The sequence below is a fragment of the Calypte anna genome, chromosome 3 (genome assembly GCF_003957555.1).
Source record: "Calypte anna isolate BGI_N300 chromosome 3, bCalAnn1_v1.p, whole genome shotgun sequence".
Classification (NCBI taxonomy): domain Eukaryota; kingdom Metazoa; phylum Chordata; class Aves; order Apodiformes; family Trochilidae; genus Calypte; species Calypte anna.
The window spans coordinates 1,051,053-1,112,000 of record NC_044246.1 but is presented as its reverse complement, the minus strand read 5'-3'; the positions used below and the strand labels follow the sequence as shown (position 1 = coordinate 1,112,000).

The 60,948-nt window shown below is 52.7% G+C and overlaps 3 protein-coding genes across 3 annotated transcripts; all 3 read left to right on the top strand.

Moving 5' to 3' along the window:
• Positions 1-376: 376 nt before the first annotated feature.
• MERTK (MER proto-oncogene, tyrosine kinase) lies at positions 377-21,983 on the top strand. Its single transcript, XM_030448073.1, is given in 20 exon segments — positions 377-459; positions 4,283-4,628; positions 5,083-5,183; positions 5,395-5,568; positions 7,089-7,175; positions 7,941-8,056; positions 10,377-10,394; positions 10,396-10,564; positions 10,828-10,979; positions 13,409-13,562; positions 14,139-14,292; positions 16,988-17,073; positions 17,168-17,263; positions 17,607-17,687; positions 17,988-18,080; positions 18,179-18,297; positions 18,933-19,042; positions 19,183-19,342; positions 20,027-20,163; positions 21,420-21,983. Coding segments are annotated over 20 exon segments (2,913 nt in total). The 5' UTR covers positions 377-389; the 3' UTR covers positions 21,910-21,983.
• An 880-nt stretch (positions 21,984-22,863) lies between these two features.
• Positions 22,864-28,702, top strand: FBLN7 (fibulin 7). The gene is given in 11 exon segments (XM_030446666.1): positions 22,864-22,893; positions 23,166-23,375; positions 24,707-24,866; positions 25,379-25,419; positions 25,421-25,466; positions 25,469-25,549; positions 25,986-26,111; positions 26,194-26,331; positions 26,426-26,563; positions 27,884-28,022; positions 28,173-28,702. Coding segments are annotated over 11 exon segments (1,482 nt in total). The 3' UTR covers positions 28,546-28,702.
• Positions 28,703-34,408: 5,706 nt separating this feature from the next.
• ZC3H6 (zinc finger CCCH-type containing 6) lies at positions 34,409-58,883 on the top strand. Its single transcript, XM_030447045.1, is given in 13 exon segments — positions 34,409-35,081; positions 35,084-35,146; positions 43,786-43,964; positions 45,259-45,384; positions 46,207-46,462; positions 48,480-48,601; positions 50,060-50,176; positions 51,689-51,800; positions 52,375-52,484; positions 53,324-53,577; positions 54,140-54,660; positions 54,901-55,140; positions 56,418-58,883. Coding segments are annotated over 13 exon segments (3,636 nt in total). The 5' UTR covers positions 34,409-35,056; the 3' UTR covers positions 57,929-58,883.
• Positions 58,884-60,948: the final 2,065 nt, after the last annotated feature.

Below are 60,948 nucleotides of genomic sequence, written 5' to 3'. Positions count from 1 at the left end.
GCAGCTCCAGGGTCTCCTCTGGAATGGCTCCAACAGCTCCGTGTCCTCTTTGTGTTGGGACACCCCAGAATTGTGCTCGGCACTTGCAGGGGGGGTCTCAATCCCAGAGCAGAGCAGGGAGGGAACGGTCCCCTCCTTATTCCACCAGCGCCCGGTGGTGCAGCCCAGGACACGGCTGGGATTCTCCCGAGGTCTCACCGGAGCCCGGGGCACCTTTGGAACCTGCCCGGTGGGGCTGGAGGGGAGGGCCCGGTGCTGTCCCGCACCGCCTCCCGCCCGTGGGGCCCCAGCGTGGGGCGGGACGAGGCCGGGTCCGGGGCGGAGCGGAGCGGGGCCCGGGAGCGGCGGAGCGGAGCGGGGTCGGGGCCCGGGAGCGGGGCCGGGGGGCGATGGGAGGAGGGCGGTGGGCGCTGCTCTGGGCGCTGCTGGCGGCCCTGCGCCCACCCCGCAGCGGGGCCGGTGAGTCCGGGGGGGTCCGGATGGGGTGGTGCCGGTGGGAGCGGAATCGGGAGGTCCCGGGCTGCGATGGTGCCGGTGGAGTGGGAACCGGGGGTCCCGTCTTGGATGGTGCCAGTGGAGAGGGAATCGGGGGGTCCCGGACTGCGATGGTGCCGGTGGAGGGGGAATCGGGGGGTCCTGGGCTGGGACGATGCCGGTGGAGTGGGAATCCGGGGTTCCGGTGCTGGGATGGTGCCGGTGGAGTGGGGTCGAGGTCCTGCGGGGACTGTGTGCCCAGGGAGTGTTTCACGGCAGATGCTGCTCCGTGTCACCCTAACAGCAGCCGGGGTGCTGCATGGGCACCCCCGCACCCCTCTTCTGGGCCCTCAGACCCCAAGAACGCTTAATTCTTGGGGGGAGAGGGCTCAGAACAACGTCCCTGCCAGCCCAGAGAGAGGGATTTTGCTGTCCTGGGGACACAGCTCTGCCTCTGGAGCACGGTCGTGTCCCAGCGCCTTTTTCCTGCTGCTTCCTGGGGACACGGCGACACGGACCCAAAGGTGGCGGGGCTGGGGTTTATCCCCCGGTCCAGCTGCGGTGCGGGGAGAAATCCCGGTGGTTTGTGGCTTTGCGGTGCTGTCACTCCGGGGGCTTTGCTGCTGCTCCACGTGCTCAGCCACCTGCGGAAAAGACAGGCAAAGAGGGGGAAAAAGGAATAAAAAAGTTTTTGGATGTAAAGTGTACAGCCAGCGGGGCTGCCCCCTGTGTGGTCACAGGCTGGGAGCTGCTGGGGGGCTGTAGCCCCTGCTCAGAGGTGCTGGGGAGTCTCGGGGTGGGTGTGTGGCTGGGGATGAGCAGGTTGCTGTGGGCAGGATGGGCTGAAAAGCCCTGACAGGGGAACCTGCAGCGAGGGGAAGGTGCTGTGGGTTTAAACAGGAATGCTGGGCTGGTTTGGAGGAGAGGTGTTTGAACCTCCAGAGTCTCTCTGGAAGGCTGGTGTGGCCCAGGGGGACATTCTGCCAGCTCCCAGGGGATGGGAGGGTGGAAACCCCATCCTGGTTCCCCCTCCCCTGTCTGGGGTAAGGGTGTTCTCACCGAGTGCCAGAGCAGAGAGCAGCTGTCAGCAGGTGAATTACTTCCAATAATGGGAAATCCAGGGCCAGGGATTTGGGGAGCTTTTTGGCAGACCTGGGTGTTTCCTAAGGCCTTCCTTACCAGGACTGCACCACCACCTCTAGCTGTTTCAGCCGTGGGGTGTGCAGCTCCTCTCCTTTTATTTTCACCTGTAATTAAGTGTCTTGCCTCTGAAAACGTGGAGATTTTCTAGTTAAAACTTCAGGTAACAGAGAAGTCAGGCAGGACCTGCCGGGCTGCACACTGAGATCAGCTACTAAGGATTTCAGCTTTGCTGCTCCCCTTGCTGGGGGTTTCAGGAGAGCAGAGCTGTGCTCACGGATTCCCACACCAGCTTTTCCCTTGGGCCAGGCTGTGGTGAGCAAGGGAAGCAGCTCCAGGGAGGCAGGCACCCATGCAGGTGTGCCAGCTTTTTGGGGCTCACCTCTGGGGTGGGCTTTGAGATCCAGCCCCAGCAAATGGCTCTGGGCACAGGTAAAGGGGTGTCCTGCAGCAGAGGGTAAATCCCTTGGAAGATGCCCTGAGGATGTCCCAGCTGGGGATGCGAGGGGGACCCAAAGGCAGCGCTGAATATGAAAATTCCTGTTATCACATGAGTCAGAGGGGAAAGTGTTTCATTCCTGGGCCAGCAAACACCTCTTTCCACTTAATCAGTTTATAAGGCCTGGCTAAAGATCACCTTTGCTCTTTGCCCTCTAACCTGAAGCAGCCCAGGACGAGCTGGGGGGAAGCAGAAATCAACCAGGACCAGGCAGAGAGCCAGGAGCAGGGCTCCCTGCTGAGGAATGGAGCACACAGACATCTGTGTGAGGTTGGGTTGTGCCAGGCAGCCAGTGTGGGTAACCTGCTGGAGGAGCCAGGGAGGGCAGAGGATTGGGGATCACTCCCTGGTTTGCATTTGATGATTTTTTGGGGGGAGCTGCCAGGCTGCCTGGGAGCTGGTGACCCGGCTGGCAAGTAAATGGCAGTCTGCTGGGTTCTGCAGCAGTCACATGGGGTTTGTTTGTGTTGGGATGATAAAGCTTAGGAAGCAGGTTGGAAAAGCTTAGGGTCTTTTTTTTTGTTTGTTTGTTTCTTTTCTGAAAGGGAAACCCATTGTTTTGTGTGAGAGCCAGGGAGAGCCTCACGCTTCCCTCGGCACCACCAGAACTTGAAAAATCCCTTCTCCAGTTTCTGTCCAGAAGTCTCATTTCTCGAGGGTTAAAAATAGGGAGGCATTTAGCAAAGGACTCGATCCAGGCTCAAAATGAGGTTGTGTTTCTTGGCTCTGAGGGAAGCACACCAGGCTCACGCTCCATTACTCACAACCGTAGTGACGTAGCTGTAAAAAAGTTGTTGTTAGATGTTGGAGGACTAAGTCCTGCCTCAAAACAAACTCAGCTCCACTCCAGTTCAAATATAAAAGTCATGCTAACCTACCTGTCTTACCTTTCAAACTGGGAACGTGTTGTTTGGGTTTTTTTTCACTGAAGGGGTGGATTAATTTAGCTGAAATTCCTGCCTGGCACCGTGCCTGTGCTCCCGGAAAGCTGCAGGAGATTTAGTGCTGTGCCTGGGGTTTCTGTGTGCCTGTGCAAGCCTCGGGAAGCTTGGAAATGTCCTGGTAACAGCATCAAGTTGTGGTCGAGTCCCTGATCCCTACGTCTTCAAAATACAGAGTTTTCTTTGGGGAGGAATTGCTTTACATGGAGGTGCTCTTTGTCTTGTCCACAGCTGGGGGGGGAAGCATGGGGAGGGAGGGGGGAAAACGCTGTGGCAGGACAGGGTGTGTTATGTAGGGATAAGCCCTCAGCCAGAGCTGGGAAATAGCCTTCCCTTGGGAAAAATGCTTGGGAAGAGACCTGGGGAGAACCCCACTAAAGAGCCAGGCTGCTCCCCCACACTCTCTGAAGCCATTTCTTTACCTGTCTGCAGCTGTTTTCCCCCAAAAAGCAGCTCAGTGGAGTCATTTTGCTCAGCAAAAGTGTTTGTGGTTGTTTCCCAGAGCATCCCCTCCTCCCTCAGCCCAGCCTGGGAAGGTGTCAGAGCCACCAGCAAAGAGCCCAAAGCCCAACAAATCCCTGCTGGGAGCTCCTGCTCTGCCTCAGCTGAAAAGGGTGGAGATGAGGCCCCCGAAAGGGTTTTACTGCAGTAAAGTCCCAAATTCCTCCTGCCCAGGGATCCTTTTATATTTCAGTCCCAGGGAAGGGGGGGGTGATGCAGCAGAAATAGCTCCTGCCTCTCCCCAGCACTTTCTTTAGCCTGGGCTGCTCTGGTTTGGTTTAAAAAGTCTTTTTTTGGAGGTGCTGCTTGTACAGACCTGGTCTTGGGGCAGCCCCTGGCTCTGTCATTCCCTGGAAGAGCTTTCACAAGAAGTTTCCTCCAGATTTTGCCTTTCTGGAGCATCTGCACAGGAGGTGCCTTTAATTTTGAAGGGAAGCAGTGGGCAGGGGGTTGGGGAGGGGGGGGACCAGTGCTGCCTGGGGGTAACAAGTCTGCTGTGTTCTCTTGCAGGGGGTAACAAGTCTGCTGTGTTCTCTTGCAGGGGGTAACAAGTCTGCTGTGTTCTCTTGCAGGGGGTAACAAACCTGTTTTTTTTTCTTGCAGGGGGTAACAAATCTGCTGTGTTCTCTTGCAGGGGGTAACAAACCTGATGTGTTCTCTTGCAGGGGGTAACAAACCTGATGTGTTCTCTTGCAGGGGCTAACAAACCTGATGTGTCCTCTTGCAGACCCTGACCCAAATGAAGGTGTAAGCCTGTCAGCAGTGTCCCACCAGCCCCAGAGGAGCGTGGCCAGTGATGGCCACTGGGCTCCCCAGAGCTCCCAGGAGGAGCCCCCCCCCGTCCCCCTGGGACAGATAAAGTTCAACCCCACGGTGCCACACATCGTGATCAACGAGCACAAGGACGTCACCTTTAATTGCTCCATCAAAGTACCTGAGGTGCTGCTGAGGCCAGACACCCCGGGCATCTCCCTCTGGAAGGATGGGAGGGAGCTCCAGGCTCTGGACCGCATCGCCACCAGCCACTTCGAGATCTCTGACGAGGAGGAGGTGGCAATGACCTCCACCTTCAGGTAACTGGGGTCACCATCCCTCCTGGAGCTGTGTCCCCGTGGCTGGAAGAGGCTTGAGGTTGGCACTACAAGAGGACAATGCTCCCTAGCCCCTCCAGACTGGCTTGGCAAGCTCGGCTCTGCTCGGTGTGTGCTGCGGGGTGGTTGGCAGTGATTGGGACTCATCCCAGGCTGGCGGGGTGGTTGGCAGTGGTTGGGACTCATCCCAGGCTGGCAGTGTCCTCCTGGCACTGGGATGGCCTGGGACAGTGGTGGAGTCACCATCCCTGGGGGCATCTGAAAGGCATCTGAACCTGGTGCTTAAGGACATGGGTTAGCAGTTAGATGATGGTGTTGGTCAGAGGTTGGACTGGATGATCCTGGAGGTCTCTTCCAACCTAACCACCCTGTGACTCCCGTGGGGGCTGGGTGCAGGGTCACCCAGAGGTGACATGGTGTCCCTTCTCTCTGGCAGCATCCTTGCCGCCCAGCGCTCGGATAACGGCTCCTACGTCTGCAAACTCAACATCTCTGGCATGGAGGTGGTGTCAGACCCCATCTCAGTGCAGCTGGAAGGTGAGCTGGATGTGCTGGAGGGGTGGAGCACTGTGCCCTGGCTGAGAGACAGCTTGGGCACCCTGACCTGGGAGATGTCCCCCAGAAATGGGGCTCCTGGACAGGAAGGGGCTTCTTGCCAGAGCTGAGAGGAGAGTTTGGGGTTGTTGGGGTTGCTGGCTGTGTCACTGAGCTCTCTGGATCCCTTACTTCTCTCCTTGTGTCCCCGCAGGGCTCCCACACTTCATCCACCAGCCCGAGAAGCTGAATGTCACCAGGAACAGTCCCTTCAACCTGACGTGCCAAGCCGTGGGCCCCCCAGAGCCAGTGGAGATCTACTGGTTCCGGAACAATGTCCGGGTCAATGAGAAGCCCCACATCTCCCCATCAGTCCTGACTGTGCCAGGTGAGCCAGGCAGCTTCCTTGCCACAGCCACTGGGGACACCTTGGTGTGGCTGCCAGGGTGGGAAAGTGTCCTGTGGCACCTCACAGCCCATCCCCTTGGCCTTGCACCTCCTGTCGTGTCCCTGTGCACCATCACCAGGCTGTGGCACTTCATCTTCATCTTCATCTTCTTCATCTTCATCTTCTTCATCTTCATCTTCATCTTCATCTTCATCTTCATCTGTGTGCACTGCTGGGGCTTGGCAGGACACCTCAGACACATTTCCAGGAGGTCTGGCATAAAACGTGGCCCCCAGATCATATCTGGTGGGACAGGGGGGTCCAGCTTTGCAGAAGAAGTGCCCCCGAGGTCCCAGTCTGCTGCTCCCCCTGTGTGCTGGGAGCACAGCTCTGCCCAGCAGCTCAGCTCAGCTCAGCAACTCTGGGAACCTCTGCAGGGGTGATCAGGGGGCTGGAAGCACCATCCCACCCCCTCTGCCTGCTGCCAGAAATTCTTTCCTGGAAAAAGGCAGGGCACTCAGCCTGCTCTTTCCTAAGCAAGAAGCAGGTTTTTCCTTCATCCTGTGGCTGCTCTGGAGGGATGCTGGGCTGGTGGTCCCCTCTTAGTGTCTCCAGAAGACCTTGGGTTGGCCCCTGCAGTGTCTCCATGGCATCCTGGTGGAGCACAGGGAGAAGAATCCTCCATGTAACATCAACCCCGGGTGGTTTTGTTGCAGAAGCAAAAGAGAGGAGAGATTTCTGGCTCTGGTGAGGAGGGGAAGGGCAGCAGCTCATTAGCAGCCAGGCTGTCAGTGCCTCCAGAGGAAGGCTTTACAAGGCAGTGAAAGGCAGCAGAAGTGACTCATTCCTCCTGGATCTTCCTGCATCCAGCTGGCACAGGCTACCTCGGGTCATTTCAGCAGTTCCCTCTCCTGGCCCTGCAGCCCCAGCCTGAGACACTGCTCAGCATGGCCAGCCCTTTGCTCAGCACCAGCAGCAGGTGACATCCAGGAGGGAGCAAACCCCTGGTTCCATCACCCTGAGCAGTGCTGCTGCCCGGGTCCATCTCCCCAGCACCCCTGGGCAGCCCTCTGCACCCCAGTGTTTCCAGTGGCCCTCAAAAGCTGCTGCTCTCCACCATCAGCTGGGAGGTTTCAGCAATCTCCAAAGAGCAATAAGAAGTCATCTGATCCCAGCTGTGGGGGTGTTGGGCTCTTCTGCTTTCAGCCTTTTCCCTTTTTGAAGGAGAAATGCTCAGGAGGTTGTGCAACGTGGGGTCCTGGCTGGGTGCTGGGGGCACACACGTGCTCACAGCCTGGGAACTGGGGGGGCTGCACCAGGGGGGGACCCCCAGGGCAGGCAAAGCAGAAATGTCACCGTGGAAAGCCATGAGGACAAAAGAAGAGGTGTTCTGTGGGGCAAAAAAAAATCAAGGGTGCAAGAAAGGCATCTCCAAGGGGTTTGTGTGAGCAGCAGGTGGGGGGGCAGTGGGGTTTGGGGGGTTTGGGGCAGTGACCAACTCCTTGTTCTTTCCCTGTCAGGTCTGAGTGAAGCAACACTGTTCAGCTGTGAGGCTCACAACAGGAAAGGGCTGACAGCCTCCAACCCAGGGCTGGTCAATGTGAAAGGTGAGTGTGATGCTCCCTGTGCCTGGTAGCTACAGGTGTCCCAGCAGGAGCTGTCCTGATCTCAGGGAATGAAGATCATCAAATCCAACCACAGTCCATCCACCACTCAACCATCTCCTGAAGCACCACAGCTGAACACTTCTTAAGCACCACCAGGAATGGGGACTCCACCACCTCCCTGGGCAGTGTTCACCCTTCCCAGCAACTCATTCTGCTTGAGCTGGAGGAGATATTTTTGGGACTCCCAGACTTATTTCCCTCCCTTTTACACCAATACTTACAACCAGCTGGGATGGATGTAATAGCAGGGTTCTCTCATCCCCATTTCAGTGTCGTGGGAGGAAGCACCAGAAAGCACATTTGGAAGCAGAGCAGTCAGCAGGGTTAGGAAGGGCTAGATCACTCTTTTCCTTCCTTCACAACCAGGGTGGTGCTCAGAATTTTCCATAGGAAGTGGTGGAAATTCTGCACATTCCTGGCAGGAGCCACTCCAGCAGTATGAGGAAGGTGTTCCCCAAAATATGTCACTGCCTCTGGGCAGCCCAGAGAGCTCACAAATACAGAGCATGGCCAAAACAGGCCTGCAGATGCCTTTTTTTTTATTGCTTCCCTGTCCAGTGATCTGAAACACCTGAGGTTCCCTGGCTGTAACCAGGGCAGTTCCTGGGATGGACCTGCAGTCAGACTGAGTGCCAGGAGCTGCCTGGGGCACAGCAGCCCTGCCACCTTTCTGCTTATCCCTCCTTGCTTATTCCTTCCCTGCAGGAATGCCAGCTGCTCCTGCCAGTGTCCATGTCCTCAACAGAACAGCCCATGGGATTCTCATCTCCTGGGTGCCAGGCTTCGATGCCTTCTCTGCCCTCAACAGCTGCAGTGTCCAGGTAACATCCATAACCCTGCTTTGCTCTGCAATTCCCCCCTGCATGGATGCTCCAAGGCAGCAGGCAGAGTCCCTGGATACTGCTGAGCTGGACAGGAGGCTTGGAAGATGCTGCTGGAGAGCAGCTTGGTGGTGTCTGCTCACCAAGCAGCCTTCCTGCTGGGCTTTGGAGATTTCTTTCAGCTCTCCAGTTCTTGCAAGCACTGGAAGGAGCTGAGGGTTTGCCTGTCTCCAGGACAAGCCAGGGAATGCTGTCTGTACCCTGGGAGAGGGTGCATTCTGGTTAGATATTAGCAAGAAACTCTTTCTGGGGAAACTTTGGCCCAGGTCTCCCAGAGAAGCTGTGGCTGCCCCATCCCTGGCAGTGTCTCAGCCCAGGTTGGATGGGGCTGGGAGCACCCTGGGCTGTGGGAGGTGTCCCTGCCCATGGGGTTGGGACTGGAGGAGCTTTAAGGTCCCTTCCAACCCAACCCAGTCTGGGGTTCTCCCCAGGTACAGCCCTGCCAGCAGTTCCCACCTCCCCTTGCTGCTGGACATCTCTGGGTTTCCCAGCTCAAGCCCATTGCTTGCTCTGCTGGGGAAAGTCTTTACACCACTTAATCCCTACTCAGGCTGAGGTGATGCCTGAAGAGAAAGGAGATGTTTGCAGCCAGGTAAAAGTGAAAGCAGTGTGAGGCAGGAAAGGTACTGGAGCTAATATTAGCACCCCATCCACTGCTGCTTTCCAGCTGGAGCGCGGGAAGCGGGGTGGAGAGCCAAGGAATTTCCTATGAGTTAACATTCATGGCCTGTCATGAGGAAACAGCCTCTGGAGCTGGAAAACAGGACAGGATCTCTGGCAAAAACACAGCAGTGACTCAGGCCTTTTGCTCCTGTCCCTTTTGATAATCCCCTCTCTGGGGCAGCGTGGCCCCACCGAGTGACTCAGTGCTGAGCTCACCAGGGCTGCACAGGGAAGCTGCTGCCCCCCCACCTGCCCAGCTGAAGCCTCTTTAACTCTGGAAAAAGCCTGATTTAAATAAAGAAAACACAGCCAAACAAACCATCAATCTGATGGACTCCCTCTAGAAGCTGAGGACTGAGGCAGCTGAGCTGGGCTGGATGCTCAGGAGAAGCTGGTGCTGCTTTCAGGAGGGGTTTGCACATTCATCTGATCCTTGCTCACATCCCCCCAGGGATGGTGTGGGGACTTCCTCAGCTTTTTGAGCCTGAAGGCTGTTCTCTGGCACTTTCATCTGCACACCCCAGGCTGCCTAGAGGTTGTGGTTGTTCCTCAGCAAGTCTCCTGCCACCCCAAAACCATGTGTGGAGGCTTTTGAGAGAACTGGACGACCTTCTGCTTATGGTTCATGCTGAAGCATGTCCTGTGGGTTTGTTTCCCCAGTTAACCACCTTGCTTGCACTGGTGTCCCTTGTTCCTGCTCTTCTCTTTCTCCTCCCCTACCTGTGCTCTCCCCAGAGCAGGATGCTCTCAGCAGGGGCAGCTACATGGGTGCCCACCAGGCAGCCCTTTGGGGAGCCTCTGAGCTGCTGGAGAGAGCAGTTTCCCTTAGTGTCAGAAGCATGGCTTGGGTTTATTAAGATGAAATCCCCCGTGCTGCTAAATGCAACCATGGAGTCTGCTGAGGTCTGTGATGAGTCCTGCAGAACCTGATGGTGATAAGTGCTGTGGTCTAATGATGTCTTTGCAGGAAAAATGACTTTCTGTCCTTGGTTTGGGGCTCACTGCTTGGTAATAATGTCATGGGTGCCACAAGGAACAGCAAATTGTAGAATCACAGAATGGTTTGGGTTGGAAGGGACTTTAAAGATCATCATGGGCAGGGACACCTCCCACAGCCCAGGGTGCTCCCAGCCCCATCCAGCCTGGGCTGAGACACTGCCAGGGATGGGGTAGCCACAGCTTCTCTGGGAAACCTGTGCCAGTGCCTCACTACCCTCATGGTGAAGAATTTCTTCCTGATATCTAACCTAAATCTCCCCTCTTTCAGTCTAAACCCATCGCCCCTTGTCCTGTCACCCCCCTTTCTGGTGAAAAGCCCCTCCCCAGCTTTCCTGTCAGCCCCTTCCTGGACTGGATGGTCACTCTGAGGTCTCCCCTGAGCCTTTCATCCCTCCCTCCCCTGGTCCCACACCAATGGTGATCTCATCCATCCCCACCATGCTCCCAGCTCTGTCTTGGTGTCCTGTGTGCTGGGCAGAGAGGAGCAGCCTGCAAGGGCTCAGGGTCCTGGTGACAGATGTAAAATCCCAGCTGGAATTCCACCCCTGGGCTTGCTGCTGCTGACTCACCCTTGTTTCTGGGCTGCTTTTCCATGAAGGTGCAGGAAGCCACCCCCCCCCCGAAGCAACTCCTCCCTTCTGCTCTTCAACACCTCGGTGCCTCCCCACCTCTACCACATCCAGCACCTGGGGCCCATGCTGGACTATCACATCCGTGTTGCCTGCCAGAACGAGGTTGGCTGGTCAGCCTTCAGCCCCTGGATAACAGCCAGCACCACGGAGGGAGGTAGGAAATGATCACTCAGATCCAAGAAGGATTTCCTGGCCTGGGGTGCGTGGCTGTGTTTGGGGCAGGAGGCTCTGGGGATGCTCCAGAGCTGTGGCTGCTCAGGGGCTGGGACATTTAAGGCTCTGCTGGTTAGGGAAAGGAGCTGTTTGAGTCTGTAGGAAATGCCCTGTGCTTTCAGGTTGAGCTGTAGCTCCTTTTCCATCAGCCTGCCATGTCCCTGCACCCACCCACCCAGCTCCCATCCCCTTCCATCCCTGCAGCTCCCAGCACCCCCCCGCTCAACGTCACCGTCCTCTTCAATCAATCCTCCTCCTCCCTGGAGATCCGATGGGTGAAGCCCCCCCTGGAGAGGATCCATGGGGAACTGCAGGGCTACCACATCTGGTACAGGTGGCAGAACTCCAAGGGGTTGGTAAGTCACCAGGGAAACGGGGAAGAATGGCTAAAGCCTGGGAGAAATCCCAGCAAGCATCGAGCAGGGATGTGCAGTTTGGTCTTGGCACTCCCATATATTCTTTGGGGAGATTGTTTGTTTGCTGTCTGGTGCTTTCATCTGGGCTCTTTTAACACCAGTAGTCTCTCTCTTGCTTGTGATGATTTAACTCATGGTTGGAACTAAACCATCTTTAAAAGTGCCTTCCAACCCAACCCATGCTAGTGCTGGGAAGCAGCAGTTCTGCCTGCAGGAGGCAGGATGTTTGCTGCCACAGCTCCTCCTCTCTCAAACAGAACCAAATGCTCTTTCCAGAGGTGAGAAGCCTTGGTGTGGCCTTTGGAGTGGCAGCCAAGGTTTGGCAGTGCCTCTTGGCCCTTTCAGACACAGAGTGCATCGTGAGGCTTTGGGGGGGATGGAGTTGTTCCTCACTCCAATGGGATTTATTCTGCAACCCCCTGGCACAGGGTTCTGCAGCTCAAGGAACATTCCTGGTGCCCAGGGCCCTGTCCATGAGTGTATGAGGTCACCTGGCACAACTTTCCCTGCCTCTCCCAGGACTTGGGAAGCAGCCTTCAGGAATTTGCTAGGGAGAGGTTGGCCTGACCTGGCTCAGCTCCTGGGCAAAGGAACATCCCATCCAGCCTCTGCCAGGAGCCTCTGGATCCTTCTGCCAGATGTGTCCAGCTGTTGCCTCTGCCCTGTGGTTGGCTTTTCCTCTGTCCCAGGCTGGGAGCACGGAGAGGCACAGACAGCCTGAGCCCAGGCTGGAAGAAGTGACTCACACCCTATTTTTTCTGTAGGATGCTGCATTTTCTGTTCTCCTTTTGCACCTCTGAAAAAGGGCACGTATAGATCCAGACCAAATGAAGTCAGGGAAACAGCATTGTGGTCTTGTGACTAGCATGGAAAAAAAAAATGCTGACATATTTGTTGTTTCTCAAGCAGAAAGCAAAAAAAAACCAACCCCAAACCTAAACCAGGACTTGCTCTTTAAACCCTGGGAGACTTCTTGTTGTTGTTCTTGTTGTTGTTTTCATGAATCTTCCCCAGACAAATGCTTAAGGGGTGAAATTTCTGCTTGGGTTCCTGGGCTAGAGCTGCTCTCCTTCACACTGACTTTCAGGAGGCTCCAAAACTCCTCTGTAGGAGGGGGTGTGGGAAGGAGCTGTGCTGAGGAAGCCCTTGTCAGTGCTGCTGATTTCTGTCCTCAGCCTCCAGGTTCTGTGGGAGGTGAAACTGTGGGGCAGAGCCCAGGGCAGGGCCCAGCACATCTTTCCTATGGGTTGTTGCAGAACCAAGACCAAAATAACCCTCTGTTTAACAGCCCCAGCACAATAAGGGGGGAGGGATCCTGTATTCCTGTGTCAGCAGGGCCACCTGCAGGCTCCTTCCCCACCACCAGTTCTCCCACTATTTCAAAACACTCCTAAAAAACAAAAGCAAAAGAAGTTTTATTTTTATCCTTAAACCAGCAGTTGTTGTTTGATTCAAGGCAGCTGGAGCTGGGACGTGAAGGAATTCCTCAGCTACCACAAAACTCACCAAAACAGCCCCAAGCCATCCACTTTGTGTCCTGCTGGGGAGGCTGTGGGCTCTCCCCCTCTCCGTGGTCTGTTTGACACCAGCCTGTCCTCAGGTGACCCAGCACAGCTCTTGCCCATCCCAAAAGGGCCCAGTGCTCTGGTTTGTGTTTCTGCTGAAGGATGGGAGGCTCTGAGCAGAAAGTGGAGCAGCTCAGGTGTCCTCCCCTTGCCCACTGACCCCCCCACAGCTCCTGCTCTTTGCTCAGCCTGGGGATGCTGGGCTGGGGTAAGGAGCTGCCCTCAGCAGCCCTCCTGATGGTTGGGATGCCACTGGTTTGCAGCTGGTTTGCAGCTGGAGCTCAGCTGCTCTTTCTTAGCTGGAGCAGACCAAGGAAAGATGGGATTTGCAGGGAAAGAGTCCTCTGGAGAAAGGCTGAGGGACCTGGGGGTGTTCAGCCTGGAGAAGAGAAGGCTGAGAGGGGATCTCTGAATGTCCATCAATAGCTGAGGGCTGGGGGGCAAGAGGAAGGGGACAATCCCTGGTTGGGGGTGTCCAGGACAAGGAATAATGGGTTGAAACCAGAACATGGGAAGTTCCAGCTCAACATGAGGAGAAACTTGTTGGCTGTGTTCCTCCCTCCTGGGCTGGCTGGCAGTGGGTCTGAAGGGGAAGGGCTGCTCAGCCCCTTTCCCTGGCCCCATCCAGCCCTTCAGGCAGGGCTCTCCTCCTCCTTGGAGCTGCCTTTTCCTCTGGGCTCCTGCAGTCAGAGTGAGGCAAAAGTTTGGCAAAGGGGACAGATCCCAAGGCATCTCCAGGTTTCCCTCCCACCACAGGGGCTGTCTCCTCCATCTGAGGCTTTTCTGCCCTTCCTCTCTCTCCAGCAGAACCTCTCCACTGAAGCTCAGCACAATGCCAGCGGGGCCATCCTGCCCGTGGTGGCCACCAATGCCACCTGCTCCATCCAGGTGGCTGCTGTCACCAAGGGGGGAGTGGGACCTTTCAGCAGCCCAGTGAAGATCTTCATCCCAGACAGTGGTAAGGAGATGCAGCTCCTGCCCTGGAGGTGGGGTGGGTGATGGGGAAGCACCCAGAGAAGCTCTCCTGGCCTTGCCAAGGCCATTTGCCATCCCCCCATCCACCTTCAGGTGCTTTTCCCATTGGCCAGGCTATCAGCCAAGGATCTGGGACCTCCAGCATGCTCTGGTAGCCAGGAGAGACTTGCTGTCCCTGTCCCTTGGTCCTCATGCCCTCTTCTTCCATGGAACCCTTTGGGCTTTCCTGGGTTTGGTTTCAGCCCCTGGGAAATCCACTGATCCTACCCCTGAGCTTTAAACTGGAAGATGGGAGACTTAGATGAGATTTTAGGAAGAAATTCTTGGGTGTGAGGGTGCTGAGCTCCTGGGTGCCCAAGGAAGCTGTGGCTGCCCCATCCCTGGCAGTGTCTCAGCCCAGGTTGGACGGGGCTGGGAGCAACCTGGGCTGTGGGAGGTGTCCCTGCCCATGGGGTTGGGACTGGAGGAGCTTTAAGGTCCCTTCCAACCCAACCCTATCCATAATTCTACAGTGCCTGGGTGCAGCAGGGACTGGTCCATTAATGTTGTGTCTCCTCAGGGTCCATCACCTCAGCCACCTCTTCAACTCCAGCCCCAGGGAACGCCGACTCCTTCGTCGTGGCCCTGGGCTTCATCTGTGGCACCATCGCCGTGGGGCTGGTCCTGTGCCTCACTGTGCTCATCCAGAAGAGATGTGTGGAAACCAAGTATGGGTAAGCTGACAGGGAAACAGGCTGGGAAGGTGCCTGGAGCTGGGCAGATGGCAGGCTGGGGGGCAGGGGCAGGCAGGGGGGTGCCCAGCAGCTGGGTGTGGGGAGGAGGTTTTCTGACCTCGGTGCCCCAAAATGGTTTTTATTTTATTTTCACCCATTAGTGAGGCACTGAGTGTATTTGACCACGGTGAGGTGCTCCCCCTCCTCTCCTAGCCCAGCACTTCACCTTTCACTCAGAGTCTGGAACAGGAAGCAAACTTTGTGCAATGTGTTAGGTGGCATTTTGACACGGAGGTGACAGAGCAGAGATGCTGATGGTGTCCTGTGGCCTGGAGAAACCTCCCCAACCCCCCACATCTTGGATCTGCCATGGCCAAGTGTGGCACCAGCCCTCCCGTGGGTTTGGTGGTGTGGCCAAAGGGCTGTTTTCTGCTACAACAAACCAGCTCAGCCACCCTGTGACCTCCCAGGGGCACTGAGCTGCCCTGTGCTGCCCTTTGTGTCAGACAGCCCTGCTCCCAGTTCTGCTCCCAGCTCTGCTCCCATCCCTCCTCCCATCCCTGTTCCCAGCTCTGCTCCCAGCTCTGCTCCCATCCCAGCTCCCATCCCTTCACCCATCCCTGCACCCAGCCCTGCTCCCATCCCTTCTCCCATCCTTTCTCCCATCCCTTCTCCCATCCCTTCTCCCATCCTTTCTCCCATCCCTTCTCCCATCCCTTCTCCCATCCTTTCTCCCATCCTTTCTCCCATCCCTTCTCCCATCCCTTCTCCCATCCCTGTTCCATCCTTGTTCCCATCCCTGCTCCCATCCCTGCTCCCAGCAGCTTTGCTTCCAACTCCTATCCCTTGGCTCTCCACCACCAAGGTGGGGTTAAATTAACCCCTCTGGATGGGCACCATCTCAGTCAGAGGGGTTTGCTGAGCTGGTGAAGGAGTCCCACCTAGCCAGACCCCCCATAACATCACCCCCATCCCAGTTTGGCAGCTGGTGGTACCCAAGGGTCCCTTTTTTCCCAGGAAGCAGCAGCTCTGAGCTGTGGGATCCTCCTGGCACAGCCTGCTCTCCCATTAGGAAATGAATATCCCATTTCCTTCCCAAGACCCCTCTGTGACTCACTCCAGGACACATCACCCTTGTTTATCCAGTGCCTGGTTTGTTTATTTTTGTTGTTTGTAAGCCCTGGCCCAGGTCCAGGCAGAGGGAAATGAAGAAGCCAAGGGTGCACGTGCATTCCCGCCTTGCTCCTTCTTCTTTCGTTCTTCTTTCTTCCTTCTTCTTCTTCTTTCTTCTTCTTCTTCTCTTCTTCTTTCTTCTTCTCTCTTCTTTCTCTTCTTCTTCTTCTTCTTTCTCTTCTTCTTCTTCTTTCTTCTCTTCGTCATGTCTTCTTCTTTCTTCTTCTCTTCTTCTTTCTTCTCTTTCTTCTTCTTCTCTTTCTTCTTCTTCTTCTTCTTCTTTCTTCTTCTTCTCTTCTTCTTCTTCTTCTTTCTTCTTCTTCTTTTTCTCTTCTCTCTTCTTCTTTCTTCTTCTTCTTCTTCTTCTTCTTCTCTTCTTCTTCTTCGTCTTCTCTTTCTTCTTCTTCTTCTCTTTTCTTCTTCTTCGTTTCTTCTTCTTTCTTCTTCTTCTTCTTCTTTTCTTTCTCTTCTTCTTCTTCTATTCTTCTCTTCTCTTCTTCTTCTTCTTCTTCTTCTTCTTCTTCTGTCTCTTCTTCTTCTTTCTTTCTTCTTCTTCTTCTTTCTTCTTCTTCTTCTTCTTCTTCTTCTTCTTCTTCTTTCTTCTTCTTTCTTCTTCTTTTCTTCTCTTCTTCTTTTCTCTTCTTCTTCTTCTTCTTCTCTTTCTTCTTTCTTCTTCTTTTCTTTCTTCTTCTTCTTCTTCTTCTTCTTCTTCTTCTTTCCTTCTCTTCTTTTCTTCTTCTTCTTTTCTTCTTCTTCTCTTCTTCTTTCTTCTTCTTCTTCTTCTTCTTCTTCTTCTTCTTCTTCTTCTTCTTCTTCTTCTTCTTCTTCTTCTTTCTCTTTCTTCTTCTTCTCTTCTTCTTCTTCTTCTTTCTTTCTTCTTCTTCTTCTTCTTTTCTTCTTCTTCTTCTTCTTTTCTTCTTCTTCTTTCTTCTTCTTTCTTCTTCTTCTTTCTTCTTCTTCTTCTTCTTTCTTCTTCTTTCTCTTTTCTTCTTCTTCTTTCTCTTTTCTTCTTTTCTTCTTCTTCTTCTTTCTTCTTCTTCTTCTTTTCTTCTTCTTCTCTTTTCTTCTTCTTCTTCTTTCTTCTTCTTCTTCTTCTTCTTCTTCTTCTTCTTCTTCTCTTCTTCTTCTTCTTCTTCTTTTCTTTTCTTCTTCTTCTTCTTTTTCTTCTTCTTCTTCTTTTCTTCTTCTTCTTCTTTTCTTCTTCTTCTTCTTTTCTTCTTCTTCTTCTTTTCTTCTTCTTCTTCTTTTCTTCTTCTTCTTCTTCTTTTCTTCTTCTTCTTCTTCTTTTCTTCTTCTTCTTCTTCTTTTCTTCTTCTTCTTCTTCTTTTCTTCTTCTTCTTTTCTTCTTCTTCTTCTTTTCTTCTTCTTCTTCTTCTTCTTCTCCTTCTTCTTCTCCTTCTCCTCCTTCTCCTTCTCCTTCTCCTTCTCCTTCTCCTCCTCCTCCTCCTCCAGCCACCCCATGTCGCTGCATCCACAGCTCCTTCCTCAGGTTCCCTGCAGCTCCCTGTTTCTCTCCCCCCAGGAATGCTTTCAGCAGGGATGACTTGGAGCTGGTGGTGAACTACAGAGCCAAGAAGTCCTACTGCAGGAGAGCCCTGGAGCTGAGCTGTAAGAGCCCCCTGCAGGGAGGGAGTTGGGGGGATTGTGGCATCCTTGTGCCTGCTGAGGAGGGGACCTCAGCTCCTGTTCCTCTCCCCCACAGTGGGCAGCCTGGGTGTCAGCACTGAGCTCCAGCAGAAGCTGCAGGACGTGGTGGTGGACAGAAATGCCCTCTGCCTGGGGAAGGTCCTGGGAGAGGGTAAGTGCTGGGGGTGGGCCTCATCTAGGGGCCTCATCTAAAGTGCCATCATCTCATCTAAACCATGTTCCTACCCGGAAAGGTTGGACTGGGTGATCCTTGACCTATGCTCATTGCCCAGCTTCAGGCCCAGGGATGTGGGGGAGGTGGTGGGACAGGATGACCAAGTGCAGGACCCCTGGGTTCATCTCCTCCTCCTGCCACTGATGAGACACGAGCCTTGTGGCCTCTGGGGGATGGGCTCTGCCTCTTGGAGCATTTCAGGACTCAAAGGAGGCAGTGGTGTCCTGAAGGAGGTGCTTCAGGCTATGGATCAAGCTCTGGCTTCTTTCCCATGGCACAGGGGAGTTTGGGTCAGTGATGGAGGGGCACCTCAGCCAGCCCGAGGGCACCCCACAGAAGGTGGCTGTGAAGACCATGAAGTGTAAGTCATCCCCCTGGCCTGGCAGAACTCAGTGCTGTTTATCCCAGTGGGTGCTGGTGCTCCTGCTGCCCATCCCAGGAGGTGCTCTCTGCTCCCTGGCACCATCCTGTGGGGGTGCTGGTCCCTCTGGCACAGCTCCTGGTGCCAGTCAGGAGCCTGAGCAGCAGGGATGGCAGAGACACCAGTGCTCCATTCCCCTGCCCCACACAGGAGCTCTGCTGTGAAGGGGATGACAGCAGTGATTTGGGGAGATTAAAGCTCTCGGGGTTCTAAACCTTCTCCTTCTCCCCTGCTTCCCAGTGGATAACTTTTCCCAAAGGGAGATAGAGGAGTTCCTCAGTGAAGCAGCCTGCATGAAGGACTTCAACCACCCCAATGTCATCAAGCTCCTCGGTAGGGACCATCACCCCACATCCTCCAGGTGGGATTTGGGACCCCTCAGGTCCCACACGGGACTGTGGGGCCTTGTGCAACCTCCCTGTGTTTTCCAGGTGTGTGCATTGAGCTGAGCTCCCAGCAGGTCCCCAAGCCCATGGTGATTCTGCCCTTCATGAAGTACGGGGACCTCCACAGCTTCCTGCTCCGCTCCCGGCTGGAGATGGCCCCCCAGGTAGTGAGCACAGAGGGCCCTGTGAGTCCTCTGTCTGTCAGGGGGGGTGATGCCTCTTTGGGGGGTCAACCTGCCTTGGTTTCTCAAGAACATCAAGGGTTCTTGGTTGTAGTCCTGCTCCCTGCCTCTGTCTGGAGGGATCCAGCCCTGGGATTCTCTCCCTGCCTTCTGCAGGCTGAGCAAACCCAGTTATCCCAGCTCCTCCCTGCACACCATCTCTCCAGCCCCATCTCATGGCCTCCTCTGGGCTTGCTCCAACACGGAGCCCCAGATGAGACACAGCATCTGGACCTGGCCTCACAGAACCAGAGCTGTTCTGGTTGGAAAAGAGCTTTAAGATCATCAGCTCCAACCCTTAACCCAGCTCTGCCCAACACCTCCTGGGCTGCTGGTTCAGCCACCTCCCCGGGTCAGGGTGTAATTACCCCTCCAGTGAAGAACTTCCCTCTAGCACCCAGCTGAAGGGGAGCAGGGGTTTCTCTTGCTGGTGCAGCTGGTTCCCAGGCTGGGCCATGCTCAGCTTGCCCTCCCCCAGGCTCTTTCTCTCCAGAGCCATTTTGTGACCAGACAGGAGGCTGGGGCAGGGACTGGGCCATCCAGGCTTCTGCTGCCTCACCTTGGCTTTCCCTCCCCAGTTTGTGCCCCTGCAGACCCTGGTGAAGTTCATGGTGGACATTGCCCTGGGGATGGAGTACCTGAGCAGCAGGCACTTCCTGCACAGGGATTTGGCAGCTCGGAACTGCATGTGAGTTCCTCCTCCCAGCAGAACCCCCCCCTGGCACCATCGGAACCGCCCTCGGGCTGCCCAGAGAGGCCAGGCAGGAGCTCAGCCTCAGCTTTCTGCTTCAGAGGTGGCCCCACTGACTCTGCCTTGTCCCCTGGCAGGCTGAGGGATGACATGACCGTGTGTGTGGCTGACTTTGGGCTCTCCAAGAAGATCTACAGCGGGGATTACTACCGGCAGGGACGGATCGCCAAGATGCCCGTCAAGTGGATCGCCCTGGAGTCCCTGGCTGACAGGGTCTACACCACCAAGAGTGATGTGGTAGGTGCCCAGGGATGGGCAGGGAGGTCAGGAGAGCTGGGCACCCATCCCTGGGCTGAGCTGTCCCAACTTTGTTACATGGAATCATCATGGGTTGGGTGGGAAGGGACCTTAAAGCTCCTCCAGTCCCAACCCCATGGTCAGGGACACCTCCCACAGCCCAGGGTGCTCCCAGCCCCATCCAACCTGGGCTGAGACACTGCCAGGGATGGGGCAGCCACAGCTTCTCTGGGAAACCTGGCACAGGGGCTCAGCACCCTCAGATTAAAGAATTTCTTCCTCATGTCCAACCTAAATCTCCCTTCTTTCAGTTTAAAGCAATCCTTACCCTATTCTTAATCCCTTCATCCCTTATCCTATCACTCCCTGCCCCTTTCCAAAGTCCCTCCCCAGCTTTCCTGTCTGCCCTGGTTGTTTTGTACCCTCTAGCAAAGCCTGAGGAGCAGGAGGCTGTTGGTGAGGAGTCACCCTGACCTTTCCCTGCCCACCCAGCACCCTGGAATAAGTTCCTTGAGTGGGCCACTCGCCTCCTCTGTGCCACTGCCGCTCGTTTCCAGCTTTGGGGAGAGCAGGGCTGGAGCCACAGCTCCCTGCATTGTGTGAGGCTCTGGGCAGTGACCTTTCCCCATCAACAGCCTCATTCATCCCTCCTGGAAAACGTCCTCTCTGCCTTTGTCCCTGCAGTGGGCATTCGGGGTCACCATGTGGGAGATCTCCACGCGGGGGATGACGCCGTACCCAGGGGTGCAGAACCACGAGATCTATGAGTACCTCCTGCATGGGCAGCGCCTGAAGAAGCCCGAGGGCTGCTTGGATGAGCTGTGAGTAGTGTGGCCACCTCACCCCTGACCCGGGGGTGCTTGCTGGGGGCTGCTTTGTGGCTCTGGGCTCCTGGGGGTCCTTTGTGTAAGGACGTGGACAAGCGCTTGGGCTGTGGCCTCCGTGGCTCAGCACTGCATGAGCCTTGGGTTGCCTCTCCAAGAGCAGTGAGATTGGGGGTGTGCTGGGAGGGGAGTCACCCTCCAGCCTCTCCCCCACCCTTTCTCCCAGAAACAACAGTTAAAAAGTGGATTTAGAAAAAAAAAAAAAGACAAGGGTTGAACCTGTTCTTCCCTGTGAAGCTTAGGATGGCTCTGGAGGGATGGCTGCTCAGGGTGATGGCTCCTGTACCAAATGTGAGCTGGGAGAGTCACAGAAGCTTCCAACCCAGTAATATTTCCACCACCTCCCAAGTTTTGAGGTGCCTGTTTCCCAGAGCTGTGTCACCCAGGGAGGACAAAGCTTCTTCTGCACCTGTGTGAAGGGGCACACACAGAAATCCCAGCACAGGTCCTGGGAGGAAGCAGTGGCTGCAGGGGGGCTGAGGGGCAGGGGGGGCATGGGGCAGAGCCACAGTCACCCCACTGGGTCCTGGGGGGACAGGGACAGTCCCTCTGCACCAAGGAATCAGACTTTTTCTGGTTGTATTTGTTATTTTGCTATGAAGGTGGGTTTGGCCAGAAGGGTCTTGGCTGGTGATGCTTTTCTGTGCCCCACAAACTCCCTCTTGTTACTCAGTGCCCTCCAAGTGCCTGAACCCTGTGAATCTGGAAAGGGAAACCTCAAGATTTTGCATTTCTGGGGAGCTCAGATGGGGTTTTTCTCCTGAGTTTTCTTCATGGGTTTTTCTCTGGTCTGTTACAGCTGAAAACGTTTAAACACACACACACCCCATGGCAAAGAGCTGCAAACACAAACCCCCTCCAACTGGTGAAGCTGCTCAGGGGGCACAACAGCTCCTGCAAAGCCCCTCTCCAGTGCCTGTCCCCGAAGGAAGAGGGTACTGGGCATTCCCCTGGGTCCAGTGGGAAGGACAGGGGAAGCACTGGGTGTCCCCTGGCTTGCCCAGTTGGAGAGAAGCAGGGAATTACCCCCCCTCTACATCCCATAGCCCAGTGCCAGGTTGGATGGGGCTTTCTGGGCTGGTGGGAGATGTCCCTGCCCACCTAGGGGGTTGGGACTGGGTGATCTGTGAGGTCCCTTCCACCCCAGAGCACTCCCTGGTGCCCTGACAGCCCCGTTCTCTCCCCTTTCCCAGCTATGGGATGATGTCTGCCTGCTGGAGGGCCGACCCCGCCGCCCGCCCAACCTTCTCCCAGCTGAAGGTCCACCTGGAGAAGCTGCTGGAGAACCTGCCCAAAGGGTCTGGAGACATCATCTACATCAACACCAGCCTGCCCGAGGAGAGCCCAGATTCCACCCAGGATTCAGGCTTCCCCCAAGCAGACTCTGATTTGGAGCCTGGGGACATTGCTGAGCCCTGCTCCCCCCGAGCAGCTCTGGTGGCTGTGGATGTCCACCAGGACCAGCCCTGGGGGACCAGGTACGTCCTGGAGGAGCAGCTTGGTGGCCCAGCAGAGGAAGCCTACGTCCCACTGCTGCCCGAGGGGATGGGGACAACCAGGGAGAGCTCAGCATGGAGCCAGGCCAGCACCTTGCCTGCTGGCACCTCGCTGGTGGCACATTCCCACACCTGCCTGGAGGACTCAGAGGTGTCACTGAGCTGTGACAGTGGGAGCCTGGGGTAAAGGGGCTCCCCAAAAAAAAGGACAGAGAGGGTTTATTTTAATAAAGTCATCTGGTTTGTTTTCTTCCTGCATGATTTCCATGGCACAGTCCCTGTGCCCTTCCCTGGAGCTTTCCTGGGCTGGAGTCACAGGGGGGGGATGCAGTTAAATGCTGGAATTATTTTTGCTGCAGGGGGAGGCTTTGAGCTCCCCACAGCTCACAGGTAAGAGGCACCACCCCAGGGTGCAGGCAGACCCAAACAGAGAGCTGGGGTGCAGCCCAACACCCTGGGTGCAGCCCAACACCCCAGGGTGCAGGCAGACCCAAACAGAGAGCTGGGGTGCAGCCCAACCCCCCAGGATGCAATCAGCCTCCCAGCCCTTTTTTTCCTCCCCTTTTCTCCCCATTTGTTGGTCTGGGGAGCCCTAGGGGTTCTCTGGGCCACCCAGCCCCCGGGAGGGGTTTCTCCCCATGGGACACCCCCCTGGGAAGTGCTGAGCAGAGCCTGAAGGGCAGCAGTGGGTGCTTCCAAACCCCGTTCTCCCAGAGGCTGAGGAAACCATCGGTCCTGCTGGAACCACGGGAAAAGAGGAGCCTGTAGGGTGGAACGGAGCCACCCTGCGGTATGCGGGCCTTTCTTTGTCGGTTTGGGGTTTTTTCTATCTTTTTTAAGGGGATTTCTGCTCTGTCCGTGGCAGGGGCTGCTCTACAGCCGTGCCCAGCAGGTGGAGCAGGGACCCCGCACACCGCCCGGCAGCTCCCACCTCCCCTGGGCTGGGGAGGGGGTGCAGGGGAGAGGAAAGGGGGTGCAGGGGAGAGGAAAAGGGTGCAGGGGCTGGGGAGGGGTGCAGGGGATGAGGAGAAGTTGCGGGGCTTGGGGAGGGGAGGTCAGGGCTGGGGCAAGGGTGCAGAGGGTGGGGAAGCGGATGCAGAAGATGAGGAGGGGGTCAGAGGCTGGAAAGGGGGTGCAGAGGATGCGGAAGAAGGTCTCGGTCTGGGAAAGGGTACAAGAGCTGGGGAAGGGGATGAAAAGATGACGAGGGAGTCCTGGGCTGGGGAGGGGGTGCAAAGGCTGGGGAGGGGCTGCAGCGGATGGGGATGGGGTGCAGGAGATGGGGAGGGCTCCCGTGGTGGACACGCGTGTCCCGGGGGCTGGTGGCCCTGCCGGGGATGCCGGGGGGAGCCGGCGGTGGTTCCCCGGGATGCCCCGAGCATCCCCTGCCAGCCGGGATCGGGGCAGGGGGGGGGGAACCACTCTTCTCCGGGGCGGAGAAAGCGCCGAGTCCCGTCCCGTCCCCGCAGCCGGGGGGAGCGGGGGCGGCGGGGGAGGCCGGGCGAGCCGGGCCGCGGCCGGGGCGGGGAGAGGCGGGAGGCAGAGCCCGGGGGAGCCACGGACCATGCCGGGGGCTCGGACCACCGCCCGCTCCTGCTGCTGCTGCTGCCCCCGCTCCTGCTGCTGCTGCTCCCCGCGGCTCCGGCCCCACAGGTGAGGGGGGGACACACACCACCCACACCTCTCCCAGGGACTCTGGGGGTTGGGGGGGTCTCCTCTCCTCTCCCCCCCCTCTCCCCGGGGTGCTCAGCAAACAGGTGGGGAAGTGACACCGGGGTTAACCCGGGAACTGCTGCTTTGGGGGGCTTTATTTTGCCTTCTTCCCAACCTTCCCCCCACGCACACACACCTGAAGTCACCACTTCCATACCAGGGGGAGGGGGGGGAGGAATCCTCACGGTTTTTTCTTTTTCTTCTTGGTTTGTTTGTTTCTTTTTTGAGGGGAGGGGAAGGGTTTGCTCCGGAGCAGCATCCCGCCCGGAGCTCCCGAAGTTAAACCCAGCCCAAACAAAGAGCTGGTTCTGAAGCTCCCTGCCAGGCATCTGTTTGCTTTTGCCTCTCCCGCACCCCAGAGCTGCCGCTCATCCCACCGGCAGCCTGAGACCCCCCCCAAAAAAACCCCCAAACCTCCCGGGCGGGCAGCGGACACAGCAGGGCTGCTCGGGCAGGGATTTTTCTTTCTTCTTTGCAAACGCCTGGGGAAGGAGAAGCAGCTTCAGCACAGCGGGGGTTTGTGGGGAGAAACCCTTGGGCCAGGTGGGGCAGTGCCCAGCAGCTCTGCTTGCCCCCCCAGACCCTGCGTGTGTTCCCCTCCTCCTCTCTGGGCTGTAAAACCTCCTTGGCTTTGCTCAGCTCTTGCTCTTTTTTCTTTATTTTAAGCCAATTCCACAGGAAGCCCATAATGAGGGTGCCCAATCTCCCGGGTGAGTCAGGCCGGGGGTAGCCATGGGGCTGCAGGCAGGAGTCCCAGCAGCTCCTGGCCCCGGCAGCACTCACAAGACAGATGTTTTCCTCTTCTTTTGTCATGTGGAAGCGGGACAGGGCGGCAGCTCCAGCAAGGATGGAGCACGAGTTCATGGCATCCCTCCCAGGGCCAGCAAAGGGGCTGCAGCCTCACTCGAGGAGGAGGAGGAGAAGGAGGAGGAGGAGGAGGAGGAGATGAGATATGAGATATGAGATATGAGATATGAGATGAGATGAGATGAGATGAGATGAGATGAGATGAGATGAGATGAGATGATGAGATAATGGAGGAGAGGATGCCTGAACTGGGGACTTCTCTCACAGGCTGAAAAAACCCCAAACTCCTCCTGAGTCTGGGAAAATGGGGGAGGGGATAGAAAATCAGGTGTCTCAGGGGATCTTTGATGCTGCAGAGCTCCTGCAGGAGCATCCCCAGCCCCCAGCAGCAGCAGGCTGGGTCGGGGCTGGCATGGGGAGGGGGTGTCTGTCCCCTGTCCCAGCACCCATCCCTGTCCCTGCAGAGCTGCCCGGGCAGGCAGCAGCTCCTGGCTGCCATCCGGCAGATGCAGCAGCTGGCTGAAGGGCAGGAGCTGCGTTTCACAGAGGGGCTGCGCCTGATGAAGAGCCACCTCAGCACCCTGCACACCTCCCTGGCCAAAGCCACCCCTGAGACACCCCCTGGTGAGTCCCCCCCAGGTCCCGCCGGGTGCTCCTAGGGCTTTGGGGGGTGCTGGGGTGGGATGGGAGGAGGTTTGGGCATCTCCAGGGATGGAGGTAGCTGGATCCGTGTTGGCAATTGTGGGCTGTGGGTTCCAGCACTTCTGGCAGCCTGGAAGGCATGAGGAGGGTCAAAAAGTCTGTAAGAGTTGGAGCAGAGAGCTCTGGCAAGGCATGGGGAGTGACTGGGCTGGAAAAGTGTGTCTCTGGCAAAGAAAAGCAACAAACCAAAACCACAGAAGGATGGCAAAATGCCACCAAGTTCTTTGGGCAAAACTGCCACCAAACCCCTTGCTGGTGATGCACACCCCACTGTGAGGCTGGGTGTTGAGGTTACCTCAGCAGCCAAGACCTGAGGAGAACAAGAAGTTGAAGAGGAGGCCACTGAGGGGACGGGGTGGAACCCTGGGGGGACAGGAAAGGCAAATCAGCACTGCCCCAAATGGGCACTGACCCCCACCCCTGTGCTCTCATAGCCTCCTGCCCTGCCCTGCAAGCCCCGGCGGAGGAAGTAATGTTTTGGCAGCAAATATCTGGTGGAACACGAGGTTCACTTCACCTGCCAGCAGGATTCCAGCTGCTGGGCTCCAGCACCAGGACCTGCCAGGCCAATGGCAGCTGGAGTGGGCAGGAGCCCCGATGTGCAGGTACAGCTGGGGACACTGGGGATGAGAAGGGTGCTGAGCCCCTGTGCCAGGCTGCCCAGAGGAGCTGTGGATGCTCCCACCCTGCCAGTGCTCAAAGCCAGGTTGGATGGGGCTGGGAGCACCCTGGGCTGTGGGAGGTGTCCCTGCCCATGGGGTTGGGACTGGAGGAGCTTTAAGGTCCCTTCCACCCCAAACCAGTCTGGGATTCTATGCTTCTGTGGTTGGGTTGAGCTGTCCCAACTTTGTTACATGGAATCATCATGGTTTGGATGGGAAGGGACCTTAAAGCTCCTCCAGTCCCAACCCCATGGGCAGGGACACCTCCCACAGCCCAGGGTGATCCAAGCCCCATCCAACCTGGGCTGGGACACTGCCAGGGCTGGGGCAGAGCCATGAAACGAGGCTGCTGGAGTTTGGGTCATTTTTTCTGTTGCAGAGATCAGCGAGTGCTCGAGCAGCCCCTGCCAGAACGGGGGGACGTGCCTGGAGGGGCTGAACCACTACAAGTGCCTCTGTCCCCAGCAGTGGACCGGAGCCACCTGCCAGTACCAAGCCCAGACGGGTGGGTGACCCAAAACCCTCCCAGCCGCCTTTCCCTCACCCCACCTCCTTCCCAACCTCATCCCGCCGTGCCTGTCCCCCAGCTCCCCCTGCTTGGAGCGTCAGGGACGACCCGGCCTTCAGCCGCCAGCCCCGCTGTGCCCAAATGGACCGAACCCAGCACTGCAGCTGCGACCCGGGCTTCCACATGAGCGGCACGGCCGCCAACGGGCTCTGCCAGGGTCAGCCCCGAGTTGGGAAGGGGGTGGGGGGCACAAGGTGCAGGGGAGGGGTGGTCCCAGCCCTGCACCCCCTCCCCGGGACCTCTCTCCGCAGACCTGAACGAGTGCGAGGTCTACAAAGGGCCGGGCGGGCCCCGGCTCTGCGCCCACTCCTGCATCAACCTCCCCGGCTCCTTCCGCTGCGCCTGCCCCGGGGGCTACATCCTGCTGGGGGATGGCAAGAGCTGCCAAGGTGAGGGCTGGGGGTGCCAAACGGAAGGATTCACCCCCCCGGTTCGCTTTTTTTCCCCCACTTCTTTTTTTTTTTTTTTCTTTTTTCCCCTCTCCACGCAAAGGTGGCAGCGGGAGGTGCCCGGGTTGGGCTGGGAGAGGGGGCACATGGGGAGGTTTGGACACAGCTGAGGTTTCAGGGGTGCTCCTCGGCCTCCCAGGAACGGGGTATTCACAGATTCACACAGTGTTAGGGTAGGAAGGGCTTTCCAGGGATCACCCAGTCCAACCCCCCCAGCCAGAGCAGGGAACACCCAGGGCAGGTCACCCAGGAACACATCCAGGGGGGGTCTGAATGTCCCCAGAGAAGGAGAATCCAGAACCTCCCTGGGCAGGTCCCTCACCCTGGCAGTGAAGAAGCTTTTTCTGATGTTTGCATGGAACCTCCTGTGCTCCAGCTTGCACCCACTGCCCCTTGGCCCACCACTGGTCATCACTGAGAAGAGCAAATTAGGAGAAATTAGGGTATTAGAATAGGAAATTAGGGTATTAGGATAGGATATTAGGATAGAAAATCAGGATATTAGGTGAAATGAGAGTATTAGGATAGGAAAATAGGATATTAGGAGAGATTTCCTTACTGGAAGAGTGGGGAAGCTTTGGGACAGGTGCCCAGGGCAGTGATGGGGCCACCAACCCTGGAGGTGTTCATTAACCATGGCACTTGGGGACATGGTCTGGAAGGTGTGGTGGTGTTGGGTTGGTGGGACCTGAGGATTTTAAAGGGCTTTTCCAAGCTCAGAGAGTCTGTGATTCTATGGAAAGAGTGCAGGAGTCCCCTGTGAATGGCACGTCCCTGAGAAGAAAGACAAAAAAGCATTAAAAAGCAAGAATCAGGCAGCAAGGGGCCAGCAGCTTTCTCCTCCTAAACCAGAGGAGCAGCTTGGGATGGTGGGTGGCCAGGGCAGGTCCTGTGAAACTCTCCTCCTGCAAACCAGGGATATTTTTGGTGCTGCAAAGTGTTGATTTCTGCAGCTCAGGGAGAGACAACTGAAGTTTTCTCCTTTCCCCCCCATAATTTCCGTGCCTTTCACAGGACCTGGCTAGTGCTGCCAGCAAATCCCTGCACCCCCAGCTCCTGGTTTGCTTGCTGGGTGTCTGGGGGGTGTCCTGGGTGTCTGGCAACCCCAGGGAGCTGCTGCTTCCCAGCAAGTCAGCAGGAAAGTCAGGAGAACCAGCTGCCCCTTTTGCCTGTTTTCCACCCAAAGCAAGCCCCGGGGGGTTGGGGGGGCAGTTTGGGGTCTCCAGTGAGCCTGTGTGTGTGTGTCCCCTTGTTTTGCAGACATTGACGAGTGCTCCCTGTCCCAGCACAACTGCAGTGTGGGGACCTCCTGCATCAACACGGGGGGGGGTTTCCAGTGTGTCAGCCCCCAGTGCCCCCAGCCCGCTGGCAATGTCACCTACGTCAAAACCTCCCCCTTGTAAGTGGTGCACAACCTGCTTTGGGGTTCTTTGTTTGGGTTTTGGGTTTTTTTTTTGGGGGGGGAAGAGCCCAAACTGTGTCCCCAAAACCATCTGTGTGTGTTGGGGGGGGAACCTCCTCCCCTCTCCATCTCTTCTCTCTCTTGCAGCCAGTGCGAGCGCAACCCCTGCCCCATGGAGAGCCGGTCGTGCCACCAAGCCCCCAAAACCATCTCCTTCCACTACCTCCCCTTGCCCTCCAACCTCCTGACACCCACCCCTCTCTTCCGCATGGCCACGGCGGCGGCACCGGGCCGGGCCGGACCCGACAGCCTCCGGTTCGGTATCCTGGGGGGGAAGAGCCGCGGACACTTCGTCATGCAGCGCTCCGACCGCCAGACCGGAGAGCTGATCCTGGTGCAGAGCCTCCAGGGGCCCCAGACCATCCAGCTGGATGTGGACATGTCCGAGTACCTGGACCGCGTCTTCCAAGCCAAGCACCTCTCCAAAATCACCCTCTTCGTCTCCGCATATGAGTTTTAAGGGGAAGGGGGCAGGGTAGGGGGTGGCTTCCCTGGTGGCCGGGGGTTCCCCTGCTGGCTCCAGCAGCGCTGCCAAGCCCCGGTGTGATGATGCGGGATGTGCATCCTGCCCTCCACCTCCGGGTGGCTTTTACACCATGGGGAGGAACACAAAAAAACCCAACCCAAACCAAACAAAAAAACCCCAACAAAAACCACAAATGAGGTGCCAAAGAAAGGGGGTGCAGAGCATCCTCTTCCCCCGAGGCTCAGGAAGGATGAGGTCCTGCAGCCTGGGGGCCCTCACAGGCTGGAATCCTGAATTCCGTTTCGTCTTGAGGAAGGAGTTGAGGTGGTGCGTGCAGGAGGAGGGAAGGAAGGCTCACGGTGGCCTCTGCCTTCCTCCTCCTCCTCCTCCTCACTGGCCCCAGCTTGTTCTGTACCAGCCCTGCTCCCCGTGGGGTGCTGAGAAGGAGCCCTTGGGACTGACCAGGCCTGGAACAACTCCCTCAGCACCCATCCCTCGGAGCCCTGGCTGGCTCTGGGTGCCCTCCCTGGTGAGCAGGACCTTGCTGCAGGGTGAAGGAGCAGGCGAAGGGGTGGGGGCTGCCCCCTGCTCCAGCTCCGTCCCCGCGGGGAAGGCTCTGGCTGCTCCCGGTGCTGGCGCCGAGGGAGCTGGAGGAGTGGGAGCAGCGCTGGGTGGGTTGGGTGGAGGGGACATGTGCCGGGGGTGGGCGGTGGAGACCCCCCCAGGCCCGTGGCCTTCCCCCCTCGGAGGAACCTCCTCCCGGTGCAGTGCTGGTGCCTGTTATCCCCACCCCCCCGATGTTATGCATGTTTCTCCTTTAGTACAATTAAACCGCGACGTAACCTCTGAGTTGATTGATTGCCCCATGGCCACCGGGGGTGATGCCCAGGGACTGGGGGGTGGGACAAGAATCTGTCTCTGTTATTTTTATTTAGCTCAACCCCAAGGATCCTCCCCCCGTGAGCATCCTCGAGGAAGAGGAGCTCCCCTCCACCCCCCAAAAAACGCACCCACAAAAATCCTTCCCACTCCTTGTCCCAGGGGGAGAGACTTCCTGAGGAGATGGATCCCTGCTGGATGGAGCTCCTGGATTTTTTTATTTTTATTCTTTTTTTAGGGGTTTCATCTCCTCCCTGGGAGCTGGGGAAGGGGCGGGACCTCCCCGCGCAGAACAAGGAGGGACATTGAGCGGGGGCTGCGGGGCGGATGGAGGATGTTTGGGTTGGCGAGGGGCTGAGCCAGGCAGGGGAACGGAGCCCGGGGAAATGAAGAGCCAAGAGGCTCAAGAAAACCCCAAAACAAAACAAAAAGATCACAAACCCAACATCTAAAATAAAACGCTTTGCTCAAAGTGGAGCTGCTGCCCAAAGGGGAAGGGGGGAAAGAACAGGAGTGGGAGTGGGATTGCCCACCCGTGGCAGGAGGCTCTCCCTGCTGAGGACACCCCATTAAAACCAGGATTGCTCCTGGGATGCCCCGGAGCAGGATGCCAGGAGTTTTCCCCAGGGCAGCACTTCAGGCAGGGCAGGGAGCAGTTAATGATCCCCCGATCCAACCCGGAGTGTGTTTTCCATCAGCACCCCAGATAAGAGCAGAGCAGGGCTGAGGAGGTGGCTGCCTGCCTGCACACCACTGCTGGAATCCCTGCTGGAAGACACAGGGCACAACAGGAAAGGAGCTGGGCTGGAATCGGGCTGGAATGAGGAGGAATTTATTTTATTTTTTTTTTTAGAAAAAGCTGAATATGGATGGATGGCTTTGGGGAAAGGAAATAGAGTTAGGAGAAAGAAGGCTCCTGAGCAGGCATCCTGGAGCTGGTGGTTTGCTGGAGCAGGATCCCCCCTGCCGTGGTTGGATGTGTCTGTCCTAGGGATGTTTCTGCTGTTTTTAGGGATGCTTGTGCTGTTTTAGGGATGTTTCTGCTGTTCTAGGATGTTTTCTGCTCTTTTAGGGATGTTTGTGCTGTTTTAGGGATGTTTCTGCTGTTTTAGGGATGTTTCTGCTCTTTTAGGGATGTTTGTGCTGTTTTAGGGATGTGCTCCTCCAGAAGATCAGTCCTTGAGCAGCTCCTGGTGCCTCCTCTGTGCCACCTCCACTGCCCCTTCCACCCTCTGGCACCTCTGCAGGGGTGAAGGATCCTTTTGCCCATCCTTGCACTTTTCCTTCCCTGCTTTGCTGAGCTGAGAAGAGCAGGAATTCAGGAGGCAGCTCCCAGGATAGTTTCCACCTGATGCTTTGCCCAGCTAAGGAAGCTGGAGACCAGTGCTTGGTCCTTGGCACTGGAGGCTTTTCCTCTCAGCACAGCCCCAAGCTGACAACATTTTCCCAGTTCCCCAGGCCAGGATGAACTGGATTCCCCTCTCTGCTGGCTGCACAGCTCCCTGGCTAAGGGCTGGGCTGGGCTGCAAACCCCTGGCCAGCCTCTCAGCTGACTGCAGGACATTATTTTGCTTTTTTCCTTTTTTTTCCCTCCCCCCTTCTCCAGCATCTTGAAGACTTCCTGAGCCTGGAATGTACACAGAGAGAGAGGCTCTCCTGGCTCGGGTAAATCCAACTTCTCCTGAGCACCCCTGGCTTTTCCTCAAAGTCCTGAGCACCCCTGGGCTTCTCCTGCACAATCCCTGAGCACCTCTGGGCTTCTCCTCAAATCCTGAGCACCCCTGGGCTTCTCCTTGAAGTTCTGAGCACCCCTGGGCTTTTCCTGCACAATCCCTGAGCATCCCTGGATTTCTCCTGCAAGTCCTGAGCACCCCTGGGCTTCTCTTACAAGTCCTGAGCTTCCCTGGGCTGTTCCTGCACAATCCCTGAGCACCTCTGGGCTTTTCCTCAAAGTCCTGAACACCCCTGGGCTTTTCCTCAAAGTCCTGGGCATCTGCACAATCCCTGAGCACCCCTGGGCTTCTCTTACAAGTCCTGAGCACCCCTGGGCTTCTCCTTTAAGTTCTGATCACCCCTGGGCTTCTCCTGCACAATCCCTGACCATCCCTGGGCTGTTCCTCGAAGTCCTGAGCACTCCTGGGCTTTTCCTGCACAATCCCTGAGCATCCTGGGCTTCTCTTACAAGTCCTGAGCATCCCTGGGCTTCTCCTCGAGGTTCTGCTCTCCTCTTGGCCCTCAGCCTGATGAGCTCCACCCTTGCAAACAAACCAAGTGACAATTATCATCTGTCACCCCCAGCCCAGGGAACATCATCCTATGGCCAAGTGAGGCTTAAAATCTGACTTCCATCCCTCAGCATTCCCGGCCAGCCCCAGCCCGGTGCCTGCCCCAGACGTGGTCCCGGCTGGAGCAGTCAGAGGACATCGGCTGCGCTGCGGGGCGCTGCGGGCAGGGCGGTGCGGGGGTTATTTGTCACTTGTCACCCTTGCTAGGGGGGTTGCCAGGCTCCCCGCACCATTCCCAGATCCCAGCAGAACCGTCTGGATAGCCGAGGGAGCAGGGCAGGGGGGTGGGGAGTGTTAACACGCTGGTGACAAAATTTGTTGTAATTTGGGGGGAAAAAAGAGAGAATAATAATAATTAAAAAAATTGCCCCTTTTTCCACCCGCATTGCTTCAAGTCTGAATTTGAAATCACTTTCCTTTCCTTCCCTTCCCTTTCCTTTTTCCTTTTCCTTTCCCCTTTCTTTTCCCTTCCCTTCCCTTCCCCTTCCCTTTTCCCTTTCCTTCTCTTCCCTTCCCTTTCCCTTTCCCTTCCCTTTCTCTTTCCCTTCCCTTTCCCCTTCCCTTTTCCCTTCCCTTTCTCTTACCCTTCCCCTTTCCTTCCCTCTCCCTCTCCCTCTCCCTCTCCCTCTCCCTTTCCTTTTCCTTCCCCTTCCCCTTCCCTCTCCCTTTCCCCCCTTTCCCTTGTTGCCTGAGGAGGCAGCGCTGAGCCCTGCAAGCCCCTAAACTGCGCTATGCTGGCACTAATTAGCCTTAATTAGCCCTAATAGCCCTCAGCAGCATCACCCAGACCCCTCCCTGGAGCCTATTTCATCCCCCAGGAGCCTGGTTCGGTTTCCCAGTGCTGTTTCTGGCTCGGTTCTGCTCCTCTGATGCTCTGGACCTTTGGCAGAACCTGGCTGTGCCCTCCTTGCCCTGCTCAGGTACCAGCCCGGTGTGGGGAACCAGGCAGAAAGAAATGGAGCTTTGTCTTCCTGTTCCCCCCAAGTGGGAGCTGCTGGGGGTGTTCTCGCTTTGTTTTGACTTTTTAAGTTATTATTATTAATTAAAAATTTTTTTTTGCTAGGATTGCTGGCACTGGAAAAAGAGAGTCATCTGTCCTGAAAAGCCCTGCAAGCCAGGGAGGTTTGCCTTGCAAAGGAAAATAAGTTGATGCAACTTGCTTGGGATTTTTTCCGGGCAGTTTTGGACAAAGTCCCTCAAAAAGAAGAGAGAAAAAAAAAAAAAAGACAATGTTGAAAGGGTTGGAGAACAACAAAGAAGCTTCTCCCTGGGAGCTCTGAGGGCTTAGCAGGTGGGACAGCTCTGTCCTGGCAGTGGCTGGGAATAGGCAGATAAAATCCATGGAAAAAGCTGCGAGGTGCTGGTGGGAGCTGGGCAGGAGGGCAGGCACTGAACTGGGAATAGCTGGTGGTGTTCCTGGGGATGGAGCTGGGAGAAGCTGGGGAATGGCAGCCAGAGGAGAGGGAACAGCACCCAGCTCAGCTCCTCACCATGCACTGACCAACAGGAACACTGGCTTGGTCGTTGTGGGTTTATTTCCTCATTATTGGCTTCAATCACGTTCTTCAGCTTTGTGTTCCGTGCCTCTGTTCAGGATTTCTTGATGAGTTTTGAGCTGTCACCTTTTTTTTTATTTAAAAAAAAAAGAACAATAGTCACTGAAATGAAAGTTTATCAGTTCTACAGGTTATTGTCTGTTTTTTTTTTTAATCGTGCCCTGGCCAATAACCCCTTCTCTCAGCAACCATTTGATTACCCAGCTCAGGTGCAGACTTCTCTAGGCCTTCTGTCACCTTTGTTTTAAACACTTCCCAACCTGAGGAATTGCCTTTTCCACCCTGGGGAGCAAAGCTCTAATTCCTATTAAAACTGCCACCCTGGTTTTGCCTCTTCACCTCCTAAACACCCCCTTCTGTTACACCCGCACCCCTTATCTCAGCCAAGCTATTCCCCAGCTCAGCCGCAGCCTTCCCCAGACCCCTTCCATGGGAAGCTCTCCCCAGCCTCTGGAGCTGCTGCTGAGGGGACCCTCGGGGTTAATTCCAAACATTCCCCTCCCGGTGCCTCCATGGCCGGGGTTTTGTGGCTCCATCCCGGCTCCTCCTGCCTGAGGTGAGGCAGCGCCCTGAGGCGCGGGAATCGCCCCTCTCAGGGGAGAGAGGGGCGGGCGATAGCTCCTTGGGGCGCAGCGGGCGGGAAGCACTTGTTTTAATGAACCATTGCTTTAATTAATATTTTTTTTTTAATTAAAGGACTTCATTTAATTAAGCGCTTGTTGCGATGACGTGAAGAACCGACCCCCTTCCCCCGGGCTCCCCCTCAGCGCTGAGGCGGCCGCGGGTCCCCCCTCAGATGGCGGCGGTAACGCGGGGGGCTCGCTCCTCTCGCGAGAGTTGGTGCGGGGCGGTGCCGCGCCGGGGCTGCACCCCCCCCCCCCTCCTCCTCCTTCTCCCTCCCGCCGCTCTGCGTGGTCCCGCCGTGCGTGTGCGCGCCCCCCTCCACACACACCCAGCGGCGGCGTGACGTCACGGCGGCGTGCCGGGCCGGCCAATGGGAGGGGGGCGGGGCCGTGACGGGGGGAGTGGCAGCCAATGGCGGCGGCGGGAGGGCGGGGGGAAAAGGGGGGAAGGAGGAGGAGGGAGGAGGAGCGCGAGCGCCAGCGGCGGGGGGGGGGCGGCGGCGGCTGCGGAGGGGCTGAGGCGACGCCATCGCGGCCCCGACGGGCGCGGAAGAACGCGGTGGTGGTGGCGGCGGCGATTGCTGGGCTGCGAGCGCCGGGGGAGGGCCGCTGCTGCTGCTGCCGCCGCCGCTGCTACTGCTGCCGCCGCCGCCTCGTCGTCCTCCTCTTCCTCCTCCTCCTCCTCCGCCGTCGTCCTCTTCCTCCTCCTTCGCCGCCGCCGCTGCCGCCGCCATTTTGTGAGAGTGCCTCGAGCGGGCGCCATGTTTGTAAGGAAGAAATAGGGCAGCCATCTCCGGCCACCAGCACCTCCCTTCCCCGTGTGTGTGTCCTCTCGTTCTCCTGTGCCCCGGGCCTGCTCCTCCGAGCCGCCGCCGCTGCCGCCTCCTCCTCCTCCTGCCCGCGCGGGGCGGCCGGGCTCAGCCTGTGCAGCCTCGCCCTGCACTGAGTGCCCGTTAGTGTCTCACTAAGTAACCGTGAGTGAAACCTTCATCCTCTCCTCACTGAAGGGACCCGACCCTCCTCCTCACCGAGCCGCCCCCAGAGCGGCTGTGCGCGCCGCCGCCACCTCCTCCTCCTCCCTCCGCACCACGGGCAGCGGCAGTGTCCTGCCTTCCTCCACCTCCCTCCTCCTCCTCCTCCTCACCACACCACAGCCAGCACAATGGCCTTTGAAAGCCTGTTCTCCAAACCCCAAACCCAGTTCTTGACCCAAACATGCCCGACTCTGACAGGCAACATGCAGGGACGAAAGGTCGAGTAACATTCTTTCTCTCTCTCTCTCTCTCTCTCTCTCTCTCCGCTTCTCATAATGGTGATACTAGTGGGGTGATGATGATGCTGATAATGATGATGATGATGATGCTGTGTGTTAATGTGCTAGGGGTTAACGATGTTTTGGGGGGGGGCAGGTCACCTTCAGGTGAGGACTGGGGCGGTGGTGGTGGGGGAATGCGAGGAGGGGAGGGGGTTGTCACTGAACTAGAAGTGCATTATTAGCAGGGTTTTATTTTTTGGAATGCATGCCTTTTACATCTTTCTTTATTCTGGCTGGGAAAGGGGACTGTTTTCCATTTCTTTACATAAATTGCACTTTCCAGCGGGTGTCTGTTGAATGTCACCATTGTTCTTTTTCTCCCTTGCCCTGGTGCTGATAGTCAGGTAGGAAAGGGTGCTTGCCAGTTGGTTTGGTTTTTTTTTCCTTTTTTATTTTTTTTCCCGTTGGTTTTGTTCATACAAGAATCACGAGATCCATATTTAACGTCATTTTCTTGCCAGATTACACCTTCCCCGTTTAACTGGATTTTTTATGCAGATTAAGGTCTGACTGACGTTATCTTTGCCACCTCTCAATCCCCATGCGCAGAAAACCAGAGTCCTGTTCCTGGTGAAAGGACCTCTGTTCCTCCTTCCCTCCCCCTCCCGCAGCTGCTGGAAATTCAAATCCTTTCTCCAGGCAGCCCTGGCCTTCCTAAATAGCTCCACAAATCCTGTGCCAGGGTGAAAGCAACCAGTCCTTCAGTCTACATCTACTCAGAGCATTCTTGACACAACTGCAGGAGTTAAAAACGTTGGTTTTGGGCAGCTGGGCTCCAGCCTGTCCTCCCCACACAGCCCCACAGCCCTGCTCAGTGCTTGTTTCAGAGGAAAAAAAATCATAATAATAATAAAAAAAGGCTTGTGAGGGAATGTAAGTGTTCCCTCACTGCAGAGTTACTAATTTGGAGTTACAGATTGGGAAGTGGAGAGCCACACCAGCTCACTGCTCCAAACATGGTACTGTGGTGGAGTAAGGGGTTCAGGGCAGGCCCTAGAGTTGCTGATCCTTGTTTTCACCTTCCTGCTTTAAACGATGACCTGGTGTAAGTTGTGTCATGCTCTCTGTTCCAAAAAAAAAAAGAAAAAAAAGTGCTGAGTAAAAAGCCAAAGCAGTGACCCCCTGGGACTGCTGAGATAGGGCATAGCCACGTGTCCAACCTTGCAGCAGTCACAGAGTGCTCCAGAGTTCCTGGAGCTAATAACTGGGAGTTTTTACTGTTTGGAGGCTTGAAAATTCCTTTGTGTGGTAAAGTCCTCCTGGAGGACAAGCCCGAGTTACTCACTGTGCTGCTGGAAGCATAGTTTTTGTCACTTGGAGTTACTCATGGTGAGAAGTTGAGTTCCTCTGACCACTGGGCCTATTGTTACACTGGTGAGTGATGAAATAGAATAAATGAGTCCTACCTAACAGCCTTAATGTGCTTGTAATGCAGGTTAATTTATAAACAGTGCTTGACAACGTTTTCATTTCAGAAGTGGTTAACAATAAACACATCTACCTGGTACAAAAAACTTCCTGTAAACAAGATGGTTTCAAAACTTCTGCTCCCCTCCCAGCTGTGGGTGTTCTTCATATACCCAGGGTGTTGGTGAAAAAAAAGGAAGAAAAAGCAAAGCCCCCAACTCTTTGTATTCTATTAGCTGTGCAAATGTAATCCTGCCAACATGTAGTGTTTGAGCTGAGCCTGGCAAAGATTTCCCTACCAGCTGAGGCCTTAAAGAGAAAGCCCAGCAGCCCCCAGGTTGCCTCAGTGGGAGCAGGGGCAGCCCAGCTGTAGCTGAGCAGGGCCTTCAGTCCTCAGGGGGTTCTGCCCAGGTTCTGTTGCAAAGCAGTTGGAAGTTGTGTAGGGAGCCCCGAGTGGGCTGCTCCCATGTGCTGAGCTCCCCCCTGTTCCCCTGCTGGGGTGTCCCAGAGCACAGCTCCAGTGTCAGCACAGCTTATCCAGTGCCTGCACTGGGAGCTCAGCAGGGCTGGGAACTCCTGCCTGGGCAGGGGGTTTGTTGTGCAGCAGAAAATGAACATCCTGAGAGCAGTCAGTAACCTGGTGTTCCCTCATCTTAGGGGTCAGAGGGGACTGATCTCAGCAGTGTCTGTCCACACCTCAACATTCTGAGCTGAGGATTGGTTTAGTCCAGAGGTTCTGTCTTCTCACTTTATAGATGGGGCACCTGATTAGGCCAAGGAGGTTTCTCATTCTTTGAAGTTCATTGTGAGGACCTTCTCTTTAATGAAGTATGAGACTGTGCACACAGGGATCTGTGTCTTTTAGAAGAAGTGTTTCCTGGAAGGAGAGGCATCAGGGATTATGTTCTGTAGGGCATCTGATGGGGGCAGAAGTCCAAGGCAGGGTGCAGGCAAGCTTGGCTACAGCAAATGAAGTCATGAATGAGTTGGATAGTTTGTAGTGTTAGCATCGTCTGCAGGTGGGTGCTGCATGTTTCTCTGCAAGGCTATTTTGTAGACATCCCAAGTAAAATAAACATCCTGCTGGGGAGGATGAGTGCAGGTGCTCAGAGCGCTGGACTAAGCACTTGTTAAAATGTGCCAGAATTCAGTCTGTAGCCTCTGGCTTTCCCATAGCAGTGAGCTCTTCAGGCAGCAGAAAGGACTGTTTGCTACACGTGGTTTCTGCATCTCAGATCCCTGCCAGATTTGCAATTGCCAGAAACTTAGAAAATAACTTGGGACTAATTTATTTTTAAAATCTGAATTGTTAGGTTGGCACTGATACTTTTTGATGCCCATCTCTGCTCGCTTGTCTAATATCTCCAGGCTTGGAGATTTCCTGCACCATTAATCTGCTGTAAAAATAGCAGTGACTAAAGATTAGGCCTGATCATTGAGAGCTCACTCCACAGGGCTGCAGGGAACTGAGGCTCCAGCCAGCCACCCCTTTTGGTTTTTATTTTTTTCCTGCCCAGTTCCCAGCCCTGGGAGTGTGTCCTGCTCCCTTTCCCTGTGCCAGTTCTGCACTCCTGGGAGCTGTTTACCCTCTGCTGCTCCAACAGGTCTGTCTGGTTCTCCCTCCCTGCTCAATTACAGCTGCTTGCCAGATGAGAAAAGGCAAATGGTGGGTTTTGTAGCCAAGGATCTGTGGGTTTGTGAGTGGGAACTGCAGTCCTGCAGGGTGAACTTTAGCTGTGCATCCTCTCCCTTTCTGCTCAGTCAGCAGTTTGGTATCAGAAGCTGCATTGCCCCTCTGGTTTGGGTGTTCCAGAGCAGGGAGGTGGCTCTGGAAGCTGAAGGGCTCATCCCCAGCAGCTCCTCAGCCTCAGAGCCCACACTGCTCTCCAGGCTTTCCTTGCACAAAGCCTTCCAGGCATATTTAGTTCAGTGTGACCACATAAATACTTCTTTATTCTACCTCTTATTCCTTTCCCTCCCTGATGTGCATACTTGGTTTGAAAACTCACTTACCAGCTGGTTGTGGACAGTTTTTTGGGTTGTTTTTTTTTCCTTTTACTAATAGTTCATCCCCAAAGATTGTCTTCATGTGACACTGGAGTTACTTGTGGTTGCTAAATGCAGCCTTGCAGGGACTGATGGTTTTCAAGCATGGTTCCAAAACTTGCTTTGCCATTAGGGAACAGAAAGAGACTCAGTCCCAAAGGTGGCTGTGGGCACAGCAGCCTTGCCTGTCCCCCAGCAGGAGGGAGCTGTGCTAGGAATGTCATTTCCCTGCAGCAGTGTTAGAGCTTTCCCAAAGCTGCTGCTGGGCCTCCAGTGCCACACCACAGGAGGCTGGGGTTTTGGCCTGCCCCATGGCTGGCCTTCTCACTTCCTTCCACATTGTATGGGAACACAGGATCTGCTACAGCCTGCTCTGAGGACACAAGTAAAACAGAGGTTAAATCCCCCAAGCAGGCTGGTCAGTAACTCTTCATGATGCAGTTTCACTGCCTGGCTGGAGATTAAAATAACTTCACTTTGCAGAGTGGGCAAAACTAAAGGGGCAGCTGGAAAGGGCCATGAAGTGACCCAAATAACATTGTCAAAGCAAGCAGTCCCAGCTCTAGGTGAGCACTGGCTTGTTGTGCTAACTGCAGCAAGGCCTTCTGGGTTTGTACTGCTTTGCCTTATTTTATTACAGTTTAAGGTTGAATTTCATTCTTACAATCCCTATAAACCCAGCAGTGTAGCAGTGTGCTAGGGCAAGTGAATTTCATGAATTTTTAGCCCTCTGAAGCCTTACTCCAGCCATGCCATGTTCATGTCACTGAACTGTGTCTGAGTTCTTGCTCTCCTCATCATGTTACAAACCCCAAAGGTTCCCTGTGACATTTGCAGGGTGCTGTGGCAGCCCCTGGCTGTGTCACCCTGCTCCTCCTGCTCTGCTGGGTGTGGAAAGTACATCCAGGAGGGGTATCTGGAGCAACAGGAGCTGGAATAGAGGGGCTGAGGGAGAAATGTGGTTTGTGCCCCGAGGAATTAAGGAGGGAAAGGATCCAGGAGAGGAGTTGAGGCTTTTCAGTGAGGCCTGGCCAGAGACAAAAGGCAGTTTTATCAGGGCAAGCTGTGCCTGTGCCAGCTGTCCTTGTCACAAGAGAGCAGAGGGCAGGTTTGTGAGGCTGGGACCAGCCCCTCTAAGGTTCATTTGTTTCTAGGTGAGAAAAAGAGGTTTTGGACATCTTGGGTGTATCTGGTAACCTGTCTCTTCTAGAACTAGTCACAGAAATAAGAGGTTAAGGTTATTTCTTCTTCAGGAAGAAATTTCTATTTCTCTTAGGAAGAAATAGATTTAATTTCTTTCTGGACAGTAATATTCAGTTATCAGCAGCAATTAGTGTCTTCTTAAAATAATCTATTAATGTGTCAGAGATCTGCTCATGTGTGAGCTGCTCATTTGCATTCTTGCCACCCTGCTCTTGGGATGGGTACAAGCAGTAAAAGGGAGATGTTTGCAGCCTTCTAAGTTTTTCCACAATATACTTTTCCTAGTTTTAGTAATGCTTTTGGAAAGATTTTGTCTATTTATGTTCTTTCTAGGCTGACTGTAAGCAACAAAGTCAGAGGCATTGTAAAAAGAAAAATTAATTTTTTGAATGAGTCCTTTTCCTCCCCTGTGAATCAAACCTACCAAGACCAGACCTTACAGCAAGTGATGTTTGCTGGCGTTCTGCCTGTGTGTGATGGGCTTCACCTCAGGCCTTGCACACCCAGAAGTCTGATCCTGGTGTGGCTCCTGCTGTGTCTGGAGGGGTGCTGGGGACTCCTGATAGGAAGCTGTTCCCCAGGGAGCAGAATGGTTGCTTTCCTTACAACATCCCAGAGCTACATTGTCTGAAAATGCACCTTGGTCTTCTGGTGGCTTGGGTTAAGGAATTTGTGTTGGGAATCTCCTCTGAAGATAAAAATGGCTGTTTTAAACCCCACTTGGGCTAAGGGCAGGCAAGGGAAGTTTACAGCTGAGAGGGATGTTAGAAAGGAAACTGCAAACACAGGAGCAGTGGGGAGTGAGGCTCAGCCTGGTTGTCTCCTGTCCCAAGCCAAATGTTTGCATGGCTGATCCTCTCCTGGATTTCACCAGAAAAATTAAATATATGAAATAGTTCTTACATTAAATATACTAAATACTTCTTTGCCTGTGTAATCCCCTTGGAGATGCTCTAGGGACAGTGGAAGCTGCTCTATGGTTTTGTTTCCACATATCCACCAAGCTCCATCCCTGGAAATGGTGGAAAAGGGAGCAGTGCCTAAGCCTGGAGTTCTACCCCTTCCCTCTGGAGCTGAACCAAACTGAGTGTGTGTGTGCAGGCAGTGCAGGACAGGGTGATGGCAGAGAGAGAGATCCCTGCCCACATGCTGCCTGTGCCCTGCTGGTGTCTGTGGCCCTGGGTGCTGTCCCTGGGGTCAGGAGGGATCCCCCAGCAGAGCTCAGCAGCTGCCTTGGGACAGCCAAGGATCCAGGGACACGGGAAGGAGGTGCAGGAGGTCAGGCAGCAGCAGCCAAACCCCTCTGAACAACCTCAACCAAGCATTGGATGAAGACACTTCGTGTCTCTTCCAAGAGGACTGTAACTACTGCAGAGGTCAGGATTCATTCCTGTGAATTTCTCTGAGTTCTCTTCATCTGATGATGCCTCAGGTTCAGTCCCAGCGCTGCAGACAGGGTGCAGGAGGGTTAAACTCTGGCAGGGATTGTTGCTCTTGACTCCCTATGTGGGCACCATGAACCATCCCTCCCACAGCCTGGAGGTGTGTTCCCATGAGGGTTGCTTCTGTGCTTATTGGGTTGTGGGGCAGGTGGTGGAATACATGTGAATTCTTGAAAAAGACAACAAAATTGTGCTGCTTTTCTGGATGGAGAGCACTGTGGGGTTTGTGTGGCAGAAGAGAAAGCACTCTCAGATAAGGTGTGAGCCCAGGGTGTCAGTGAGGAAGCAGCTGCTCGTGGCAAACCCCAAGTTCCATTGTTTCTCTGGTCAGTGGTGGTTCTGTTGGCTGTAGAGTTCAACCTGAGGCTCAGCCCCAGTGCCTAGAAAATCCTCTGCTGGCTGTGTGTTCCCAGACCATGCCTCTTGGGTGGGTCACAGTACTCACAGGGGGAAGGGAGGGAGCCTTGGTTCAGGTGGCTGAAAGCCCTTCCCAGAGCTGCTGGCTGTAGCCAGGTCTGTGGAATAAACTTGGGAAAGTGAACTTGTAAAAGGGCAGGTTCTGCACTCACTTTTGCTCCAGTTTTGCACATTAAATGGGGAAAAAATGCCAGTAGAGCAGAAGGCAGTTTCTCTGTTGTCACTTGCTTTGAACTTTCTTTGAAGTGTAATTAAATTATTTCCCAGAAATTATACCTCTTTGGCCATTGTCTTTCCAAATCATATTTATCCAGTTTTATTTTTTACATTTTTTACATTTTACATCTGAGTAATGTTTGGGAAATTCTAGAGTGTTGTGGAAAGAAGTTCAGCATTTGAGGCTTAGAGGACTTGTGTAATCTTACCTTTGAAATGCAATCCAGAGGATGGTGTTACTGAGATCCTGCCTGATTGTTTTACCTAGAAAGTTTCTGGAGTCCCAGATGCATCCCAGGAGTGTAAATATAAGGAGGCAGGTCCCAAAGGAGCTGGTCACTGGTAAAGAAACCTTATAGAAATCACATCACCACAGGTTCTGCAGCTGCCTCTGGACTTCACGGGTGGTGCCTGCTTGGCAGTGGGCATGTTTTGATTATTCCTGATTATTGTTACTTGCTCTGGAGATAATTTTGACCTCCTGGCTTCCTCCTGTGTTAGAGTTGCACTGGAAAATAATGTCCTGTCAGAATACTCCAAATAAGTGCTGAAGGCCATGAGCAAACCCAGAGGGCACTGCATGTGCAGTGCAGCTAAGCTTAGGGGAGGGGAGCTGAGTATTTCCCCCCTTCTTTCTAAGTTCTTTTGGTTTTCCTGCAGCAAAGTGTGTTTGTGAGGCTGGGCTGCCCAGGGCTGCTGCTTTCTGGGTGGCAGGGGGTGAAGGGAAGGGTTCCCTTGGTGTGGATCTCACCAGCAGCTGAGGTTCAGAGGTGGCAGCTCTGAGGTTTCACCCAGGCCTTGATGTGAGTTGATAATCTGGATGTGGTTTTGATTTTTATTTTTTTTTCCCCCTTTCATTTTTGATCTAGTTCATGATCTGCAGTCATATCTTGATGGCTCTTTGGTTTGGTTTGTTGGGGTTTGGTGTTTTGGTTTTTTTCCTCTTTTTTTTTTTTACATTGTGGGTTTCTGAAGTCTTTAGTTCTGAGAAGTTTTAGGACAGGCAGTTGTCAGTTCAGCAGTCACATCTTCCCTCCTCCCAGCCTCGGGGATGTTTGCAAGCAATCTCCTGAGTTCCCATAAGATTCCACAGTGCCTGCAAAGGCTGAATTCCTGAAGCAGTGGCAGTAATGTAGAAATCATTGTGCAGACTTGATTATAAATGTTTAAAAGCAGAAAATTCTTCCACGCCCAAACCCCAGCAAATACCAAGTAGCAGGAGGGGAGGTGAAATTGCTTCAGCCCTGTGTCTGAACTGGTGAAACAAGTCAGCTGGTGTTTGGGCAAAACATTTCTTTCAGGGCAAGATATTTTCAGGGATGCTGTTGTTTGAGTCAGGAGACAAAACTTCAAGTTTATTTACAAATAAGTGTTACAGTGTCTGGTAGGATTTGTTTAAAATCAGTCTGTGTAGTGGAAATACTTCTAGAAATGGTTAAACTGCCTCTTGGAAAGGTGTTTAAGGGCAACAGAGTGCTCTGTGTGGAAGCAGCTTTGTTTGGTTTTTTTTTATCTATGTTGGAGAAAACTGTGTAAATAGGGAAGATCTTTGTTCTGAGAATTAAAAAAGAAGAAATTCTTTTAAAACTTTTAAATTTTGTCATACCTTTCAGGGCCATTTAATGGCTTGCATTCCATTTTTCTCTTAACTGCAAAAGAGAATTCTAAAATCCCAGTAGTTCTTGGAGAGTTAGATGCCTGAAAAAGCCTGTATATATCTATATATCTATCTGTACATTTGTATAAATGTCAGTGGTGTGAAGGGCAGGTGGGTGTGTTTGTGTTTGCTGGGAGGTGAGCAGCAACACAGAATTTTCTTGTCTTGCTGTTTTTCCTCCTACAGAGAAGATGGGGAGCTGGAAGATGGTGAAATAGATGATGCAGCATATGAAGATGTGAAAGAGCATGGTTCAAAAGGTGATGACAAACAGAAGAATGAAAAAGGACATCGAAAATCCCGGAAGAAACGCAAAAAAGAAAAAGAAAAGAAAAAATCCAAAAGGAGGAGACGGGATAAGCATAAGGTTAGGAAATGCAAACCAACATATGCAGGTGCTGCTTTTAGTGCCAGGGTTCCAGGTCCAGACAAGGATTCAGGGAGTTGCAAAAGAAAACTGAAATGGTTTTATTGCTGTTTAGGCAGGCTTGGGTCTCTGAGGCCAAGTTTGGGGATTCCTGTCTTAGCAATCTGCTACAATATTAAAGAAATGTTTAAAAAAGACTTTTGAGACATGAAATGTATATTCACAGATTTCAGGGGCAGTTGACATGGGGTAAGAACAGCAAATCATTGAATTATCCAGCCATAGGACATTTCAAGTGATAGGTGGAAACTGGCTTCTTAGCTTTGTCTGAATGCATCTTCATAAACCTGGTTTTCACCTGTTTATATATAAAATAATCAAAAAATCAGATGAGGGGTGTAAAACTGTGTTATTTGTCACACACATCTTCACCAGATGCTTATTTATTCCAGAATTTCTGTTCATAGTGGCTTAGCAAATCCTGACATTTCTGAGCATTTTACTCCAGGTTGTAGTAGTTCTGAGATGAAAGGATGTAGTGTTAAACCTCTTCTTACTTTGATTAAATCTTAAGCAGAGGTGCAAATGAGGCCACTGACAATGACAATGGTAGCTGAACCATACTGGATCAGAGGCAAAATGTGAATTTACAGCTTTGCTTTTTCTGATGATTTATGGAGAGAAGAGTAGTGAGGTGAAGCCTTCAGTAAAGTTCATTATGATCGTGTGTCTAGTGTGTATTTTAATGGACTTAAAGGCAAGAGATTCACAAAGCTTTATCTTAGAATACTAAGCCTTTTAAGTCCTCTCCTAAAAGTCACAGAAATACAGCCTTCTGGTTTGTTTTTCCTACAGAACAGCCCCCTAATTAGAACACTTGCAGTGCAGTAGGCTGGAGCTTTCTCCTAGCAGCAAATGACAGGATGCTGATACTTCTGTGCTCAGATGCAAGTTTCTAGCCATCTCCCAGACTTGTTAGCCTTCTAGCAGCACCCCTGCTCTGCTACCGTGCTGGGAGAGCCCCTCAGGGAGCTTCTGTCCCCCAGAGAAACCACAGAGCCCACAGTGTTGCTGTTCAGAAACCTCATCTGACCAGATCTTGGGTTTTGATAAAAAGGATGGGTCGTCAAAGAGTGTTCTTTCTTTAACTTCCCCCAGCAGCAGAGGGGGGTAAGAATTAAGAAAATATTTTAATCTCTTGGGCTAATTCTTCCTTGAGCTCCCTCCACAGCAGACCCATTGCACAGAGGATTCTATCTCCATGTCTGAGAGAGCTGTTTGCTTCCTTTTTCAGCATAACTCCCCTTCCAGTGATGACAGCTCAGACTACAGCCATGACTCTGACATTGAGCGTACAGAAAGACCACATAAGAAGAGCAGCAGCTCTTCATACAGAGATTATGATTCCTCCTTCAGTCAGGTAGCATGCTTTCCTTCTTTTGCTTTATAAACTGATTTCTCATGTCTCTGTTTAGGTGTAATTTAAAGAATGCAAAGTAAATGCTGCAGTGTTTGGAGGTCGACTTGATCTAGACCTGCCCTAACAGGAAACAGCTCTTGAAAAGCCACTTTGTTAATATCTAGAGGTGATTCTGCTTTCATTTTGTCTTGGCTTTTCTCAGCCTTTGCAGTTGGATAGCCCTCCTGAGACCACAGGGGGAGACAGGATGCTGTTCTCTGGAGCTGCCATGGAGCAGCTGGAGGCTTGATGAAACTCTGGTGCTTGAGAGGAGTCTCTCCTTGTAGCCTGAAACTGTTCCAGAAACCTCTGCACCTCTGAATTTATTAACAATTGTCTGATCCTGTCTGCAGGAGTGGGAGAAGGGACAGGAGAGGCCACAAGAAGTATTTCAGCCTGACTGACAGGGACAGGACAGGTTGTGTCCAAAATCATCACAATAGGGAGAGCATGGCTGGAAAAAAAATCTATTTTAGTCCAAGTTGGTCTGAGTAGCACTTGGAACTGCAAACATCCACGTGCTCTGTCAGTCCTGCAGTCAAGTTCCCTGGAGTTGAGATGCTGATGCTGTTCTGTTTTGTCCTTTTTGATGCATTTGGAATCAAAAGTACTGATTTTTAATAACTGGCTGATCTTCACTATTTGTTATCAATGCTTGTTTGCACAGCTCTGGTAGACAGCATGACAGTAAAACAGAGTGAAAATGGGTGTGTAGAGCAGTTAGAAGGAATGTTTTGTTGCAGTCCTGAGTTGCTTCTGAACAATGCAATCCCTTTCATGCAGCATGGACACGTATCAGGAAATTACATGAGTTCACAGAAAATGCAACATAAAAAAAATGTTAAAAGTAAGGAGTATGACGACTATAGTCATTACAGTGATGAAAACTTTGGTAATTATAACGAGGAAGAAAAGGATGAAGATTTTGCTGATCAGCTTAAACAATACAGGCAAGCTAAAGAGACCTCCAGTGCTGATTTAGGACCTCCATTCCCAAAAGAACCAGTGAAAAAGCAGGGGATGAAAGGGCTCCAGAAAGGTAAGATAATTTGACTCCTTAACTGTAGTACAGTGGCAGCACTTGTGCCATCAGTCATGTCAGGATGTTGCTGGATGAGCTTTAGGATCCCTTCCAACCCCAACCATCCCCTGAGTCTCTGTCTTGAGAGTGGGGTGAAGGAAGCTGCCAGTGGTGGTGGTTTTCCTGTCAGCTTCTAGGGGAGGAATAATGCCCACATTGAAAGAAAACATCAGGTGTTGGGTGATGTAGTAAAGAAAGAAATAAGAGCCTATCAGAAAATCAAGGTTTCTGTTGTGCACCTGCTCAAGTAAGAAATCATAGGGCTATAAAGTGAATTTCTGGTGTAGTTTGAGAGTAATTTGACTTGTCTGGGGAGAGGAATGTAAATGTGGCAATTCCATCTCTGGATGAGGCCCCCAAAGACCAGTAAAGTCCCTAGAGATTTTGTTAGGTGCCTGAACACGTGTTAGGACACCCCACCAGGATGCTAGTAAGCTTTAATTTGTCTTTTCACCACTTTTCTTGCATTGAAAGCTGGTCCAGTAGCTGGTGAAAAGTATTCCTGCAGACATCCTGCTGCCCTGGTGCAGGGCATGTTCCACAAGGGTTCTTCTTCACACCTTTCACTGGGGGTCTGATCCTTCCCTCACCTCTGGCCCTCTCAGGCAGGCACTGGGCAGTGAGCTGTCTTGCTTTTCCTGCTGGGAAGATTTATTGCATGCTGCTTTGCTTCACAGGAAAAGAAACTGCCCAAAGATTGGCAAAATCTATTTTATCAGAGACAAAAAAAAAACCTTTTCATGTGCTGCCTGGTAATTCTGCTTCAGAACCTTCCTCTGCAGGTTATCTGAGGGGAAGTCAAGGCCCTGAAACCAGCCCTGGTGCCACCTGGCATGGGTGTGATAGCCACAGGATTTCCTCACTGGTTTTCTCTGATAGTGGAGAGAGAGATGGGTGGGGTTAGGTGACACCTGGAGTGCTGGATCACTGCCCACTGGAGGCTCCCAAACAGTTACCATCCAACACTCTGCCTTCTGAGCTCTTCTGTCCTATTCCTGAGGTTATGGTGTGGGGTTTCCTGCCTGTTGTGTCAGTGAAACACACACACACACAGACACACACACAGACACACACAGACACACACACACAGACACACACAGAGATACAGAGACAGACAGACAGACAGACACACACACAGACAGACAGACACCAGACACACAACAGACACACACACAGACACACACACACAGACACACACACACACACACACACACACAACAGACACAGCACACACACACAGACACACAGACACACCCACAGACACAGACACACACACAGACACACACAGACACACAGACACACACAGACAGACACACATACACAGACACAGACACACACACAGACACAGACAGACACCACACACCAGACACACACACACACACAGACAGACACACACAGACAGACACATACACAGACACACCCACAGACACACCCACAGAACACACAGACAGACACCACAGACACACACACACACACACACAGACACACACAGACACACACACAGACACAGACACACCACACACAGACACACCCACAGACACACACAGACACACACAGACCACCACACACAGACACACACACACAGACACAGACACACACACAGACACACACACAGAACAAGTGTGAGTTCTGCCTCCAGAAAGGGACCAAATGCCCCCAAGTGTTCCAGGTCTCTGTGTTGTTAGAAATCCACACCTCTGCATTCCTAGTTGTGAGACACTGCTTGGAACAAGCTGAGTTTTCTCTGAGGTTTGTCAGGCTGCTGCTGCTGGAGGAGCTTCCCCCAGAGCAGGGAGGTGCAGGGAATCCCAGTGGGATGGGGGAGTTGTACTTGCCAGCTCCTGATCCAGGATGGTGTGTAGGGATTCCCACTGCAGAAATGGAGTTTGTTAGATTTCTCTGTATTTGATGCCACTTGGTAACCATTTTTCTTTACCCTCTGAGGTCCCTCACAGAGGCTGTTGGTGTTTTGCAGGAATTTCTCAGAGAGGAAATAATTACAACATTGGTCGAGGACGTGGGATGCAAAAGAAACTGAAACGTAAAGATCGTGGAAGGGGCCGAGGGGGCAATAAAGGATCTGATGGCTTTCATGAGGTACCTGCAATTACAGCTGAACTCCTCGTGTAGCTCCTGCAAATGTCTGGATGCTTGCTTTAACAAAAGAATATTTAAAAACACATAGCTTGGAACTTCCTTCTCTTACCTGGAAAACTACTGGGATTTCCCAGCGCTTGATTTACAAAGTATGATTGTACACACACAACAAATAATGTTGGGTTTTTTCTTGGAAATATGGGAAGTGAAATACCTTCTTGGAAATATGAAAGTGGTCTGTAAGCTTTGGGGCTGAATGGTGCATGGACTTGAGGGTTAATTGTATCTGAAATAAGATGGTTTGCTGTTCTAGCTTACCACAGATTTTTCAGCACAGAAGGGTGTCACCTTCAGAGTTTTTTCTGGTTTCCATCTGAATCATGAAGAGTTCCCCTTCCCTTTCCATAGCTTAGACTGTGGAAATGGGAACATCCATGGCCTCAGTTTTCAGTTAGTAATTTGTTGCCCAGGGATTACAGAAAGGAATGTTCAGCATCACCACAGGATTTCTGCATCTCCTGCTCCCATCTTCATTTAAATGAAAAACACTACAAAACTGATGATTCGTGGGCCAAATCCACCCATGACTGGCAGATGTTAATTAGGCCAAATGGTGCTGAGGTCTGTGTACTGCAGCTGCAGTGGCTGTGGTTCTCCTCCCTCCTGCACTCCAGAACACACACGCTTGGCTCTGCTGTGATCCAGCCCTTTTAATTGTTCCCTGTGTTTCCCAACTCGGTCCTGGGTGGTCCTGATCACATCTTCCCTCCCCTGCCCTGCCCCTGCTAAGGAGAAAGGTCTCTGTTGGAGCATGGTGTTCAGGTGATCCCTGTGGTAACCTTGAAGAGGTTCAGCAACTGGGTCCCAAGCTGCTTTGCCTGGAGCAGCTGGGATTTCTCCAGAGTTAATGTGCTCTGAATCTAGAATCAGGATCTAGAAAATGGATCCTGCCTGATCCAGCTGTGGCCTTTCTAGTTCAAAGATTCCTGCTTCTCAGTGTCATAAAATCCACTGATCATCCCTGGTGTTCATGTTTTGTGGCATTGCTCAGCTTGCTGAGCAGAATGGGAGCAGACACTTGGCTGTGCTGGTGATCCTGTGTGCTCCTGAGCATGAAGCATCAGCTCTGCTGCTTCACAGCTTCCCACTCAGCACTGCTCATCTCTGGGGAAATGGGAATCAAATTATGAGGGAATAATTCTTTGCCTCATTGGGTACACAGTAATTAGGAGTTGGGTCACCACTGAATTGTGCTTCTTTGCCTCATGGGATTTGCTAACAGGTTGTTTTTCTTATAATAATAATAATTGTAATTCCTGTACTAATTTTCTATATAATGATTTTAAGAACTTAAATCATGGTGTAGTTAATCATGTTTTGGGGTAATTAGTGCACCACATATGCTCTAATGTTTTTGCAACTACACTTAATAAGTAAGCATGTTCCTTTTCCTTACAGGATGGCAAACCAGTGAAGAAATGGGTTAATATGAGTCAGGAGTTCATAAATCAGCACACGGTGGAACACAAAGGCAAACAAATTTGTAAATATTTCCTTGAAGGGAGATGTATTAAGGTAATTCTGCACTGTGTCTGGGGGGCCTCCTCTGGGCTATGGGGAAGGGGAGAGGAAACTCTGTTCTTTGGGAGCTGGTGCAGAGGAACCTTGCATGCTGAAGCTGAGTGTTTTGGGGTCTGAGGTTGGGTGTATTTGCAGGTCAGTGCCAGCAGAAGTACTTGTGGGAAATACCCCTTCTGTTACACATGTTAATTATAACAAATCCCATTAGAAGTGATTGTGTTTGCTTATTAGTAAAAGCAGTAAAGTCTGTGATAGTATCAGCTCCCACTGAGAATTTATCACAGTAAATATAGAAGCCTTCCCAGTGTGGAATCTGTAAGCAGGCAATGGTCTCTGAATGTACCAGGTAATTTCTCTCTGATGTGCTCCTGCTGGTTTTGAAGCACTGAAGGAATTGCTTAAGTATGCAAAATTATTTCTCTCTCAAAGCAAGAAGTGGGGTTGTAGCAATAGTTCTCCTACCAAAAAACCCTCTTCCTTCAGCCAGCAAGTGGAAGGCAGCAGAAAGAAGAGGATGCTATTCAGAGCAGTCAGCTGGCAAGCCAAACCCTAGCAAGACAGTCACTCATTATGTCAAAAAAATGTGCTCTTGCTTCCTTCAGAAGCTTGTGCTGCTGTGGAGTTGAATCCCTGGTGTGAGACTAGCTCAGTCAGTTAGGAAACACACTTAGGAAAAGCTGCATGCTTCTCAAATAAGTGAGTGCATCATTTCTGTTTGGTTTCTCTCTGTATGTAGAGATAGAATATTTTCTGTTCCTTTTTCAAATGGTCAAAGTAAGGGTGAGAACCAGGCTGCCTGTCTCCCAAGCTGGAGGGAATGGAAAGCAGTGTGTTTGTTGCTGCCTTTTTCTGTTTTAGTGTTAGCTGAGCATTTGCTGCCACCTTCAGTTTTAAAACAAATGGCTCTAAGAGCACTTGGTGTATTTTTCATTAAAATAAATACAGAATTATGCAAAAACCTCTCCAGCAAAGTAATCCTAATGTATCCTGGCATACAGCTGATAGAAACTTTATATTATTTGGGCTCTGGTTTTCCTGCAGGGAAGAGGCTTAATGCTTAATGAGTGTTGGACTGAAGTTCTCCCACACACCTCTAAAACAGCATCAGGTTTTCTGATCAAGTGCATAATTGTTTACATGGGAACTCATTTCAGTGCAGGATTTGTTCAGACACCTTCTGAGTGCAAACTGCTGGGTGGAGACAGAGAGGAGAACTGGCACTGTAAGGGCAGCTTGTTTTCTGTGACCATTTCTGCCCCTATTCCTGATTGAATCCCAGTTCAGCAATTGTTTCTAGGCATAATCCTATGATTATGTGCTGATAATGCAATTCTGTCTTAGTAAAGAGTTGAAATTCAGTTAATTTAAAAAGCTTGAAATTTATAAATTTAAAAAAGTTTAAGTGCAGCCAGGGAGGTTGTTTTTCTTTCAATGTGAAACTGATTTACTCAGCATTTCAGGTGGATAATGTGTGGTTTTGGTGTGCCTTTTTTCCTTTATTCACAGGGAGAGCAGTGTAAATTTGATCATGATGCAGAGATTGAGAAGAAAAAGGAAATCTGCAAGTTTTACATACAGGGTTACTGCACCAAAGGAGAGAACTGCATTTATTTGCACAATATCCTTTAAGAAATAATACTTGATTAAAATGAAAGGCTATATTTAGTCTTAATTGATGTAATCTTTCAGGGCATCTATTTCTTTTCTTAGAGACTATACCAGGGACTGTGTAGATTTACTGCAAGGTTATTTTTCTGCTCAAATACTTAGGAGGAGAAGAAGATACATATAAAATGACTGGTTTGGGGTGTTTGGTTCTTAATGTCTTGAGAGATAAAACCTGTTGAAGCTAAATGCATTTGTCCACATACTTGTTAACCCCTGATCTGTTCTTGTTTCTTGTAAAGGCTTTGTGTTTGATTCTGGCATTGAGACCTTCATCTTTATAATCACAGTTTTAGGATCAAGTGAAAACTAATGTTAAGGCTGCAGCAGTGTGACTGCTAGCAGAGTGTTGAAGGGAACAGGAAGGTAAGCTGGTTATTAGCTCCCAGAATTATTGAGGTTCTGCTTTGGAAAGAAGAAGTACTGGTGAGGAATGGCAGGACAGCTGACAGCTGGATTTCACAAGCTTTCAGGACAGTGCAAAGCAGAGCTCAGCCTTTGTTAGGAATCCTTAACACGTTGCTTACATGAATTCCCTTGCAAGTTCTACCATACAGGAGCAAAATGCTATCAAGGAGATAAGTGCAAGTTTTCTCACGCTCCCCTGACTGCAGAAACAAAAGAGCTGTTGGATAAGGTGAGCACTGGGTTTGTAACCAGGAGGTTTGCTGATGGAAGGGACAGGGGAGAGCTTTGCCAGCTGTTTCTCTGGGGTGCTCTACAAGAACACTGTTCAGCTTCCCTGCTGTTCCTGAGCACAGGAAGGCTGTGAGCAGGTTCAGTGCCAGGAATTCTCCTTGCTCTCAGTTGTTCAGGTGGGTGTTTTTAGCCCAAGCAGATTTGTTTATTTCCACAGCTCAGGTTTTCTGCCCATGAGCTTTCTTTGGGATCCTTTTCTGTGGAAATCTTCTGGTGCTGTAACAAGTGAGGCTTTGATGTTGTCTGCCTTGGGCTGCTTAAAAGTTAGATACCATCTGACTGTGTCTGCACTCAGGGTGGAGAAAGGAATGAGGTGCCTCTTCTGAATGATTGATGAAATCCTGACCCTGGTGTTAAGCAGGATGTTCATGTCTCTGTACAGTTACTGTGCCACAGGCCTGAACAGAAAAGATGCTTGGATTTAACACAGAAACATGATGAATCCTAAAATAATTCCTTCAACCTCTGTCACTTGAGAGGACTGTTTGAAGGAAATGGACTTGTGAGAAATTGTCCCTTTCTGACTACAGAAATAGTTTTCTTCCTGGCTGTGAATCTGTAATAATACTACATATAATATTATGTATTATTATAATAGTAGATTTATAATCTAATAATTATAAATTATATAATAATAGGTTTATAATTTGCCTGAATTTGATGTCAGTGTGTATAGTCTTGTAGCAGGTAATTATATTTAAATGGAAAGCCCTAGTCTGAAGTGAATTGCTTTTAGCATATAGTTAATAAAGTGGTTGCTGTGCTGCTTTGTCCTAGGTTCTGAATAACGAGGAGGAACCCCAAAATGAAGATGAGAAAGAACTGGAGGAACTCAGAAAGCGTGGCATAGTTCCTCTGCCAAAGCCACCACCAGGTGTTGGACTGCTGCCCACCCCCCCAGAGCAGTATCCATTTTCTGAGTCTGACCTGGAAAATTACCAAGATCCTTCAGGAGACTACAAGAAAATCCCATCTCTCTTTGAGATAGTTGTGAAACCTACTGTGGACTTAGCACACAAGATTGGAAAAAAGTAGGTTTGAGGAGTTTGTGTGGAGTTCTCCTTAAAATACAGCTGCATCAATAATGCAGGGATTCTCTTGGTGTCTGTCAGCAGGATGTGCTGCTGGGAATGTTGCTGAGTTAGGGCTCTGTCAGGTGCTGGTGCTGGAACTGCTTCTCACACCAGAGAACCCACTGGGCCTCCACCTTCCTGACAGTCACTGCCCTGCCTCTTGGTTTGGCTCTTGTTGTGCCTCCACTTGCAGGTTGAGCAGAGTTCATCCTCTCCTCAGCTCTTCTTATCCTTAGCTTTTTCTCAGCACTGCTGCTGGAGTTGCCTTTGGGGTGTTCAGAACCCTCGAGTTCTGCATCTGCTGATGCTGAAAAAAATGTCCAGGCAGGCTCTGCAGGGTGTGATGCAGGTAGTTAGTTATTCTCCTGGCAAATTGGGTTGCTTCTGTCAGATTTTAGTCCATCTGAGGATGCAGTAAGTACAGAGGAAGATGTGTAAGAATGAGGAGGGGGTGCAGACAGCTAACAGGGATTACTTTGTGGGATCACAGCTGGATTCACTGCTTTTCTTTTGCCTCCAGGCCTCCCACCTTCTACAACAGTGGATCACCCCCCAGACCACCCTTCCAAGGCAACGACCCCCACTCTCAGCATATGTACAACCCGGGTTCAAGCCCAGGACCAGGACCTGGCATGTCCCAAGGACACAACGGGCCCCCAATGCACCCAGGCTCCCCTGGCCACCACCCCTGTGGGGGCCCTCCAGGGCCGGGCATGCCGCAGAGCCCCCCCATGCAGGGGGTGCCCCCAGGCTTCCTCGGGCCCCAGAACCAGACTGGTATGCCTATGCAAGGACAGCAGGGGGGCCCACCCCTCACACCCCCGGGGATGGGGGGCTCCTACAATGCCCCAGGAGTCCAAGGACACATGGTGAACATGCCCAGAGAGAATCATTGTCCTCCAGGGCCACAGTACCAGCAGATGCCTGGTGAGCGGCAGCCCAACATGAACTATGAGCCCATTCAGAACCCTGCTGATTTCTATGACAATTACTACTCTCATCAAGCTGTACATAACTTCCAGCCAGCTAATAACTCTGGTGGTAAGGACATTTAAACACTGTTGTCTCCTGGTACAATGTTTTGCAGTGCTGTGTTGTTCCCTCACGGCTCCAGAGCTGAGCAGCTGAAAGAACTGGGGATAAAATGTCTTCTGGGGATTTTTCAGCTGATGTTTTCCATTCCTGTAATATCACTCAAATGAGTTTTGCTTGACTGTGTCTTGTGTTTCCTCTCCTCTGCTGTAGATGAGCTGCTAACTGGTTTTTTTTTTGGTACTGCAGATGGAACATGGCATGGAGAATTTACAGACCACCAGGCTCACCTCATGGCTCAAGAGCCTCACCCTGGTGGAGGTGACTCGGACTCCATGGGCAGCCACATGGGCCATAAACCACCCCTCAATGTACCAGATTTTCTCCCAGCAATGCAGAAGGCCCTTTATGCCAGACTTAGCCAAAAGCATCAAAGAGATGGAGACTCTGTCAGCAGCCAGGGGCAGAGGGCAATGAGCAAAGACGAAGGTAAAGATAATTCCATGTTCCCAATGTGCTTACTGACCATGTGCTGGCCTTCAGCAAGTCTGTTGACTTGGATTTCCAACCATTCACAACTATTTGGAGCATGCAAACACCAGCTCAAGTCATATTTCCAGCTGAACAGACTTGCTTTCCTTCCCAGCATGTTCCAGGATTTGAGTTTACACACTTTAATTGCTGCATTCCAGTGCAAAGTAGAACGATGAGTGGATGAGTTTTTTGGGTACAGTTTGCACTTCTAAAAGGTTCTGTTGTTGGTAACTTGATTACTTCTTAAAATCCCTGATGGAAACAGAAAGGTAATGGTTCCTGACTGCCAGTACTCAGGTGCCCCCACACTGAGTCTCTTTGTCCCTTGTGCTGCACCCTTTTCTGATGGGTTCTGTCACCAGAACCTGACCTGTTCTCTGGCCAAAAGGCCCTTGCTGTACCAAATGATGTCTGAGACATTGCCAGTAGTAATTCTGACCAGATGACCTGGAGGTTCAGCCCTTCAGGCTGCCTGCAGACCCAGAGCTACCTGGAGTGATCTACTCTGAGGACATCTCAAAGTGCTTGAGGGTCCTCCCCTCCAGAGGGCTTTAGGGAGAAGTGTCCCTGTCCCATGGCACTCCCTGCTGATGGTTCTTGTGGCACAGGAGGTGCCTTCCTGTGCATCAGGGGGGGGATTTCACCTCCATTTCTCATCTTACTGAGCCAGGACATGCCAGCAGCTTGCTGCAGTGAGCAGGCAAGTGTGTGGACCTGAGCAGGCAGCTGTGCTGGCAGGGCTTTACAGGAGATCAGAGAAGGTAGAGAATTTATTTATCCTTAAAAAGGAAATATTCTTATTTCTTCTCTCCCCAAAGCCTGGTGATTTGGATTGTAATAAGGCACAAATTTCAGTTTGTATTTTACCTGGTTTTAAGGCTACCATAAGGTGTTCTGTCAGCACACAACTAAGGGAATTTTCATCAAGACTCTTTTATTTTTAGTGGTACTGATAAAATAATTGTTTGAATAAGTTATATTCCCAGATTATTATTGGTCAGAGAGAGATGAGGAGAGAATGCATCAGAGCTGGGGGTCTGCAGTTGGTTTGTTAGGTTTGGAGGGATTTTTGTCATTTCAGAGCAGGGTTGGTGTAACAGCAGGCACTGGTGACCTCACAGGAGGCTTTGGTTTGGTTTCACTGAGCTGTTGCCCCTTGATGTCAGTAAATGTGTTGTGTTCCTTGATGATCTTCTGCTTGAGTGACTTTTATTGCCATTTCCTGTTGGTAGATGACAATGTCAACTGGTACTCCAGCAGTGAGGAGGAGGAGGGGAGCAGCGTGAAATCCATACTGAAAACCTTAAAGAAACAGAGCGAGAACTTCAGGAATCGACAGCAACATTCCACAGAGCAGCACATGCTGGGGATCCCCACGGATCCCAGGCTGGCAAAGGAAAAGGGGCCCGGGCCTCAGGCCTCTGACCCCAGACTTCGGGCCTCCCCCAGGTCCAACCCCAGAAAACCTTCGGAACCGGCGCCCCTGGACCCGCGGCTGGCGCGGGACCCCAGGATGCACAAGGTCGGTGAGGGTGCTCACCCCGGCTCCTCCCTGGGAGGGCCAAAGCTGGAGCTGCACCACCCCCACGGGGGGGTGAAAGTCAAGCAGAAAGGGATGGATGAGGATGAAGAGGACTCGGAACGAGAGCTGAGGGAACGAGCTTTCCTCATCCCCCTGGAGCCCTTGCCCGGCGTGACGTTACGGGACCCCCGCTCTCAGCTGAGGCAGTTCAGCCACATTAAGATGGACGTCACCCTGATGAAACCAAACTTTGCCAAGCACATTGTCTGGGCACCCGAAGACCTGCTCCCCATCCCTCTGCCTAAACCCGACCCCGTCTCCTCCATCAATTTACCTCTCCCTCCTCTCATCGCCGACCAGAGACTCAATAAACTGCGGAACCTGAAGAGTGACCCCCACCCCGGCCCCGTGCCCGCCGACCCCCGCCTGGCTGCCAAGGTGAAGAACAACCTCACAGCCAGGAACACCTACCTGGAGCCCTCCCAGGATTCCCACGCCAGCAGCTCCAGCAAACTGGGAGACCCTCGCTTACAAAAAAACGTCGACCCCAGGCTCCACAGACTCTCGGGTGCTGCAGACACACACCACGGAGTGGCCAAGGATTCCCACCCTCCCAAATTCGACCCTCGCCTCGCCAGACCCAGCCCCAGCTCCTCACAGCCCTCGGAAGCGGCGGCAGCTAAACCCGACCCGGATGCTCTGCCTCCCTACGCCCCCAAATTGTCATCCAGCGGGGTGAGGCTGGGAGCTCCGGGCTCCATCCTGAGCGGGATCAGCCTGTATGATCCCAGGGATCACAGCTCAGCCTCGGACACGGCTCCAGCAGGCTCGGGAGAGAACGGGGAGAACCAGAAAAAAAGCATTCTGAAAAACGCCGCTAAAAGCGAAGCGGCTCCCCCCGAAGAGCCCTCCCTGCAGAAAGCTGCCTCCAGCACGGAGAAATCCACGGAAGGGTCGGGGGAAGCTGCTGCAGAGAAAGGCACGGGCAGCAGCAAAGCTCAGGCCAAACACTCCAGCACTGCCCCGGCCGTGCACAACCTCCCCATCCAGGCTCTGTCGGGGTTGATCAGACCGCAGTACAGTGACCCCAGGCAGGTGAGGCAGCCCGGGCAGGGGACTCAGCCCCAGGAGAACGATCCCAACAACGGGGGGGAGTCAGATGACAAGTCCTTAAAAGATGTTTTCAAGACTTTTGACCCCACCGCTTCACCGTTTTGTTAGCAATTGATTTTAAGTCCTTTTTACTGTTGTGAATATTGCAGTTCTCTGCTGGTTTTGTAACTGGTTTACCTCTTCGCTTTATTTATTTTTAAATTATAATTATCAACACTTTTCAGCTGCTAATCTCAGAACCACATGCAGTTATACAGTACGCTCTAGTGTTTGCAAAGCTGTGGTATTTTCTATATAATACTTTTCCAGTTTCAGGGAGACTAATAATTGACATGTAGAAAAAACAAAACGAAACAACCCCCCCCCACCCACCCCCCCTGTATCGTGTTAGAGCTGATAAAAGCACTTTCATTGTAAATAAGTCATTAAGGAAAGTCCCCAGACTTGTATATGTGTGAGCTGTCTCTTTCATAAACGACATTTAGATATGATTGCCACATTTGTATGATTGTATAGATCCAAGCAATATTATGTACATTATTACTGTGAGAGACACTGTTTGACAAGGATCACCCGATGCATCAAGCCAAACTGATTCACAGCCCACGGGAATGATGTGGAAGGAACAGCTCTGATCCTCCTTTTCAGATCAGCTGATGTGAGACCTTGACAGTTTTTACTCATGCAGTCGATATTCTTAGTGTAAAAGAGACCTATATCACATATTGAGGATTAAAAATGTCATATCTTTTAAAAGTATTTTATTCTATGCTGTATATAGAAGAAATTGTGAAGTACATACCTAGAAGAAAGTTCCTGTTAAAAGTGGAGAATTACCTAAGTTGTCTAATACAGAAAAGGTTTTTATTTAATTTTTTTTCCACGCATACACAATTCTGATTAGTGCTCTAAGTTACATTGTGGTGTTCATGTATTTCAATGTATTTTTGTATTCAGCTGCTTAATTTGTATTGCTTTTTTTGTATTGATGTAACTGCAGTACTTGTATTCATGGTGTCTTTACGACATTTTTAACAAAAGAATTAAAAAGGGTACAGCAAAAGCCTGGTCCTGGCACCCGTGGTGTTGTCACAGCTGGCTCAGCCTGGGGGCTGCCTGCTGGATGGAGGTGGCTCAGCCTGCTTGGGGTTCCTCACCTCACCCCAAATGGCCCTGCTGACAGAAATGTGGTGATTTGTGCCCATCCTTTGGTGTCTGAAGATGCTGCGTGCCCAGAGCACCAGTGTCCTCCTGGCCCCACTTTGGGGTCTCCTTTTCACCTGGAGGAAATGTGCTCACCCCACCAGCTCCACTGGCAATAAAATCGTGTCCCCTGCTGCCCACCCACGTGGGATCTTCCTTTCCATTAAGTCTCTTCCTTGGTGGATTGATTTATTTTTTTTTCCCCTCAGTTTCTCCTTGTTGGCCCTGTGAGCAGGACAAGTTCTGATCACAGATTCTCTGGGTTTGGTTTCTTGTGCCTCTGAGATCCAGGGGGATCAAGGCAGGACCTGCAAAACATGGCAGGGGAGGCACAGCTGAAGGCCAGTTTGCCTCCCAGAGCATAAATTGTATTAATTTATACTGATATTTTGACTAATTTAACTCCAGGTAACAGACCTGAAGCTTGGTTATTACTTAGGAGGAATGTGCTGTTCTTGCATGTATTTACTTCTTACCACTTCTTCATCTGGTGACAAGTTTGACCCTGCAGGAATCTGACCCGAGAAGCAAGGCAGCAGAGTTGGGCAGCAGGGAAAAAGAAGAAATAGTTTGGAAGGAGCACATGGCCTGAGAGAGGAGCAGAGAGAAAAGGTGACAGTGCTGAGGTGTGAAAGCATTTGTGGTGATGTCGTGAGCACTGCCCTGCGTTCTCTGTGGTGGTTTGAATACTGTAAAAATCAGAGGTAAAGGAAAAGCTTTGGTGTGAAGGGCAGAGTGCCTTAGAGCTGGGGAAATGGGAAGATCTCGGGTGGTTCAGTGGGTATGGACCCACTGGAGCTCCAGGGTGTGTTCTGGTGGGGGAGGCAGTGCTGGAGCTCCACACCACCATCTCGGGGGCTTCTGTACCACCCAGGTCTTCATTTTGGAAAGAAAGGGGTACAAAGGGAGGGGAAAACATAATTCAGAAGGGGTCAGCCAGTCCCCACAGCCTGTTCTGTCCAAGTCCATGTGTAACCACCTCCTTCCTTCCTTTCCCAGATCCTGCAGGTCCCCCTGGTGTCCCCAGCCATGGCCCAGGCTCCGTGCTCAGCTCCTCCCTCCCTCTGCACGTCCTGGGTCAGCCCTGGCACATTCCTGGTGTTCCCTGACACCCTGCAGGTAGGAGAGCAGCTGGGCCTGGGGGAGGGTGTGTGGGGACAGTCCTGACCCTTAAGGGTGTGTGGGGACAGTCCTGATCCCATAAGGATGGGTGGGGACAGTCCTGGTCCCATAAGGATGGGTGGGGATAGTCCTTAACCTTAAGGGAGGGTGGGGACAGTCCTTAACAGGGGTGGGGACAGTCCTTACCCCTTAAGGGAGGGTGGGGACAGTCCTGACCCCTTAAGGGAAGGGTAGGGACAGTCCTTACCTTTCAGGGAGGGTGGGGACAGTCCTTACCCATTAAGGGAGGGTGGGGACAGTCCTTACCCCTTAAGGCAGGGTAGGGACAGTCCTGACCCCTTAAGAGAAGGGTGGGGACAGTCCTGACCCTTCAAGGGAGAGTGGGGACAGTCCTTAACCCTTAAGGGAAGGGTGGGGACAATCATTACCCCTTAAGGGAGGGTGGGGACAGTCCTTACCCCTTAAGAGAAGGGTAGGGACAGTCCTGACCCCTTAAGGGTGGGTAGGGACAGTCCTTATACCTTAAGGGTGGGTAGGGACAGTCCTTACCCAGCAGCTCAGCTCTGCCCCTGTTTCTGCAGGGGAGGCTCCTCAGCAGTGTGTCCTGGAGGCTCTGGAGCACCCCTGGGAAGAGGAGGAGTTGGTTCTGGATGCTCTGGAAGCTTGTAGGTGGGTGATCATCAGCACGGAGTGGTTCAGTCCCAAAGAAAGTCCTGGGGCTGAGAGGGATTTGGGGGGAAAAGTCTCCTTGGTCTGCAGGAGGTGCAGGGGCAGCAGGGGAGGCAAAGTGCTTCCTGCTCCTG